General features: G+C 48.6%; 5 protein-coding genes and 1 long non-coding RNA gene across 25 annotated transcripts in view; 1 reads left to right on the forward strand and 5 right to left on the reverse strand.

Moving 5' to 3' along the window:
• Window positions 1–524: 524 nt before the first annotated feature.
• LOC120099799 (uncharacterized) lies at window positions 525–5416 on the reverse strand. Of its 2 annotated transcripts, XR_005499028.2 has the most exons (4): window positions 5067–5414; window positions 3877–4203; window positions 3148–3344; window positions 525–2072 (listed from the first exon to the last, which is right to left on the reverse strand). It is a non-coding gene; the product is annotated as an uncharacterized LOC120099799 (long non-coding RNA). The 2 variants fall into 2 exon arrangements; XR_010063005.1 differs by having other exon boundaries at window positions 3148–4203; window positions 5067–5416.
• On the forward strand, window positions 2023–10251 carry Vsig10l (V-set and immunoglobulin domain containing 10 like). 2 transcript variants are annotated; one of them, XM_218633.11, is made up of 10 exons: window positions 2023–2306; window positions 2394–3242; window positions 3868–4161; window positions 4285–4569; window positions 5400–5654; window positions 6483–6761; window positions 6998–7294; window positions 7701–7814; window positions 8015–8169; window positions 9630–10251. In XM_218633.11, the coding sequence occupies exons 1-10, from the start codon at window positions 2267–2269 to the stop codon at window positions 9693–9695; spliced, it is 2634 nt and encodes an 877-aa protein (XP_218633.4). In that variant the 5' UTR covers window positions 2023–2266; the 3' UTR covers window positions 9696–10251. The 2 variants fall into 2 exon arrangements, with proteins under 2 accessions (XP_218633.4, XP_063137009.1); XM_063280939.1 differs by lacking the exon at window positions 9630–10251 and having other exon boundaries at window positions 2100–2306; window positions 8015–9606.
• Window positions 10252–12074: 1823 nt separating this feature from the next.
• Window positions 12075–29602, reverse strand: Iglon5 (IgLON family member 5). Of its 2 annotated transcripts, XM_218634.10 has the most exons (8): window positions 29353–29590; window positions 19441–19519; window positions 18390–18622; window positions 17370–17489; window positions 16066–16200; window positions 15775–15895; window positions 15120–15274; window positions 12075–13697 (listed from the first exon to the last, which is right to left on the reverse strand). In XM_218634.10, exons 1-8 carry the CDS (start codon window positions 29429–29431, stop codon window positions 13609–13611), a joined length of 1011 nt encoding a protein of 336 aa, XP_218634.5. In that variant the 5' UTR covers window positions 29432–29590; the 3' UTR covers window positions 12075–13608. The 2 variants fall into 2 exon arrangements, 1 of the variants encoding a protein (XP_218634.5); XR_005499029.2 differs by lacking the exons at window positions 12075–13697; window positions 15120–15274 and having other exon boundaries at window positions 16066–16243; window positions 29353–29602.
• A 1209-nt stretch (window positions 29603–30811) lies between these two features.
• Window positions 30812–44755, reverse strand: LOC130062809 (uncharacterized). 8 transcript variants are annotated; one of them, XM_063270023.1, is made up of 9 exons: window positions 44301–44755; window positions 43162–43329; window positions 42365–42466; window positions 40166–40456; window positions 38455–38736; window positions 37364–37645; window positions 37123–37225; window positions 34627–34760; window positions 30812–33205 (listed from the first exon to the last, which is right to left on the reverse strand). In XM_063270023.1, exons 3-8 carry the CDS (start codon window positions 42402–42404, stop codon window positions 34649–34651), a joined length of 1110 nt encoding a protein of 369 aa, XP_063126093.1. In that variant the 5' UTR covers window positions 42405–42466; window positions 43162–43329; window positions 44301–44755; the 3' UTR covers window positions 30812–33205; window positions 34627–34648. The 8 variants fall into 8 exon arrangements, with proteins under 8 accessions (XP_063126093.1, XP_063126098.1, XP_063126075.1 ...); XM_063270028.1 differs by lacking the exon at window positions 44301–44755 and adding an exon at window positions 43486–44206; XM_063270005.1 differs by lacking the exon at window positions 43162–43329.
• Window positions 44756–47628: 2873 nt separating this feature from the next.
• Window positions 47629–56144, reverse strand: Siglecl1 (SIGLEC family like 1). 3 transcript variants are annotated; one of them, XM_063274777.1, is made up of 6 exons: window positions 55733–56144; window positions 53409–53472; window positions 52397–52678; window positions 51942–52047; window positions 51014–51164; window positions 47629–47775 (listed from the first exon to the last, which is right to left on the reverse strand). In XM_063274777.1, exons 2-6 carry the CDS (start codon window positions 53431–53433, stop codon window positions 47659–47661), a joined length of 681 nt encoding a protein of 226 aa, XP_063130847.1. In that variant the 5' UTR covers window positions 53434–53472; window positions 55733–56144; the 3' UTR covers window positions 47629–47658. The 3 variants fall into 3 exon arrangements, with proteins under 3 accessions (XP_063130847.1, XP_063130851.1, NP_001408401.1); XM_063274781.1 differs by lacking the exon at window positions 55733–56144 and adding an exon at window positions 55353–55610; NM_001421472.1 differs by lacking the exon at window positions 55733–56144 and adding an exon at window positions 55109–55399 and having other exon boundaries at window positions 47634–47775.
• A 9930-nt stretch (window positions 56145–66074) lies between these two features.
• Window positions 66075–68224, reverse strand: part of Cd33 (CD33 molecule) — a 14703-nt gene continuing 12553 nt past the window's right edge. For 3 of the 8 annotated variants that reach the window (XM_063280940.1, XM_017590101.3, XM_063280941.1), the window contains 3 exons: window positions 67943–68036; window positions 67602–67669; window positions 66075–66717 (listed from right to left, as the gene is read on the reverse strand). In XM_063280940.1, the coding sequence (XP_063137010.1) occupies window positions 66680–66717; window positions 67602–67669; window positions 67943–68036 (200 nt within the window). In that variant the 3' untranslated portion in view covers window positions 66075–66679. Of the gene's footprint in view, window positions 66718–67601; window positions 67670–67942; window positions 68037–68161 lie in introns of those variants that run through there. The other 5 variants (XR_005499032.2, XR_005499030.2, XR_005499031.2 and 2 more) reach the window with 3 other exon arrangements.

The raw sequence follows: 68224 nt of genomic DNA on the forward strand, positions 1-68224 counted from the left end.
TCCACTTATGACAGAAAGCTGGCAATGTCTGCCTTTCTGGGTTACCTCACTCAGGATGATTCTTTCTAGCACCATTCCTTTACCTTCAAATTTCAAAATTTCGTTTTCCAAGCAGCCTACTTCTCTTCCATTGTGTAAGTGTATTTTTCCCTATCCATTCATTTAAATGGAATGTGTAAAGCACCTCCTCCCCTCAGTGCTCAGCCATCTATTCAGAAGAGGGGATGCGAAGACTGTGAGGACCAGAAGTGGTGGACGCCTCCAAGGAAACAGCATTTTCCAGACACAACAGGACTGATGCACAGATAAACTCACGAGAGACTCAACAGTAGGCACAAGAGCTGTCCAAGCCCAGCAGGGACAACAGGAAATGGACGCCAAGTCCCACTCCTAGTCAAGAAGCTATTTGAAACTGATAACTACCCAGAGAGGAGAAGTCAGTTTTCTTCAATGGAACAACATTGGGTACATCCACCATACCCCAGGGCAGGCCCCGTGGCCAAGTGTAGTCAACCAACACAAAATGGGCTCTGCCCTTTATTTTATTTTACTTTATATTATGAAAGAGAAAGAACATGAAGATGGGTGAGTAGGGAGGTTGGGAAAGATCTGGAAGGAGTTAGGGGACAGGAAAAGAAATGATCAAAATATGTTAAATTCTCAAAGAATAAATTAGGATATTATTATTATTATTAATTTATTTGTATTTTTTTAAAGAAAGAATCTCCCTATTGTCCTGGCCATCCCAGAACTCCCTATGTAGACCAGGGTAGCCTTGAACTCAGAGATCCTCCTGCCTCTGCCTCCCAAGTGCTGGGATCAAAGGTGTGTGCCACCATGCACAGCAAAACATTAATTTCTCAACAGGTTTTCTGACATCACTTCTGAGCTATATATGATATATGGAGCATGCTCAGTGCATTCTGACCATGCCTTCCATCAGCACTGTAAGCACCAGTTCTCAGAGGCTCAGAGCTGAGCAGAAGCCTAAAGCCTAGCAAGGGGTTATAAAACTTTCTGAAGGGCTAAAGCATCTGACCAGCCTTGACCTAAGTCCAGCCTCTCCTGCTAGCTCTGCAACCTCCCATGGGAAATTTGGGTTTTCTGCATCCTCATCTCTTGGTTTATGAAGTGAGGACCAAACATTCTACTCAGAGGACACTTAGAAAAGGAAATCAGCCTGATGATAATGTGCTGGTAAAATTTAGCATAGTTCCTGGCTGAGCTTAAGTTGTCATTATTATGGCTGTTAATGAGGTGAGACCTGAAGGACCAGTTTGGAGGTGACCAGATTGGAGGGGGGAAATGCATTCCAGGTAAAGGAAAGAATGCTGGCAAAGGCCGGAAGGTAAGATAGCATCAGAAGAGCAGCGTGTTCAGGAGGGTAAGGCATAGTGCAGACAAGTGGGAGAGGCCAGTAAAGATATCTACAGAGGATGCTGTGAAGCCAGGCAGGGCTGGGACGTGGAGGAAAGGGTTGGATGGCAAGAGAGGGGGCTTAACCAGAGTAGGGGGTTGCAGAAAGTGAGTGGGGGGAGGTGCAGATGGAAAGGCTAAGGTCTTAGCAGTGGGCACCAAGAGGAGAAAATGGGGAGCGAGATCTAGGTAGTGTTCAGAGACTGGTGGCAGTGCTAGGGGCAAAGATAGTGGGAAGCCTCCCCAGCCTTTGCATAGGTGGTCCTCAAAATATGGGGCAGAGGGAGTTGCTGAGTTTAGCAGGTATTGGACAATGGAAACTGAGTTCTAGGTATCAGGGTAGATGGCTTCGATAGAGACAGCAAGTGGAAACTTGGTTCTGAGGACACTAAGGAGTCACAGAAGGATCTGAGGAAGAGGGCAGGGAAGGGTCAGAGAAGGGGCTGCAGGTCAGACAGAGTGGATACCAGAAGGCTGGGAAGCAGGATGCCTGAGCCAGAAAGGGAGTACCCAGGAGGGGCTCTGATTTCACAGACACGCCTGAAGGAAGTCTTCCTGCATGGTCCCCACAGGCTTGCTGCTTGGTTCCAGCTGGGAGTTCACCTTCCCCTGGGGGTGAGGAGTGGAGGTTCAGCCTGGGCCTCTCCATGCAACCTCTGATGAAGACAAGAAGGGTGGAGTGGGCCACTCAGCCACCGTATCATGCCAGGGGACACTGGCACCTCCCACAGGTCTGTCTCCTTTCTCCACCCAGGAAGCTAAGCAACCATTCCTGCTGGACTTGTCAGACCTGGGACAATGCAAGCTGTGGATCTCTGTGTAGTGTCCTTTCTGAAGTGTGACCATCACCATGGGCCTCGCATGGGCCCTGCTGTCCTTCCTACTCCTGGGTAAGTTCTCTGTGCCTCTCTCCTCCCCAGCAGCCCATTTCCTGGTAATCTCTCTCAATGTTCTCCCCTCCCTCCTCTCCTCTGCAGCCTTCAGAGGTGGGCTCCTTGCCCTCCAGCCAGCTTCTGGATCTCAGCGACCCTTAGCCTCCTCCTCACACTCCATGGGCTCCTCCCAGGGCTTTGCTTCAAATGTCTCCTCCAGCCAGCCCCCCAGCTGGAACTTTTCAGATCAGCCTCCAGGTTCAGAAGCCTCTGCTGGAATCCCTGACCCCAACTGGTTTCCTCAGGGGCTGAATTCAAGCCATGTGCCTGGATTAACCAGGACCAACGTCTCTGCTGGGGGACAGTATCTCAGCCTTGATGTCATCTCCTCCAAAATCCCTCCTTCCGGAGTGTCTCTTGATGGTTTAGATTCTCAAGATCCTGCCAAAGACTCTGGGCCTTCCTTCTCTGTCAAGACTCCAGCTTCACATATATCAGTTCAAGCTCCAGACACCGAAGTACCCACCAAAGCCCCGGGTTCAAAGCTATCCCTGGAGCATCACAACCTTGAACTTTCTGTCCAGAACCCTGGATCCAAAATTTCTTCAGAGACTCACCAGGCTGCAGGCTTCCCTCAGCAAGTGGGGGGACCCCTGGCTGTGCTAGTGGGAACCACCATCAAGCTCCCCTTGATTCCAGTCCCCAGCCCCAGTCCCCCTGCTCCTTTGGTGGTCTGGCGCCGGGGTTCCAAGGTATTGGCAGCTGGGGGTCTGGGGTCCCAGGCCCCACTAATCAGTCTGGATCCCATGAATCAAGCCCGCCTGAGATTTGACCAGATTCGAGGGAGTCTGGAACTCACCTCTGCTCGGCTGGATGATGCTGGGGTGTACACAGTTGAGATCATCAGGGGAGGAGTCTCCCAGCAGATTCGGGAGTTCGTGGTGGGTGTGTATGGTAAGTGGGTTCTGAGGTCCAGAGTGCAAGCTTCGAGTGCCTGCTCTCCTCGCAGACCTCTGGGCAAGTCTGTGCTGTGTGGATATGCTTCCTTCCCGGAGCCTGGGGTTGGGGATAAGAGCAAAGACAGGGACCAGACCCTACCTTGTCTGAAGGAGGAAGTCTAAGTCTGGACTCTCGGCTCTGAGAGAGGCCTGGACCTCACTCAGGTGTAAGAGAGGGTTGGGGTCTGAATCCATGGGACTGAGGGAATGAAGACTGGGGTTTGGACTGGGTTCTGAAGGAATAGGATTGGAGTCTGAACCCCTGGGTTTGAGGGAAGAGGGGTGGGAGGTTTAGACCGCAGAGTCTGAAGGAGGGCTGGATTCTGGAGTCCTGGGACTGACAGAATAAGATTGGGATTTGGACTCCTCCGTTTGAGGGCTGAAGGTTGAGGTATGTACCTCTGGGTCCAAGGGAGGAGGCTTGGGGTCTGTATCCCTGGATCTGAGGGAGGAGGACTGTGAGCTCATTCTGGGTGCAGTGAGAGGAGAGGAAGGACTGAGGTGGCAGAGACTTGTGGCCCAAGGAGGGAGTTCTGGTGTCTGGGCTCTCCAACTCATCAAAGACTGTTCTGGATCTCCAGAGCCCTTACCCCAGTTGTCAGTACAGCCCAGGGCGCCAGAGACAGAAGAAGGGGCAGCCGAGCTGCGGCTAAGATGCATGGGGTGGAACCCAGGTAGCGGGAAACTGAGCTGGAGTAGAGACGGACGAGCCCTGGAGACCTCAGATTCTGAAGGCACAGAGCCACCTCGCATCCGGGCAGAACGGGACCAGCTGCTCATCTCACGTCCGGTACGCAGTGACCACGCCCAGTACACTTGCCATGTCCGAAGCCCCTTTGGCCACACCGAAGCTGCAGCTGACGTCAGTGTTTTCTGTGAGTAGGGGACTGTCACCTAAGGATTCGAGTCTTGAGTCCCTGGGGAGAAGTGGGCTCAATGATGTCTGTGAGTCCTTTACAATCCAACCCTCTTGTTTCGTTCCCCAATCCCCACCCAAGACGGCCCGGACGCTCCTGTCATTAGGGTCTCTTCGGACCGTGACGCCAGTCCTGCGCTCTACGTCACTGCGGGCAGCAATGTGACCTTGCATTGCTCGGCCCCCTCGCGGCCGCCTGCGGACATCGCCTGGAGTCTGGCGGACCCCACTGAGGCCGCAGTGCCTGCGGGGCCTCGCCTCCTGCTGCCCGCCGTGGGGCCAGGCCATGCGGGCGCTTACGCCTGCATCGCCGCGAACCCCCGCACTGGCCACCGCCGGCGTTCAGTGTTCAACCTCACTGTGGCGGGTAAGAGCTGTAGGGCAGTCCAGCAGAAAGAGGGGAAGCACAGGGAGCCATGAGGGTCAGCAAAGGAAACAGATAGCAAAGGGGCGTGGAGGAGCCAACAAGGCCGAGCTGGGGCAGCTACCGGTGGGCGTGGCTGCTGGAGAAGCCGAGCTAGCAGAGTTTAGGGAACTAGCTGCTGGTGGACATGGCTTCTAGGAAAGGGAGGAGCTAGCAGTTTCTGAGCAAACCTCGTGTAAGCAAGGCCACCAGGGAAAGAGTGAAGCTAAGCATGGAAGGTACAGGGACATTCATAGGTAAGGTGGGACACTATCAGGGCGGAGCAGAAACGTAATTATGGGGCGGGACAAGAGCGGGTCTAGCCTGTAGGAGGGAGGACAATTTAGGTGGACGTGTGCTGTAGGAGGAGGGATATCTGAGGTAGAACATTCCCCAATTGCTAATGGGCGGAGCAAGCAAAGTCCTGTGCTTAGGGCAGGGCCTATGGGTTTGCAGATTACCTGTTGAAGGGGTGAAGGTGGGGAGGAGCCAGCAGGAGGCGAGGGTAGGAAGTCCTGGGAAAGAAGGATTCTCTATCCAGTGAGCAGCAGAGTTAAATGGCAGAGCGAGTTTTAAAAGAGAAAGGACTAGCCAACCTCCTAGGCTGGTAAATAGGATCAGTTCAGTGAGAGTGGAAGGGAGGAGCTCACAAAGAGGGCAGTCCACGCGGGAGGGTGGAGCTATCTAGGAAAAGATGCGGAGAGAAACCTGGAGGAGGAATGGAGCATTCCACGTAGAGGCAGGAGAGGAAAAGTTGGAAGGGCTAAGACTGGATGGTCTTTTGTCCGTGGCAGATCTGCCCCCCGGGGCCCCACAATGCTCAGTGGAAGGGGGTCCCGTGGACCGCAGCCTCCGCTTTCGCTGCTCCTGGCCTGGCGGGGTCCCTGCCGCCTCCCTGCAGTTTCAGGGTCTCCCCGAAGGCGTCCGTGCCGGACCGGTGCCTTCTGCTCTCCTCGTGACTGTCCCCGCCCGCCCGGAGCTCGTCGGCGTCGCTGTCACCTGCCTGGCCCGCCACCTGGTGGCCACGCGCACCTGCACAATCATCCCGGGTGAGAGGGGCTGGGCCTCTTTACTATCTGTAAGGGAAGTGGGTGACTTTTTACTTTGGTCCATTGAAGTTTAAGGAAAAGGTCAGAGAGAACTTTACTCATTTTAGAAAAGCCAAACTTGGGCGTTGGTTCTCTTCTTCTATCGCTTAAGTCTCAGGCAGTGAACTCAGGGCGTCGGGCTTGGTGGCAAATGCCTTTATCTGCTGAGATACCTCCTGAAACCTCAAACTTCACTTTCTTTGAACCTAGAGCAGAAACAAGGGTTTTTTTTCCCCCTACACTTCTGGGTGGGGAACCAGCAGGAACAGGGAGTTTCCCTGGTCTGAGAGAGAGGACTGTCATCTTACAGGTATCCAGAGAGAGGTGCAGGGGGGCGTGAATAGCTAATGATAATGTGTTTCCTAGCCTAGAGCCCTGTGACATGTATTCAAAATCTGTGTACGAAGGAAATCAGAGAATGAGTGAGTGGCGGCGTGAGATGCTCAGGGGGGAAAGGTACTTGCCGCCAAGCTTGGTAGCCTGGGTTTGATACCCAGAAGCCTGGTAGTGAAAGGCTAGAACTAACTCCCAGCAACCAACTCCCATGCCATCTGATCACGGCATACTCTCAGTGGCAGATACATGCACTGTAAATAAACGTTTTTTAAAAACTGTCAAGAAAAACAAATGAATGAATGGACCAATGAATGAATGGACCAATGAATGAATGGACCGGTCTTCATCTGGTCACAGAGAAGGGGGCATTTTGCTTTAACAAAGGACTCAGGACTTGGCTATTCATATTCAATAAGATCTTCTTTCTCTTAACCGAACTCCTCCCACCAACAGAAGCCCCCCAGGAAGTGCTGCTTCAGCCAATAGTAGAGGAGACAGAGCCAGGGGATGTGATGGTGGCACTGGAGGTCACTGGCTGTCCCCCACCCTCAAGAGCATCCTGGGCCCGGCAAGGACGGCCCCTGGCTCCAGGCGGTGGGGGTCGACTACAGCTTAGCCAGGACGGCCGGAAGCTCCTCATCAGTAACTTCAACCTGGACTGGGACCTGGGGAATTATTCTGTGCTATGCAGCAGTGCACTGGGCGCTGGGGGCAACCAGATCACCCTTATGGGTAAGCTCCACCCAAACCAAGAACACAGATGTTCAGAAAACAGCCCTCTTCCCTCAGACCCAGGTGTCCAGGCTCCAGCCACCCTCTCTCAGGTCCAGGGGTTCAGACCCAGGCCCCTTCCCTCAGATCCAGGTATCCAAGCATCCTTTTCTAGATTCAGGGGTCCAGATCACAACCGTCCTCCTTCAGACCCTGTCTCCCATCGGGTCCTCACATCTACCACCTTTCCTTCCCAGGGCCCGCCATTTCCTCCTGGAGGCTGCAGAGAGCCCAGGAAGCTGTAGTGCTCACCTGGGATGTAGAGCGAGGCACCCTCCTCACTGGCTTTCACATCCAGGCATGGACAGATAGCTCTCATCTGGACAGAGTCACCATGAGTAGGGACTGGGTCTCCCTGCTCATTCTGGGCCCTCAGGAACGGTCAGCCATAGTGCCACTCCCTCCTCGGAACCCTGGAACCTGGGCCTTTCGAATCTTGCCCATCTTGGGGTCTCTGCCAGGGACCCCATCCCAAAGTCGAGTCTACCAGGCAGGTAAGTTGAGCCATGGTACCTTCTCCTGCATTTCTCATCTGACCAGCCATTCTTAGTCTTTTGCATCAGACCCTTTTCTTCTGTTAGTCTCGTGGGGCCTTGTGTGACAGCAACCCGGCACCTGGTTGCCTTGAAATAACAAGTGTCTATTCTCCTCATGCCTCTTTTCAAATTTTATTTATTTGATTATTAACTTATTCGTGTGGATGTACATGTGTCATGATGTGTGTATATGGAGTTCAGAGAAAAACTCGAGGGAATTAGTTCTTCCCTTCTGTCATGAGAATCCCAGACATTGAACTCAGACTTAATGAGTCTTCTCAGGAAGGATGTTGTGGGGGCTTAGACAAATGTAAGTGCATCCCTGGGTCCTGCTCCCTGCCTCCCTTTGGTGTGTGTCTTCCAGGCTCTACCCTGAGTCCAGGGGCCATCGCTGGCATCGTCCTTGGCTCCCTGTTGGGCTTGGCACTGCTTGCTGGTCTTGTCCTCCTGTGTATCTGCTGCCTGAGGCGTTTCCCAGGTGAGTGAGGGACCTGGGAAGAGGCAACTGGAGCCAACTGGGAGCTTCCCTAGGCAAGAGCGGAGCCATGGCCTAGCTATGCCAATCAGTGCATTAAATAATAGTCCCACCTCCTTATCATCCTCTGAGACCAGCTTCTCTTCCTACTGACCAGAGAGGCATGTTGGAGCAGTTGTGTGTTTCCTGTCTTTCTCTTATAGGAAGGACTTCTGTGAAAAAGCAACACTCCCTGACCTTGGCTCCCGTGCTCACCCCACCAGCAAAAAAGATACAGAGTTTGACCTCAGTGGAAACCTCACGGCCCCTTCCCATCAAAACCCAGATGCAGAACCCTCACCGGGCCAAGGCTCAACAAGTGAGTGTGGGTGTCCTTGCCTCCCACTATGAGGGACAAGTAGCTTTTTGGGAGAAAGGAGTATTTTAATGTTTTCCAATGTCCTTCTAGTTTTACTTCATGACTTACAGAATGTCCTAATTAGGATTACTATTGCTGTGACAAAACACCATAACCAAAGCAACTTGGAGGAAGAAAAGGGTTTATTTGGCTTAAACTTTCATCAAAGAAGTCAGGACCGGAATTCAAACAGGGCAGGAGCTAGAAGCCATGGAGGAGTGCTGCCTACTGGCTTGCTCAGCTTGCTTTCTTATAGAACCAGGACCACCAGCCTAGGAGTAGTCCCACCCACAATGGACTGGGCCCTCCCATATCAAGTACTAATTGAGACACTGTCCTATAGGCATGCCTGCAGCCCTAGCTCATGAGAAGATTTTCTCACTTGAGCTTCCCATCTCTCAGATGACTAGTCCGTGTCAAGTTGGCATAAAACTAGCCAGCACACAAAGGTCAATAAAACTTACTTAAACACAGGGCCTTGCTATGTATCATAGGCTGTATGACTAAGAATCCTCCAACCTCTACTTCTTCTGTTCAGTAGACATCACATCTGGCTCATGTGCATCTGAGGATGGGACCTGGAACCTGTATATTCTAGGCAGATGCTCTTCCAGCCAAGCAGCAGCCCTAGCCCCTCGAGCTTTGTTTTGTTTTGAATACCAGTGGTTAGACTTCTTGCTCAGCTCTTAGGCATATTAAACGAATAATCCATTCCAATTCATCTTCCCAAGGAGACTGAGATGTGACTTCTGTTTCCCATGAAAATTAGTTCAGACCTCCATTATAAAGCTCTGAGGTAGATGGAATTTCCTCGTTATCCCATACAAGTTGAGCTATTGGACACCTTAGCTCCCAGGGGTGACTGAACAGTTTTGCATTGGTACACAGAGGATCCGCACCTGAAATCATAGTGCTTCCAGAGACGAAAGCAGGAAGATCACAGCAAATTCAAGGTCACTCTGGGTGTTATAACAGGACTCTGTCTCAGAAAAGCAAAACAAAAAGCAACAAAAAAAAGAAAGAAAAAAACAAAAAGAGAGGAAGGAAAAGGAAGGGGTAGAGAAGGAGGAGGAGAAGGAGCTCAGCTAGTTTCCTGTTAAGATTTTATTTTTATTTTATGTGTGAACGTGTTTGGCCTGCATGTATGACTGTGCACTGCAGGCATGTAGTGTTCTCAGAGGCCAGAAGAGGGCATCAGATCCCCCAAACTGGAATGGCAGACAGTTGTGAGCTGCCAGGTAGATACTGGGAATTGAACCCAGGTCCTCAGTTAAGAGCAGTAAGTGCGCTTAACCACTAAGCCATCTCTCTAGTCCCTCAGTTAGGTTCTGAAAGGCTCAGGCTATAATGGAAGGTTAAGTGGGCATGTCATTTTGTAGCCAGGATACTCCCTGAAGTCACCTCCCCTGCCTCTCTTCCAGGTCATCAGCCCCAGTCCAGCTCCAGGTGGCAGTCCATGGACTGTTCGGTCAGCCACCCAGGTGTGACAAAAGCCAGTGGCCCATTCTCCATGAAGCGATTTGGGCTACAACTTCCTGCTTTGGCCCAGCAGCATGGGACTTCTTATGCCTGAAGACTGGACCCTAAGAGTGGGACTTCCTATCTCCCTCTTGTCTCAGGAGATACAAACTGTCCTCTTGCACAGCAGTGTGACTCTGGGACTAGGAGAGCCACCTGCAGACAGGTGAATGTGTTTGGCATAAACTCAGAAGCCTCATGTAGGACTTGCTGTTTAGCTCCAAGCTGAAAGGGGAGCCTGGCCACAGCATCTGCAAAGGTCTGCTACCTTCTTCTGCCCCCAGGCCACATCTCCTCAGCCTCCAAAGACTCCCATTCATCATCCAACACGTCGGATCTGCATGTTTCCCATATCCAACTCCCTCCCCCATCTCTTGATTTCCTTTTTGCTTTGTTTTGTTTGACTCAAAATCTCATGTAGCCCAGGCTGGCTTCTGGCTTCCTAGATAGCCTACACTGGGCCTGAACTAGTGTTTCTCCTGCCTCAGTCTCCTAAGTGCTGGAATTCATGCAAGAACCACCTCACCCATTGCTTTCTGGTTTTTTTCTTTCCTCCTGTTTGTTTGCTTGTCTGTTTGTTTGTTTGTTTGTTTGGGGGAAAGGATCTCATAACACAGACCTTGCTGGCCTCACACTTCTCAGTCTCCTGCCTCAGCTTCCTGGGAGCTGAGATGACAACCATGGGCTACCATGACTATTCTCTATGCCCTCTAAAATTTTCTGTGGCTGTACATAGTGTCTAGACATCCTTCAGTCTGTGCATTTTAACCATTGGGGCCTGTGGTTTGGTCTCTGTCAACCCCTGTGACTTCTCTCCCACAAGCCTTCTGCCAATCACACACACACACACCCTTCCCCCCCCTCCAGGCTTTCTCCCCAGAGTTTGCTCTACCTGAACAGTTCTCTTCCCCATGTCATTGATTTATCAAGGCTTGAAGTAGTCATTACCACATCAGAAGGACTTCCCCTCTTCCCCCAGTGCCCAGCTTCCCTCTCATCCCGTATAACGACTGATAACTTCCCCTCTCTGAACTGAGAGCTCAGTGAGGCACACATCACACTTATCCCAGCAGAAACAGAGCCTGGCATTCAATAAATTCTCATGGACCGATGAAATGTGCTAGTGCCCGTGAAGGGCTACTGGCGTTGCTCCTATCCTTGGCAAGATACATCTTCCTTTTTCAACACGAGTTCTCATGGGGAATTTGGACAGTGAGGATTCTGATGGCTGCAAGCAACAGACATCCAGGCATCATACTACAGGCAAGCATTTGGGAGGTTGAGGGATAATCACATGCTTAAGGCCAGTGTCTCACAGGGAGATCTTGTCTCAAAACATTAAGGATATGTTTCCAAGTAGCTGCGTAGAATCCAGTAAGGGGCTGGGGGCGTGGCTCAGTGGTAGAGCCCCTGCCTAGAATCCCCCAGTGAGGGGCTGGGGGCGTGGCTCAGTGGTAGAGCCCCTGCCTAGAATCCCCCAGTGTGGGGCTGGGGGCGTGGCTCAGTGGTAGAGCCCCTGCCTAGAATCCCCTAGTGAGGGGCTGGGGGCGTGGCTCAGTGGTAGAGCCTCTGCCTAGAATCCCCCAGTGTGGGGCTGGGGGCGTGGCTCAGTGGTAGAGCCCCTGCCTAGAATCCCCCAGTGAGGGCCTAGGGGCGTGGCTCAGTGGTAGAGCCCCTGCCTAGAATCCCCCAGTGAGGGCCTGGGGGCGTGGCTCAGTGGTAGAGCCCCTGCCTAGAATCTCCCAGTAAGGACTGATGATACTGGGTTCAATCCCTAATACTATATATACTCAAAAGGGGGGGGTCAAGATTTTGTCTTCTTTTTTTTAAAATCATTGCCAACAGAAAGCCTGACACAAGTTAGCTTATATAAACACAGGTTTTATTGCTTGTGCGTGGGAGAGAGGGCTTCAGGTAGATTTCGATCCAGCTGCTCTACAGATGCACTCTAGATTGATTCTCCAGCCCTGCCCCTTGCCTTTTTTTGCATTACTGTCATTCTCTCAATCATAGGTTGGCCTCTTCCTCATTGCTACCCGCTTAGCCCTCCCCATTACACAGAATAGATAGAGCTACCCTGTATCCTTAGGCTGTGAGACTGAGTCCCCTTGAACAGCAGAAGAGTCTGCCTTCTTGGAGTCCGTACACTTTCTCATTAGTGTCACGAGTCACGCGCCTATCTCCGAGCCACACTTGAATAGGCTCTGCTGAGTAGCTTAAGCCAGTTGGAGTTCGCTTCCCTAACAGGCAGAGGTAGGAAAGGCGCAGAGGATTTTCTACCAAATGACCACACCTCTTTTACTGTCCACTTGCCCAAATCCTCAATGACATTGATTTCCACAGGCGGGGACTTTGGAAAAAGGCGTTTATTGGTGTGGTGGTCTCAACACTCCCCATGAATCGGAACACACGGCCCCCAGGGCCCCCCTCCCACCTCCCCTTGTAGCCCTCCCCCTCCCCACCCCATCCCGGACCCTGGGAATGGAAGACAATGTGGGATGGGGCCCACGCCCCCGTCTGAGGTACAGTCACTGCCCCTTGCCTCCCTGCCCCTCTCTGCCCTCGTCTTCACCAGGCTCTGAGTGGTGTGGTTTTGGGTGTGTGGTTACTGAATTTAGGGCTGGTGGCATGGTGCCTCTGCCTGGGCTCAGGATGTCTGTGTGTCTCCTCTCTCCCAACTCTGTGAGGCCCGATGTGTATCAAGGTAAGGTGTTCCTATACACAAAACCTGTCAGCTTCCTGTGTGGATGACAGTGACCCACTTTGAGGGAACTGCTGCTAGCACAGACTCTGGGGCAGGTGAAGCCAGGAGCTATTGCTGGTCAGTCGCTGGTGTGCATGTGTGCGTGCATGTGTGTGTGTGCATGAACATGCATGTGTGCATGCTGTGTGTGTGTGTGTGTGTGTGTGTGTGTGTGTGTGTGTGTGTGTGTGGTCACAGCAGCCTTTGGAGGTATTATGAGTTGAGAGGCTAGGGAGCAGGTTGCCAGGGAGCCCACACTTATGGGTCAGCTGCTGGGGCCCAAGGGCAGCTGGAGGGTGCCACTGTGGCCAAGGAGAGTCTGGGGGGTATGGGTGGGGCAAAGCACTGAGACAGACAGGTGACAAGTGCCACTAGCCTATCAATTGAATGGAAGCACCGATTGGCCCGGGAAGGGGGCCAGAAAGTTCAGGGGAGGGGAGGGGAGGGGAGGGACAGGGGAAGGGAGGTTTCAGGCCACTGAGCCAGTGATGGAGCCTCTGGCTGCAGGCAACTGGTGATGGAGCAGGGAGAAACAGCCTTCACGGAGATCCCCACCTAGTCACAAAGGCTGAGTGACACCTGATGCCTACCCTACCTGCTCCTTCACTAGGGAGGAGAGGGGTAGGTGTTCATGCATATATGGAAGGTAGAAAGCTGGCAATTCTCTTGTCAAAGCTTCTACCATGAAGCCCCCCATACCTACCTCCAGCCAAAGGAGGAGATGCTGCAGGGATGGGCAGGGGCCATGGGGGAGTCAGTGCCAGAGAGGGGGGCCTCCTGGTTCCCTCCCCCGGCACACTTTCACACACACACACACACACACACACACACACACACACACACACACACACACGAGCCAGTTGACAGCCTGAGCTAAGAGAGGGGTGTGGGGTGGCTGGGGGTGGGTCACAATTGGGAACGTGAACGGGTGGCGAGAATGGCTGTAGAAAGATGCATAATTTTGCGTTATCCCTCACAGTGATGGGTTCTCTAAAAGACCTTCGTCCTCCTCTTCTTTCTTCCTCTGTGGCTAAGAGCTCTTCTGTTCCCCTGGAGACCCATGGCGCTTGCTCACCCCCTTTCTCTTGCTTCTGGCCTGAGGCCCCCTGCAGGGGGAGGTGCGCTGTACTGGATGGCGGCTACATTCTCCACCACAGCCAGCTCAGGGCAGAGAGGAGGGTCAGGGGCCCCGGGGGCCTTGGAGCTGAGTTCTCCAGGGATCCTGGGCCTGGGGAAAGAGGAATGGTCAAGGAGATGCTGGGATGGGGAGGCCCCACAGGTCTCTCTCCTAGGTGCCTCCTCTCCCTTCAGCCTTTGAGGGTCTCTGTGATCAGAACTCTGGCACTTGGGTTCCCTGTGCTGCTCTTATCTGTTTTGGGTCTCCATATCTCCCAGATCGTCCCCATTTCCTTTTTGTTGGTTACTCTGGATCCTTGGGATTTGTTTTTTTTGTTTTTTTTTTTTTTGTTGTTGTTGTTGTTGTTGTTGTTTTTTTGTTTTTTTTTTTCCTTGTTAAAAATCCTGTCACAATTTCTAGCAGTCACCTTCTCGGCACACTGGAAACTTCAGGACTGCTTATGTTTGCTTGACTGGGCATTTTGTTTTTTTGTTTTGTTTTGATAACACTTTTCTTGCTTTGCTGGGGAGGGAACGTACTGATCTGCAAATGCGAAGAAAATATCCTATTTCTGACCCACACTCCAGCCCCTCACTGGGGGATTCTAGGCAAGAACTAAGCTACATCCCAGACCTCTACTTTCTATTTCACAACAAGGTCTCACTAAGTTGGTTAGGCTGGACTTGAACTTTCAGTCCTCTTTCTTTAGCCTCCTGAGTATTTGCGATGACACCCTATAACACAAGTCCCTGGCTCAGAGTCACTTTTGACCCAGCTTCTCTTGGCTTGCACCTTCTGTACCCAGCCAAGAATAGACCCCTGGGCTCTGCTCCCAAACAGCTTGGGATACTGAGACTGGATTCCTGAAGCAGCCTCCTCACCACTCTGTGTTCGGCAGTCCCTCGAACAGCAATAAAAGTGTTTGTTAGCCACATAGTGCTTAATGTTTAACAGCCTCCAGTGGCCTTGGCCTCCAGTCCAGTAAGTCCAGAGCTTTCGATCATTGACGAGAGGCTCTGAGCTGGGTCTCTAGTAGCAACCTCTAAGGCTGCCCTCCTTATCAGATTACCCTCCTTCCTGTGTCTCTGCACCCCCTGTTCTTTCTTCTACTGATTTTCGCGGTGCTCCCCTTTTTCCGATAACCTTGTCTCGAACTTACCTCCCCAATTCTGTCTATATTTTTCCATGTATACCTGCTTCTTTGATTTGTCTATCAGCCCACTTGTTTTCTATTATTTTTTTCTACTAGGTCATGGGAATCCCCAGACCTTGAACTCACTGAATAACTTCCTGCCTTCTCTTTCTAGGTGCTGAGATTACAGTTGAGCACCCCCAGGCTGGCTTTAAATAGTAATGGGGGTCCGTACCAGGCAATCACCCTACTACTATCCGAGAAATGGTTTCTTTACTCTGTGGCACTGTTGGAGTTTCCTAAATTCTGGTCAGGAGCTGTCCCTATATCTCCGCCTCCCGGCCCCACCCGTGCTCCGCCCCCTCAGCCTTGTCCCACCCCGCTGCCGGGCGCAGACGCACGCAGAAGCCGCATGGAGGCGCTGGACGCTCCGAGCCGGTTGGCTGCACGACAGGTGTAGTTGCCATAGTGCCTGGCGCTCACATTGGCGAAGAGAAGCATAGAGCGGGTGCGCTCGGTCTGCACCTTGAGGCCTTCCGCAGAGCCGCTGCTTAGCCTGCAGGAAATCCGGATCAGGGTTGGTCTTGGCCTCCCTTGGGGTGCAGTGCCCAATTCCTCCACATACACTCAGGCTCTCTTCCTCAAGAGACCTCAAGCTCTGCTATGTACCCCAGGCACCCCTGGCTTCTCCACGGATCCCGTATCCATTCACCAGGGCCACTAGAGAACATCCCCAATGTGCGTCCCTAATCCCCAGGGTCTCTTAAATTCAGCCCCGACAGTCTCTTTAAATCTGTCTTTCAGACATTTAGCATCGACCCTCGACCCCAGATCTTTGATGGAAGCGCGCAAACCCAGCGTTTATCATATTGGTTCCTGAAATAGTCTTCCAGGAACCCACAGATCCCCATAACCTAGAGATTGGACCCTAGTCTCTCAGGACCCAGGACTCTCCGACTTTGCACTGCTAAGGCTGTCCTGCTTGGTTTTGTGATTCGAGGCATAGGACCGACCTCCCCTCCCTTTTCCCTCAACCCTGCCCGGTGCAGTCCTCACAGCCTGTCATCCTTGTACCACTGGAAATCTGCCGGCGGCACAGCCATAGCTTCGCAGCGCAGGAGGGCAGCCCTGCCCAGGGCGGTACGCGCGCTGGTCACATCCGTGATGGTCGGGGGATCTGAAAAGGGACAAAGGCCAGAGCACATTCTCACTGCATAGGGACTTCGGACACCCATTTCAGCATCCTCTCACCTCAGATCTGAACTCCCACCTAGCTTTCACCGTCATGCAGCAGACCCCTCCTCCCCAGGCACCCAGGGTCAGCCCCTGTGCACCCTTGATGCTCACAATTCACTGTGACCAGCACGCGGCGGCTGTCAGGCGCCGAGTTCACCCCGTTGTGAGTAACGCATTCATATTCCCCGGCCTGGCCCCGCTGGATGTCGGAGATTTCCAGGATCTCACCCTCTGAGGTGAAGCCGTCTGTGGGGGAGGTGGGGATGGGGGGCGGGGCCGGACACAAACACTTAACACGGGACAACACGGGCACAACACGGACACACATCAGCGGGGCGGGCACAGCAGGACCTGGAGTGCCCGGGTCAGTAGGAGCCGGGAAGGTCCTGTCGGGGCAGGATGGGGCTAAGGGTTGGGTTGGGGAGCTCAGAACCCAGTGAAAAGTAGCCTAGGATTTGGGGTGCAGACCCAGGGATCTGCGATCTCCCATGTCATGCTCAGGGAACCCACTTAGGAGTAGGGAGTGAAGCCAGGATTTTGGCTTTCAAGGATCCAGGAAAGACCGACCCAGTGAGGGAGGGTCCAGAGTTCTCTTGGGGTTCAGGGAATTCATACCTGGTGTTTGAGATTGGTAATTCAGATACCTGGGTTTTTTTTGTTTGTTTGTTTTTGGTTTTTTTTTTTTGGTTTTTTGTTTGTTTGTTTTGTATTTTAAACAGATCTGGGGTCACAAAAGACCATCTAGAACTTCTATCCAGTAGGATTTAGGGTTCAGAAGACACCAAGGGGAGTATGAAGGATCATGAGGCTAGACTAGGCTTCCTACTCTCAGTTCATCTAAGGAATGGGACTGTAAAGAAGCAGGAAGATCCAGAGACTGGGCTATCTGGGGATGGAGATGAAGTGGTGTTCTGGCCTGATATATGTCAGGCAGCTTGGTGGCACCTTCTGGGAAACTGGATCTCAGAACTCATTAAGCAGGCTGTGAGTAGAGAGAAGGGAGCCCCTGATTGCCTCTGGTTCTAGGGCATTTCTGGAAATTTTACAGGAGTTGCTGAAGCTGAGGCCTGGGGACCGTTCAAACCACTAGGCTACCACAACCCTGCGGGGGTAAGGATGGAAAGGCGGGTGATAGAATGGGGGGACACTGGATGCAGCTTCACTTGCAGCCTGAGTCAGGAGACAGTCAGGTGAAGGGAAGCTAGGGTGGGGAGTGTCAGGGGAACACAGGAGCACAGGAGCACAGCCTGTACATCAGGTAGGAGGTCTCCAGATGAGGGGATTAGAGTCTGGTAAGAAATGGGTCAGGGTGGGGAGGAATCGAGTCACCAGAAGGGCTAAAAGGGAATCTGGGACTCCAGCTAGGGAAGTGGGAGACCTGCAGGGCCCAGATCATGGATGGGGAGGATCCTCACCTCGGAGCTGTCTCCAAGTGACGGTGGGCTCTGGCCTTCCCACAGCCAGGCAGAGAAGGTTCACATTGCCCCCTTCATTCACTGCTACGGGTGAGGAGATGTTCACAATCCGGGCAGGGACTGGAGACAGAAGAGAGAGTCAGGATGAGGGTGCATTACCAGCCACCCAGACCTAAGCCTGGGTCCAGCTTTAGATTCAAAATCATGGCCTGGTCCTCCTCACCTCAGAGCCAGCATTACAGATCCCATTTCTCCTCCATTAGACCCAGGGGTCCAGGCTCGGGACCTGCTCAGGCCCATGGGTGTAGACTCCACACTACAGCCCTCCACCCTCAGACTTAGGACTCCCAGGCTCCAGCTCTCCTCCCTCACACCCAGGACTGCATCTGCAAATCCTATTTCCTCAGTCCCAGGAGTCCAGACGTCAGCCACCCTCCCTCAGGACCAGGAGAGATACTCAGACTCAATCTTATTTCTTCAGACCCTGGGGTGCAGACCTCAGCCCCCCCCTCACATCACACCCAGGAATCCAGACCACAATCCTATCTCATCAGACGAAGGGGTCTGGACTTTACCCTCCTCCTTCACACCTAGCGTGCACACCCAAACCCTCCCTCCTCATATCTAGGAGCCCCCCGCCCCAAGCCTCTCCTTGGGTAATAAGTGCAAACAGGAAGAGATAGCCAAGTTGTTGTGTGTCCTCAGTGCCTAGAAGAGTCCCCACCCATGGGTAGTTTCAGACACACAGTTCAGCAAAGTCATGGAGCTGTGGAAGGGCAGCTCTTCCACTGCCTTGCTGGAGAACGACTGTGGTGCATCTCCCCCTCATGCTCAGCTTAAATCCACAAGGGCGAGGTGGCCCATGTTCCTCTCACTTTTTATCCCAGGGTAGTGAGCAGCAGTAGGCCAAGTGCACACAGTTCAGGCTGTTTAGTGGTGCCTCCTAGCCCCAACCATCCTGCAGGCCTGTCTTACTGTCCCCTCCCCATTTGTCCTCATTGTCACACAAGTGTGACTCACCATGGACGATGAGGTAGACCTGAGTGGTGTAGGGCTGGTGGCGGGTCTGGAAGGAGCAGGTGTAGAGGCCCTCATCACCGAGCCCCACCTGGGTGATGAGGATGGAGAATTCCTCGGGGGTGTTGATGAGCAGCCGCACCCGGGGGTCGCTGGTCCAACGGTCATTGCCCGCATACAGGATGTTAGAACGGTTCAGCCAGGCTACCCTGGTCACATGCTCATCAATGAAGCAGCTGGGGAGGAAGGGGAGGATGAGAAGAGAAGGCAAGAGTTTCCCCACCCATCTCCTGTATACCTGCAGAACCCGGGAGGGCAGGGCTTGCTATGCCCACTGTACAGGAGGGTAAACCAAACCTCAGAGAGGGAAGAAGTCTGGAAGCTAGACGTCTGAGGGCTGCTGTGGGTTAGAGAGAAAGGGAGGGAGAGAGGGAAGGATGAGGGGGGAGACTCAGGAGTGGAAAAAGGGTGGGGCAGAGATCCCAAGAGAGAAGAACAGAGACAAGTGGGTAAAGATAGAGAGACAGAAAACCAGAAAAATGAGGCAGAGATCGAGAGAGACAGAGAGTGAGAGCGAGAGCGAGACAGAGACAGAGATCTAAAGAGACAGAAAGAGATCTAGAGATAGATTGATAGATGTTAGATAGATGATAGATAGATAAGATAGATAGATAGATAGATAGATAGATAGATAGATAGATGATAGATAAGATAGATAGATAGATGATGAATGGATGGGTGGATGGAGAGAATATGAGGGATAATGATCCTTCTGGGGGAGAGAGCCTAGTTGAGGAAACAGGGCCCCAAAGACTGATAACCCTCCCTCTGCTAGCATCCCTGAGGTCAGGATCTTGAATCCTAATGGTTCCCATCTCTTCACTTTCACAAGAACAGAAAGGTCTATGGGTGGAGCTCAGCTTAGTGTCCACACCCTCACAGCTGGCTCCAGATGCATGAGACGTCACAGGGCTTTCACAGGCAGAATATGTCAGGGGAAGGGGAATAGCCTTGTGAAGCCCCATGCTACTTGAGTCCCTGAATTGGGATGTACCTGAGGGTGGCGTTGTCACCTTCGCAAACTGTATAGTTGTCCGCAGGTGAGCTGAACTCCAGACTCTGGGACAGCAACCCTGCAGAAGGGAGGGGATTGCTCAGCCTTGACAACTGGGGGAGGGCCAGCTGTGACAAACACTCTATTCATGGGCACATGCACACCAGCATATGGCCCTGGCGACACAGGCATCAGCCTCCACTGCCATAAGAATTTATCATTTTCAGAAATCCACACAGAGCAGACATACTCAGACTAGACCTGTATGCCATGTCCCTTCCTCTAGGTCTGCTCCGATTTATAAACAGAATGGAACTCGTGTGGAACAATGCACTTACAGAGATGGTATCCAATCACAGCCTATCCACCCAGACAAGTGTATCCAGAAACCTGTGCACCCAGACACAGGCATGCACATATCAAATGCAGTGATACAGACATGCATTCATGTCTAAGCAGGCATCTACACAAGTAGGAAGACCATGCACCCATGCAAAGTAAAGTGTTTAGAGACACATTGGTGTGCACCAGCTACGAGTTATATAATATGGAACACTGTCCTCTGGGCATGACATGATTGCTGTCTTGATATTAAAGCACCACATTACGTGTTTGCAGAATTGGACTAATATTCCCTTGTGGAAATGGTGCTCCCTCTCAAAGCATTGGTGGCAGCACAAGAATGGGTCATGCCAGTTCATTAGACGGCACATAGAAGCCCCCTCAGGAGGAGCCTCATTAACTTCGATAGGAGGTATGGGGGGCATGACTCTTCTTTGGCAGTGTTGCTGGCTGCAGATTGCCCACATTCCTGTGAGTCACTCTCTCCCATGCTCCTATGAGTCACTAACACCCACACTCTTGTGAGTAACCCCATTTGAACTCATTGGTCCACCAAGGTAGACTTGCATTTCAGAATCATTTCTTTGATGTGTTGTTTGTGCCTTGTCTGGGTGGGTAGACATTTCTTTTCGTTGTTGTTGTTGGTAGTGGTGGTGGTGGTGGTGGTGGTGGTGGTGGTGTGTGTGTGTCCTTGGAGAGGATGTCAAGTCCCCTGCAACTGAAGTTACAAGGCAATTGTAAACTGTCTGATGTGGGTGCTGGGCACTGAACTCAAGTCCTCTGCAGTAGGACTGTCCACTTCACTGTTAGCCATCTCACCAGCCCGTGGATACACGTTTATTCAAGTCTCCTCAGGAAAAGCCACACAATGCATAGATACAGCACATGTGTCTGCAGACAGACACAAATACCATGCATATACATTCAAGTGTTTAGAACTCACATGCATAAACACATGCACACAAAGAGGCACATGTGTGCACATTGACACAGAGACTGATTAGCATGTAGTATACATGCACGCAAATGTATTTACAACAACTATACATGTATACACATGAGCAGGTGTACATGCATGCACATAAACACACATTAACTCAGACATTCACATTCATGTGCAGACACATAGAGCTATCCACAAATGGGCTTGTATGCATACCTTCAGGTACTCTGTGTAGTTGAACACAAACTGCTTCACACACACACACACACACACACACACACACACACACACACACACCCCTTCCAGACACATGAGGCATGACACTGCTCACAGTACATTCCCAGACCCACTTAGCATGGTCTATACCAGTGAGGCCCAATCACACCACCACCACTTAAGTCTCTGTGGATTGGGGCCAGAGGGCTGGACCAGAGCCAGGGAGTGGGGGTTGGGTAAGTGGAGGTGGAGGAGACTGCACTGAGATGAGGTCTGGCTGGATGACCTTGGATGATTGGAGCGGGAGGGCCCTGAGTGGGCTGCCCTGTCCCCAGCCTGAGAAAAGGAGCTAATTAATCTAATGAATTAATTGCCCGTGGTGTCCCAATGACTCCCTGGGGGCCTCTCAATCAACAGCCCCTCAGGAGGGAGCTAGGACAGAACAAATGTAGCAGACTGGCTAGGACTGGGGTCATTCAGGCCATAGCCATTGCTGCTCTGTGAGCAGTCCAGACTGTGTCACACACATACAGTTAACAAAGGGATGTATATACACATACCCACCCTACCAGAAAGAACACAAAGACCAGGCTAAGCCAGCTTCGCTGTTACACACGTGGCTACAGTCCATATCAGACAGGCTCCCAGCCCTGACGCACACCTGGCAGCAGGTCAGTTGTAGAAGTCAGTTGTCTCCCAGAAGCAGATAGCCGCAAAGGCCAAACAGCATTGGTCCAGAGTCACCTCAGTTTCCCTTCATGGTTCCATTAACAACAGCCTTGCTCCCTGTACACAGCTGCAAAGTCCACTAACCCAGAATTGCAGACACATGCCTGAGCAGATACCCACTGTACTCAGTTTGGAAGGCTCTGGGTCCCACTGCACCATCTATCCAAGGAGACAGACAACCTCATTGTCACATCCCCTCCAACAGACAGGGGCTGTCCTGTCTAAGAATCTGTTAAGTAAATCACTCTGTCACCTCTGATCAGGTTGTGCTTGGCTGAGCATGAGCTCATGCACATGCACACACACACACACACACACACACACACACACACAGAGATACACACACACAGATACACACACACAGACACATACACACACAGACACACACACACACACACACACACACACACACACACACAGAACAAGTTTGAAAGTCACAGACCAAAATACACATCCAGACTAAAGGAAGTGAGGGGATGTGAGATTTAGTTTAGGAATACAGCCCATGTGTGGTAACAAGATCCCTTCCTAGGGGCTGGCCAACATAGACACACCCCACAGCATACTAAGCTCTTGTAGTTTTGTAGACGAGGCCCTCAACCCCAGCCCATTGAGGGCTGGAGTTTCCTGGGTACTGTAGGGTACCTAGCTCCCCCACCCCAAGTTGTAACAATACAGGACACCCTCAGATATTGCTGGAAGTCCCCTGTGGGTAGCAGACCTTTCTCCACTATCCTAGTGTCTGAAGAGAGGACAGAGGGGACGAGTGAGCTGTCCAAGGTGCCAACTTTTGGAGCGGACATGACCAGTCCCACTCACACAGGGGACAGGGAATGAGGGACCTAGGATAAAGAGCGGAAGCCTCAGACATAAGAAGTAGCTCAGCCGTGGTCCTCCAGTCAGAGAGGCCATCAGGAGGCAACCCTGGCTTCAGGAATCTTCCCAGCACTACCATGGCCACTTCTGAGACCTCCAATGGCCCCCGGGACCAACTGTCAAGTCTCAGTATCTCCGTGTCACCCTCCAGCCTCCACTTCCCTGTCTTGTATCCCAGATATGCCTCTCTCTGCTCCTCAACCCACTGACCCCTCAAATCCCTTCTTCTACAGTGCCTCAGGTGAACTCTGGCCTTTGTGCTGAGGTCATACAACCTTGAATCAAAGTAGTCTTATGGACAGTCCTAGGAGACATGTGATAAAATGAGCCTGTCACTCAATGGGCCGTAAGCACCTTGTCTGTGAATATGGATACCTCAGATCTTCATATGGGTATCAAGACAAAAGGAAAAACCAAACCAACCACAACAATCAAAAACAAAACAAACAGAAACAAAAACAAAAACAAAACAAAACCCAGACTCTGGGATCTGAGCTGGGCAATGTTGACAGAGTCCCATTCCTTCTCTGGGCTTCATTCAAAGAGGGTGGAGATCAAGTCAGGCAGTCATTCATTTACACAAAAACAATCATTTTGTTTGTTTTGTTTTGAGGCAGGGTTTCTCTACATAGTCTTGGCTGTCCTGGAACTCATGTAGACCAGGATAGCCTCAAACTTACAGAGATCCACCTGTCCCTGGCTCCCCAGTGCTGAGATTAAAGGCATGGGCTGCCATGCCTGGCCGCAGAGACAATCTTAGGAGTTCACTGAATGTGAATCCTGATATTGCCTGACTTTCCCAATTGTTACTGTACTGGCTGGTTTTGTGTGTCAATTTGGCACAAACCAGAGTTATCACAGAGAAAGGAGATTCAACGAAGGAAATGCCTCCATGAGACCCAGCTGTAAGGCATTTTCTCAATTAGTGATCAAGTGGGGAGGACCCATTGTGGGTCCGGTCCCTGGGCTGGTGGTCTTGGGTTCTATGAGAAAACAAGCTGAGTAAGGAGGGAAGCAAGCCAGTAAGAAACATCCCTCCATGGCCTCTGCATCAGCTCCTGCTTCCTGACCTGCTTGAGTTCCAGTCCTGACTTCCTTTGGTGATGAACAGCAATGTGGATGTGTAAGCTGAATAAACCCTTTTCTCACTAACTTGCTTCTTGGTAATGATGTTTATGCAGGAATGGAAACCCTGACTAAGACAGTTGCCATGTCTAGGGCCTCCTCTAGGGCAGCAGCATGATCCTGTGAAATGCCTGACCTACAGTAAGCCTCAAAAGATGTTTAGTGTACTAATGCGTAAACCCTGCTAGGACCACTCCCAGGGTCCCACAGAACTTGGGTACACTCCATTATGACTAAATCCACACATGACACCAATCTCCTCCACAGATTAGATATGTTTTAGGGGGAAAGCCTCATTGTGACTCAGATCTATGCCCCTAGTACCTCCCAACTCCCACTGGAGTTGTCTTGGAAATAACTGTTGGATGAAAAATGTGAATGGATGGATACCTGTGACTCTTCAACTCTTGAACTCCTTCTCATTCCTCAAGACCCCAACATAAATACCCCATTTAGGAAGAGCTCTGTGACTGCTCAGGGAGAGCCTCCATGCCCTGTTCTAGGTGGCAGGTTTAGATGTTTATAGCACCTCCCTCACCGACCTGGAGTTTCTGGGTGATGCAATTAAACACCAAGATTCAGTTATTTGTACTTTACGTGTACCTATGTCTGCCTATGTGCATTTCTGTGCATCACGTGCATGCAGAAGCATCCAGAGAGACCAGAATAGGGTGTTGGATCTCCCAGAAGTGGAGTTAGTGGCAGCTGAGAGTTGCCATATGGGTACTGGAAGCCAAACCCAGGTCTTCTGCAAGAGCAGCAAATGCTCTTACCCACTGGGCCATCTCTTCACTCCCACATGGGTTTTGTCATGGTTTTGTTGGTGGTGGTGGTGGGGGGTTGTTTTTGTTTTTTGTTTGTTTGGTTGGTTTTTGTTTGCTTGCTTTTTTGTATGTAAGGACTGTGCCTTACTCGGATCAGGGAGGGGTCTGTGGAGAGGAAAGAGAAGGTTCTAAAGACATGGAACATATTCCAGAGGAACCTAGGAAGCCGAGTGTCTACCCTGCCATGTCTCGACTATACATCCCCATGGACTGAGCCTCAGTTTCCCCATCTGAAGAAAATGAAGAATAAGAATCCGACGCAAGTGTTTCTGAGTGGTGCCTTGAACTGAGTCAAGCAAATGGCAGGCTTAACTCTGCATCCGGCACACAAAGTAGCCTGGCAGGCCTAAAAGCACATTCTTTTTTCTTTTTTCTTTTTCTTTTCTTTTTTTTTCTAAAAGAATTGCAAACTGCTTTCCCTGACCTGGTGTCATTCTCCCTGGCTGGGGCAGAGGAAGGACTGTCTAGTTGGCTGACACCTCTGAGGTCTGCCATTCCTGCAAGACATCCTGTTAATACGTGTTCTAGCAACCCTGTCCTAGCTTGCCCTAGGAGAAAAGGTAGAGTCTCAGGATTAAGGGCCACCTCTGTCCATCGGGTACAAAAGTCCCTCCATCTCTCCGGGACTCAGTTTCTCCGCTGGCAGATGAAAATGGTGATTAGCCTACCTCCTTTACTGCATCGAGGGTGGATTAGAGAGCTACTGTGAACGTCCGGCTTGATGGCTCATCCCTGTTAACAGTTGGAAAGTGAGGTGGGAGGACTGCCCCAAATTTGAGGTCATCTTAACCACAGAGTTCCAGAGCTAGCCTGGGTTATAGAGAGAGTTCCAGGCCAGTTGGAGCTATATAGTGAGGCCAGGTCTCAAAACTACATAAATAAATAAATAAATAAATAAATAAATAAATAAATAAATAAATAAATAAATAAGAAAGAGAGCGGAAAGGCTGGGAGGCATCCTGTGAGGTCAGGGCCCTGCTCTTGTGAGATTTCCAGTCTAGACTAACAGAATAAATCAATAAATAGAGGCCACAGACAAAGGAGGAAGAGATTTCTGACAAACTCTGTGTCCAGAAATTAGAGGTAAGACTCTCTGGGAATTTGGATGAACCCCAGGCAAAGCTGGGATTCTTGGGTGGGGACTGGATCTACAATGACCCCATAGTCCTTGGAGGTATGGCTAGTGAGGAACCCGGGGTCTGGAGACTTTGTGGGAGTTCCTGTAGGCTGCCCAGAGAAGGCCGAGGAAGGAGTAATCTCTGACATGACAGGCACCCAAGAGCCCACCTCTCTGCTCAACTCAGGAGCCTTGGGGTCTCCACCCAGGCAATGCCATACATCAAGTCCTGCTTTTCTGCAGGTTTCCTTGGGACCTGTTCAAGGCTGGTTTCTTCCTCAGACTTTCACCCTCTTCTCACCTTCCTAGGGGTGGCTTTCTGGATGTCCCCCATCTAGAATGGACAGCACATTCTCCAAGGCACTTTCCGTCTCTCCCCATTATGCGATACTCTCTGAGATGAACTATCTACTTGTTTGCTAGGTTTTTTCCCACATTTGATTCTTGATGTGTCTTCTTCCCACTATAGACTCAGAGAGAGAGAGAGAGAGAGAGAGAGAGAGAGAGAGAGAGAGAGAGCTTGCCCCCTCCCCTGAACCACACACATCATGTTTCTCCGGAGCTTAGAACAAAAGTGTGCGAAATATTTGCTAAGACAATGAAGCAGGTGTGGTAGACACGATTGTAATCCTGGTGCAGAGGACACTAAGGCACAACAACTGCTCGGAGTTTAGACCAGCTTGGGCTAGCCACAAAACAGGAAAACTACCTGACTACCCACTGAGTTCCAGACCAGCTTAGGCTGCCAAGGCTGATGGCCTGAGTTCGATACCCTGGACCCACCGAGGTGGAAAGAGAACTGAATCCCACAAGCTGTCCTCTGACCTCCAACACACAAATATGTAAATACAATATAAAAATATAATATTATAAAAAAGCAAAATGGGGGGAATCAACAATCAGAGCCTGGTATAGGGAATGGTCAGTGGGGTGGAGGGAATGGTCAGTGGGGCGGCACTGGACTTCATCCCTGACTGCTGTGCGCACTGCCTTCTCCCCTCCAGCTGCCCCGTGAGCAAGAGGCATCCGCCTATCAACTCACTCGCTCTGCTTTTTGATGCTGTAAGCTTTGAGACAAGGTTTCAAATAATCCAGGTTGTCTTAATAGCAGAGTCTGACCTTGAACCTCTGGTCTTCCTGCCTTTGCCTCCCAAGTGCAGGGAAAACAGGTGTGCAAGCATTCTACCAACTGAGCCACATCTCCCCCCAGTGTAGTTTCATTTTGTGGGTGAATATGTAAATGTGTGGATGGTGTCGGCAGGTTAGGCAGGGTAGGGGGCTGGAGGGGTTAATTGACGGTTCATAGTTACACAGGCAGGGAGGTTTTGCTAAGTGTAAATAAGCCAGCAACAGAGAAATGGGCTGACATTTCTACTTTAGGATGAAAACACTAGCAAGAACCAACCAGGCCTTCTTTGCTTTGCATTGAAAGTTATGAGGAATGACGTTGTGAAAGGAAGAGAATGCTGGAGGAGTGTGCTTCTCTGCTGCCTGGCTCCTGATCCATTGGCTTCTCTCAGGTGTGTGTTAGAACTGGGCATCGTAGCTCACATTCATAGTCCCAGGATCTAGGAAGAGGAGGCAGGAGGATTGCCTTCTGTCCAAGGCCAGAAGCATGGTCTACAACTATGGCTACGTATAGAGACCTTAGCACGCATATATGTGCATGTATGTGTATGTAATGTATATGCCTGTAATCACAGCATTTGGGAGGCTGAGACAAGAAGATCGTCTTGAATTTCAAGGCCAGGCCAGCTTGGACTGCACAGTGAGACTGACTAAAAAAATACATGACTCTATGTGAGCAAGCTGGGGTCAGGCTCATACATGTTCCTTGTGAAAAACATGGATAAAACATGGATGCATACTTCACAGAATGCATCCCCTCCAAAGTAACAGTGGGGTACAAATGGGGCACCTACCCAGCAGGTAAATATATCACCCCACTGGGTCTCACCTTCTCTCACTCTCAGTTTTCAGACTGGGTACCCAAGGCCAGAGACTTGATCAAGGTCATATGGCTTTGTCAAAGGTCCCCTCACCCCAGGGGCATGCACACAGTAGTGGTTTCTGAGATGTCCCAGATTAGCAAATGGGACAGTCAGTACCCTAAGGAGAGAGCTGAGGAGCAGTCAGGGTTCAAAGACATACAGGGAGGGGAGGAAGAAACATGCCAAACTGAACGAGGATACAGTATAGAAGAGAGGGAGTTAGGAAAGAGGAGAGACTCAAACATGAGGGAGATGGAGCTCAGTTCGGCAGAGGTGTCACTGTGCTGAAACCAGCAGGGATGGAAAAACAGCCCCAGGAGACAGGGAATGTCACCATCAAAAAACAGAGACTGGAGACAGGGTCCCATTAATAAGCCAGAAGCAGCCTAAAGTAACAGGAGAGAAATGTACCCAGCCTGTGGTCACCAGGGCAGGCAGGGCTCAGCCTTGTACTGTGGTGAGTGGTGGACTTTCTGGTCTGTGCCACTCCTGGCAGAATCCATGCCCTCCCCCAATGGATCTGTGCGTGGGCGTCCTGCGTGGACGGGGTTCGTTATGGGACTCTCCAGTCTGCAGGTGTGGCTTGGCTGTGAAGCCGGGACGTTTGTGTGGCTGTGGGTGACTCGATTGGGAGACCAGATTGCTGTTTCCCTTGGGGCTGCTGGGGTCACAATGTTGGGGACTGCTGTCCCTGATGGCATAGCATGACCCTGATTCTGTGATACTTGATTGGACAAGGCTTGGAGGAAGCGATGTGGAAACACCAGATTAACACTTTCCTGGCTTCCTGGGTTCCACAGCTCAGCCTTCTGCCCCATCCCTCTTCCTCCTGTGCCTTGGGGCCATTTCCTTGACTTTACTCTCCTTGACAGGCCCTGCAGGGAGGCACAGTCTAGACACATCCTTAGGCAGGACTCATTCCTGCTGTTACAGAGGATCTCCAGGCCCACTGAACTGGTTGAGACTAGTAACCTTGTGACCCTGCATTAACTCTTCCTGCCCTGCCTTCTCCAGCCCAGCCCCCCACCCCTTCATCCATCCAGATATTCATTCAATCAAAGGCTTTGGATTTCAGAATTCTTAGCCCAGCACCTCAACTTTCTGGCTTTCTAGGACCATCTCCCAGTTAACTGCAAGCACCCCAAATGCTGAGAGGAAAACGCAGATAGGGAGTTTCAACTCCTTTCCTGATCTGAGTCTGGGGATTTCAGTCTGGACATTCTGTCCTCATTCCTTGCTAACCCTGGGAACACGTTCCCTCCTCTACCTTCACCTAAAGACGCAGAGCCCAGTCCCCAGGCAAGGACCTCCCCAGGCAAGGACCGCACAGGGAACCCTCTCCAAAACGCAAAGACAAGACCCTTTCACAACACAGGGCATCATTCCAGGCCTGGTACCCCAACTCAGTTTGGAGACCCTGCCCAGGTGAGGACTGTCACACCAACGTCTGAGCCTCTCCCTGACCTACAGCGGTACATTCTTGCCGCCCCAGGCCGGCAGCAGGTGTCTGAGACCCCCTTGCTGGTGATGGAGCAGCTGACCAGATGAGGACGTGTATCCCGGTGCCCCAGCGCGCATCCATGCACCCAAGAACCCCCTGCCCAGCTAAGGACTGCCGCTCAGGTCTCCGGCTCCAGACCTCCGCAACCCCCCGGGGGGAACTCCCTGTTTGCCCCCGCCCTGGTCCTGTACCCCTTCCCAGGATCTCGGGGTTCCCCGCCGAGCCCCCCGCCCCCGGCGCTGCGGTACCTCGGCTGATGACGGCCAGGCCGGCCAGGGCGGCGGCGGCGAGGAGCCGGAGCCGGGCCCCGGGCGCAGGGGGGGGCATCGCGGCGGCGCGGAGGGGGAGGGGAGGGGGCGGTCGGGGCGCGCGAGCCTGGGGGAGAGGGGGAGGGGGAGGGGAACCCCGCCTGCGGCTGCACCGGCCCGGGGGGCGGCGGGGGCGGGGGGAGGGGGCTGGGGGGGCGCGACGAGGTGGCCGGAGCTGCTGCAGACCCAGGGAGGGGGGGTGGCGCTGACGGGCAGGGAGAACGGCCAATCAGGGCAGGAGGGGGGCCGCGGAGGCGGGGCCGGGGGGGTTGCTCGTTGGAGGGAGAGGCCTTTGTTACTGTGGCCCTGCCCCTCCTCCGCCCTCCCCCGGGCGACCGGCGTCCTCCCGATCTCCAGAACCCCGGCCTGAGATGCACTTCATCCAGCTGCCTCCTGCTGAAGGAGCCCAACCCTCCTCCAGACTCTGGCTCTGTCCCTCCTCCCTCAGACCCAAGGTGCACAGACCCCAGCGTCTCCTCCCTTAGTCATAGGAGTCTAGACCCAATCTTCATCTCTCAGACTCAGGTGCAAGAGCCTCAGCCTTCTTCCTCAGATCCAGATGCACAGACCTCAGCCTCCTCCGTCAGACCCTGGGAGTCCAGGACCCAGTCTCCTTAGAGTTCAACCTCAGCTTCTTCCCTCAGATCCAGAAATCCAACTCCCATAAAGAACAAATGAATGTAATAATTTACTTAATTTTTTTTGTAAGAGCTAAGTCAGCTAAGCTAAACAACAGGGGAAATAGTTCTCTTTTCATGTTTGTGATGGGGGGTCCCCATTCTTTGGGTTCAAGACAGCTGGCATAAGTTGCAGAATCCACTGAATCACTAAATTTAACCCAAAGCCTTGGGCTTGCCAGACAAGTCATATACCCCTTAGTCAGCCCCCATCCCTTCAATGGGGGACTCTAGACAAATGCTGTACCACCGAGCATGCCCCTGTCCTCTCACTGGAGGGGATTCTAGACAGATATTCTAACTCTGAGTCACACCCAAGGCTCTCAATGTAGGGTTTTAGGCAGGGACTCTCACAGAGTCACACCCCTAGCTCGTTACTTGGCGATTCCAGACAGGCAGTCTACTGTTGACCTGTAGCCCCAGCCTTTATGAATCCTTCATGTAGGCAAGTGGAAGACCAGCAAAAGGCAGATCACTAGTGTGCGACAGAATGGCACAGGACAGGTACACAACACACGGGCCAGTTCTATCCACTCTGCCCCACTGGGCACTACAGAGGACCATTTCCTCTTCCTTGAAGTATTGCAGGCTTGATGTTTATTAAATACTTTTTCTCATTATGACAGCATTTATTGGCACAAGCAATTTAGGAAGCAAGGGTTTAATTTCGGTTCAACATCCTAATCTGGAGAACTGAAATTCAAATCACCAAATTTTGAAGCTTTTCATGTTTAGTAACATTTTATTTATTTCGGCATGGTGTTGCCCACCTGTAATCCCAGCACTGGAGAGGTAGATAGAGGTAGGGGGATCAGGAGTTCAAGGTCATTCTGGGCTACATATCAAGTTCAAGTCTAGTCTGGACTACATCAGATCCTTTCTAACAATGTTTCAGGTTCTGATGTATTTTGGATTTCATATTTTTGGATTTAGAAAAGCTTACACTGTCATAGTGTTTGGAATTTGTCTCTTAACTCTGTGAAGTCCCCTATGGGTGTTTGAATAACAATGGCTTCTACTTGTCACATATTTGAATGCTTGGCCCCCAGTTGATTTGGGAACCTATTTGGGAAGGATTAGTAGGTGTGGCCATGTAGGAGGCGGTGTGTCACCGGAAGTGGAGTTTGAGATTTCCAAAGCCTACCACATTCCCACTTAGCATGTATATGCTCTCTTCCTTTACCCTGTGCTTGTGAATGAGATGTGAGCCCTCTACTGCTCCAATGCCATGCCTGCCTGCCTACTCACTGCCATGCTCCCCACCATGATGGTTATAGACTCCAAGACTCTGGAACTATAAGCCCCCAATAAACTTGTCCTTCTGTGAGTTGCCTTGGTCATGGTGTTTTGTAATAGCAATTGAAAAGCAACTAAGATATCACCCTTTATTGACTGATTTGCACTAACAGAGCCACAGTCTTTACATAGTTCTGACTTGCTATGGGTAGCAGAAGGACCCTGGAGAGACATTACAAGGAGAAATGCCCCTCTTCCTAGAGACTTCTGAACCATGCATGTCTCCTTATCCTGCTCTATAAGGTGGATATGTTGACCCTACCAAGTCCCAGGGGTTGCTGTATTGACTTAGGTCTCAGAATGAAGTCTCAGTTGCTCCCTTTATCTGTGGGAATAGGAGATATCACACAGCTGTCTGCCTGACATTCTGTCATTTCCTCTCCAGAGCCAACCACCTGCTGCTGACTAAATTATAACCATTCCAGTGGGGGGCTTAGTCATCATTTGATATAAAAAAAAAAGCAGTCCAGAAGATCCTAAAGGTAACCTAGCCTAGATGGGAACAGAAGCATCTTCTGCTTTACTCCTACTAAATAAATCTATGTCTTGGTCTGGATTGTCACCAGTCATTTTGACCATGTGTTCCCATAGTACTCAGTGCAGAGTGACGTTCTGGGTACACGGGGAAACGGTTGTTAAATGAGAAAGATAAGGAAGGGAGATAAGAGTGAGAAATGACAAAAGAAGGCCAGGCATATGACTCAGTCAGCGGAGTGCTTGCACCCATCCCAGCACCACATAAACCAGACCTAGAGATGCATGCTTGTCACCCCTGCGCAAGGCAGGTGAAAGCAGGAAAATCAAGAGCTCAAGGTCATCCTTGGCTACATATCAATTTGGGGGACAGCCTGGGCTATGTGAAACCCTGACTCAAAGAGAGAAGGGGCAGCTGAAAAGAGGTCCACATCCACCCCAAAATGCATGGAACCTACAAAGCAACCAAAGTAATGTGAAGTATCAGAGACAGAATAAAGCATGGTCGTGATGAGGTGGGATGGGATGTGTGAGCCAAGAACATGAGATAGATACAAAGAGTGAGTAAAGCTAAGAGAGCCCAGCCACAGCAGAATAACTGTGGCCAGCAATGTGACATTGTATTCAGGACTCTTCTCTTTTGTAGGAAGTCTCACTGCATACAGAGAAGGTAGCTGGTTGATTCATTCTTGTTGTCTCTGCCTGTCCTACAATTAGTCTCTCCCTGAATGCCCAGTTCCCATACTTGAACTTCTAGCCAACCCTTTCCTGCATGACTTTTGGGTGAAGCCAAGGGCCCACTGATACCTGCCCTTGAGCCATAGGCAAGGACCAAGCCACTCACTCTGGAAGAGACTACATGGAGGTTAGGACAAGAGGAGAAAAGAGGAAGAGGAAGAAATAAAGAGGGGAAGGGGAAGAGGAAGAGGAGAAAGAGGAGAGGGAAGAGAAAGAAAAAGATGGAGAGAAAAAGAGCAGAAGTTGGGGGTATAAATGTGGGAAGAAGAGAGGAGTGTGGGAGGGGGAGAGAAAGATGGGAGGGTGGGGAGAGGAAGAAGAGGGGGAGAGAAGAAGAGGGAAAGAAAAGGAGGAGAAGAGGAGAGGAGAGAAATGGAAAGGAGAGGGAGAGGAAAAGGAGGAAGGGGTAGGGGAGAAGGGGAAAGCCTGGAGAGGGGTGGGTTTGTCCAGCCACAGAGAGAGCTGGTCCGTAGGTCTCTGGCTCTGGAGTCTGAGGTAGAGGTGATGGCTTGTTCTTCTGCAGGTCTGTCAAGTTAGAGGAGTCTGCCATGCACCACAATCCATCTGCAGTTCCCATGTGGACTCTTCTTTCTCTCTCCAGAGCCCTGCTGTCGAAGAAACAGAGGCTGCCTTTCCTTGGTGTTGGAAAGTCCAGCTCCCGCTCTCAGTCCCCCACTCCTGGGATCGGACTGGCTTCTTTAATCCTCACCCCATAGTTAAAAGGGGCTGCTCATAAAAATGCCTTACTTTTTGCCGTTGATTGATATTGACTGATTGAGACAGGGTCTAATGCAGCCCGAGCTGACCTCCAACTCACCACGTAGCTTGAAATCCTGATCCTTCTGCCTCTGCCTTCTCAGTGCTGGGATGAATGTGGTATGAACCACACCCCATTTGTGTGATGCTAGGGGTCAAACCAGCCAGAGTTTCATGTACTTAGGCAAGCAGTCTACCAATGGAGCCACACCCTCAGCGCCTTCATCCCAATTTCCTTGCTGAAACCCAAGCCCTCACCACCTTAGAATACAAATGCATTTGGAGACAAGACTTTACTGAGGCAATCGAGTTCATGTGGGTGAATTAAATTCCAATATGGGCTATGACAAGAAATTAGGGTTGAAATGGGGGACAACTATCTTCCTACCTACTAGGATGATGAAGCAGGAGGGTCTCAGAGTTCAAGGTTACCTCCATTGACTTAGTGAGACCCTGTCTTTAAAAAAATAGTAAATGAGGATTGAGAAAATAGAAGTGTGGTAGAGCACTCTTTTGCAATGCTCCAGTGAGCGGCTGGGACCTAGGGAGTTCTCAAAGAACCCTCTGCTAGGAATTTCCAGTAGGGAGGGGCCCGGCATGGATGAGCAATGGAGCTCTTGAGGAGCTCCAGTATCAGAACGAGCAAGGCCCTGCATGCCCAACCTGGAGCTACAGAAAACAAACAAAAAGATGTCAGAGGAGGAAGGGGGGGCAGGGAATGATGACACAAATGCACCCAGAGATGCGCCTGTGAGGACACAGAAAGGAAACGGGTATCTCCAGGTAAAGCAAAAAGTCCCCAGGAGAAGCCAGCCCCCTGGACACTCCTCTTGTGGTCTCTAACCTCCAGAATTAAGGAATAAAATATCTGTGGTTCGAAGGCACTAATCCTGTGGGACTTCTTCATGGCGACTCCAGCATTTACAAAGCATTTACACTAGAATTTCCTCCCAACAGGCAACACCTTGTTGGTGTCTGAAAGGTCTGCGCCGTGGGACAGTGCTAGGCTTGAAGGTCCATAGGGTCCTTGCCACGGTTTCTGCAGGGCTTGGCTGCTCCATGGGACCTCCGCGCGGGGCGTGAAGAATGTACAACCCCAGACGCACTTCCAGTTAAGACGCTTCCCCTCCATTCCGTTCAAGCTGGGACAGAGCTGAGCGCAAGGATAGGGCTACAATCGCTGTTCCCAAGGAGTGAGCGCCTTCTGGTGGTTGTGGCCAGGAAGGCCGAGAGGACTGGGGTTGTGTCCCTTCCGCCAGCAGAGCATACTTACCAGAGCCAAGGCTAGTGCACCTTCAGCTTCCGACTTCAGCCGGTTTGGCTCCTCCCCAAACTGGTTTCTTGAGAGTTGGGGCTTCTTCGTTCTTGCAAGTTTGATTTTCCTCCCACCAATTAAGTATCTTCATTCTAAGGCAATGAACTTTGTGGTGAATGCTGTGTGTTCAATCCCACCCAGACTTCAGTGCTAGACACCCTGACTCCCTACCATCACCACCATTCCCCAAACCAGCCCTGGGCTGCTGCCAGAATACCAGGCTGTCTCCACATGCTGTGAACGGCCCACTCATCCGAAGGAAATCAAACCTAGCCTGGTATGGATTCTCCCCGTCTCCTGGTCTCTAGGCTATCACCTTCCAAGCCCTAGAAACTGCTCTGTTTCTCTCTTGGTCACGGCCCTCCTGAGGTTCCCCATTAAGTACAGAACAAAGTCCTAGCCCTTTGTGACCCCCTCATGGCGGTACTTTCTCTCTTACAATTCTGTAATCTCAATCTCTCTCTCTCTCTCTCTCTCTCTCTCTCTCTCTCTCTCTCTCTCCATATTATATATATATATATATATATATATATATAATATACCTATACACACATACATATTTGTGTATACACGCATATCTCTTTTGTGTGGGTACAAGTTTATTTTACATATTTCTTCCTTCTCTTTAACATTTTTGGAACTCTCAGGCTTTTGGTGTTCTATTCAGTGGAAATAGTCTGGAGACTTCATATACACCTTCCCTCATCCCAACAGACGGAGCCAGGTTTTTTTTTATAGCTGGTCCTAAGTCTCTATCCCTTTCCAAATGAAGAAGCCTTCTTTGGCTTCTGTGTGAATTGAGAGAGTAGGATCCAAATTTTCATTTCCTGTCTGAGAACCATCCTTCTATTAAAAATGACTGAAAATAGTTTTGAAAGCATTGCCAGGGACCAGGAAGAAGCTGTAAGGAAGCCATGCTCTACATAAACATAGGGCTGGCTTTTGTTTGCTGAGTTGAAGGAGACCTTGAAAACACAATGAATTTCGTAAGATTACATTTTTCCTTATTGTATGTGTGAGTCTCTCTCTGTGGGGGGCTTGGGTAAACATGAGGGTGGAGGCCATAGGACAACTTGCAGGAGTTGATTATTTCTTCTACCATGTAAGCCTGGGGGATCAAACTCAGGCCCTCGGGGTTGGAGGCAAGCACTTTTACTCCAAGCCATCTTTCCAGCCCCATCTTGAATGAATTTGACTTGAAGGAAGTGTGTATGATGACTACATTCAACAAATGAAAAATGCCTATTTCACTTAAGCGAGTGTAGAAATTTTTTTTAACATCAATTTGCTGCAAGGAAAATAAATTGGTATTACATATAGCATACTTTATGACCCTATTTAATTTAAGCTAAAAAGAGTATCAGTTGGTCCTGTGGTACAGGCCTATTATACCAGCTACTTTGAAGGTGAGAAAAATCCAAGACCAGTGTATTGAAGCTTTGTCTTAAAATAAAAGTATAAAGAGGGCTGGGAGCATGGCTCAGTAGTACAGCTCCTGCCTAGAATCCCCTAGTGAGGGGCTGAGGATGTACCTCAATGGTAGAGCCCTGCCCAGAGTCCTCCAGTGAGGGGCTGGGGCATGGCTCAGTGGAAGGCTCCCTGCTTAGATTCTCCCAGTGAGGTGCTTGGGCATGATTCAGTGATGGAACAATTGTCTAGCACATTCAAAGATCTACATTCACCCTTCAGTACTGAAGAAGAGTGTGAGGAATTTATTAGAAAGCATTAATATTTCTAATAGGTTGAAAAATCCTAAAGGAAATTGGAAATGTTTCAGTCAAATGGTAACATAGTTCATAATCACATCTGTGAGATGCAGTTACCTTTATGCTTAGAGGGATATGTATAACCCTAAATGCAAATAAAGAATGGCTGGAACTTAGCAAGGAGTCGATCTCAACAGAGACTGAACTGGAAGTGAACGGGATGAAGAAAACGAGCGTCACGAGTCAATGAAAGGCCAGTGAGAGGCTCCGTGAATTAAGGAGCCTGCAATCAAGACTGACCCACATGGCAGAAGAAAAAAGCCAACTCCTGAAAGCTCTCTCCTGATCTCCACATGTATACTACAGACGGCACATGCATTGGCGCACACACACACACACACACACACACACACATACACACACACACACGTACATGCACATGCATTTGCACAAGCGTGCACACACTCACACACACACGTACATGCACATGCATTGGCACACACACATACACACACACATATACACACATACACACACGTACATGCTCATGTGTGCACACACACATACACACACATACACACATACACACACATATACACACATACACACACATACACATACACACTCACACACACGTACATGCACATGCATGCACACACACTCAAAAGAATAAATGTAGCTTTACAAATTTGTCAATAGGGCGGGCTTTAGGGAGGGTTTGGTGTTGAACCTGAACTCTAATACTCACCCCAGCACAACGAGGAAGAAGAAGAACAAAGCAGATGCGATGGCCCCATACACAATCCCCTGGATGAGTCCTCTCAGGAACACGCTGGAAACGGAGCTCTTATCTGAGAGGAAAGGGAGGAGCACACGGTCATCCTGAGGCTTCAAACTATCACTCTCTTCCTTCTGCGCTGTGCTTGTTCTCATCCTGGCCCTCAGGCGCTAGCCTTCCACCCAGTCATACTGGACCTCTCTCCATTCACCTGGTATCAAGAAGATTCCAGAGGCATGGACTCCATATTGGTTCTTCCCCTCACAGCGAAGACTCTTAATGATTTCTGGCTCCCACATGAGGTGAATGGTGCTGTTGGTCCAGGATTCTAGCGTGGTGGAGGTCATGTGCAGGATGGCATCTATGCTATTCACACTCACAGGGGTCCTTCCCACCCACCACTGCACTGAAGGTGTGGGGATCCCATGGAAGGAACAGCTACAGGTGAGTGTTCTCTTCAGCAGACAGGAGTAGTTCAGCAGCCTGGCAGGTGCTGTGGGGAAGAAGGGACAGAGGTCAGTCAGAGAGGAATCCACATGTTCCTTCGCTTCTTCCAAAGCCCAAATTTATTTATAATTATGTGCATATGTGTGTCTGTGTATGTCCATGTGAGTACAGTGCCCACTGAGGCCAGAAGAGGGCACTAGATCCCCTAGAACTAGGCTGCCCAACATGGGTGCTAGGGAGAACTGAACGCCGTTCTTCTGCAAGAGAGGTAGTTTGAATGAGTATGTGCTCCAGAGGCTCCTGTAGTTGAACACTCGGTGCCCAGTTGGTGGTGCTATTTGAGGAGGTTTAGGAGGTGTGGCCTTGTTGGAAGTATGTCACTGGAGGTGGGCTTTGAGGGTTTAAAATCTTAGGTCATTTCCTGTGTGTGCTCTGCTTCCTGTTTATGGTAAAGGATGTGAGCTCTCAGCATCATGCTCCGGCTTCTAGGTCTGCCATGATGACTCTATCCCTTTGGAACCACAATGAACATTCTTTCATAGGTTCCCCGGATCAAGGTGTTTTATCACAGCAACAGAAAAGTAACAAATGCATGTAGTGAGCTCCCTCAGCTGTTTAAGCCATCTCTATAACCCCCAACCTTATTCGATTACCATAAAGATTTGGAGACTTTGAGACCCAGAGAGGTTCTCCTTCATTTTTGGTGTTTGAAATCTGCACCAGACACAGACTGCACTGTGATCTCTCAAACCCCTAGGCTCAAAATGTGACCACTCTCCTTCTGGACCCAAGTCTTTCTCTGGGGCTCAACATTTCCCCTGGACTCTAGGCCCACATGGTACCCCCAGCACTCACAGACCAGTTGTAGCTTGACTACTTTACTGCTGGACAGGTTATCTAGGGATAGCTTTAAGTGGCATCTGAGAGTGGTGTCCTGGTCCTCAGGTTTGGGGTCAATGGCCAGTGCTGAAGAGGGGTTGATGGGGACAGTTGTGCTAGAAGACATAATGGGTCCTTTCCAGGAGAGAAAAAGAGCTTTGGACTCTTGGCAGGTGCTGTGGATGGTACAGGTCAAAGACACAGGCTCTCCAGCCATACTACTTCCTGGGATGTGAAGCTCTTGCTTTTGGGTCAGGTCTGGAGGAGAGAGAGGAAATGTTATGTTTAGATCAGTGTTTTACGGGTATGTCACTGCGTGGTACTTCTTATTGGAACCCCCAAACTCCTTCCAGCAGTCCCACAGAACCTGGGATTGCCATGGTCACACGATTTCCCACCAATTTCTGTTTTCTAACAGGAAGCCCACTGCACCTCACCCCCAGGCGCATGAACAAGATGAAGGAGTTTGATCCTGAAGTCTAGATTTTTAGAAAGATTCACATTACATTATTTGGAGCTAGCAATATGGCTGATCAGATAATGGTAGTTGTCACCAGCTCCAACAACCGGAGTTCATACCCAGGACTCATATTGTGAGAGAAAGAACAGATTGCTGATAAGTTGTGACTTACACACACACACACACACACACACACACACACACACACACACACACACTGTATCGGTTTGTTTTCTATTGCTGTGATAAAGACATGACCAAAGCTACTAGGAAAGGAAAGGGTTTATTTCACCTTATACGTCCACATCACACTCCTTCATTGAGGGAAGTCATGACAGGAACTCAAGGCAGGGATCGGGAGGAAGGAGCTGAAGAAGAGGAACTCTGCTCATTGGCTTTCTCAGTCTGCATTTTTATACAACCTAGGACCACTCGGGGTGATACTACCCTCAGTGGGCTGGGCCATCTTATTAGTCAAGAGGACGCCTTACAGACTTGCATACAGATGTTAGTCCTTGCCTTCTGCCTTGCTCAAGGCGGGCTCTTGCTGTGGATTCCAGGCTAGTGGATTCTCAGCTTCCCAGGCTTCTGCTGCCTCTGCTTTCCATCCCACCACAGGAACACTGAGATTACAGATGTGTGTTACCACACCTTGTTCTGTGTGGGCAAACCTGGAACTCGCTCTGTAGCCCAGGCTAACCTTAAACTCCTGGAATTTCTACCACCGCTGCTCCGGAGTGCTGAGATTACAAGCATAAGCCACTCCTGCTTCTGTCTCTGAAATTTCTACTTAAGAGGGAGACCAACTGAACTTAAAGCATTATATCATTTTACAAACTAAATAGCTAAGGTTTTGTAATTTTTACATTAGTTGGTTAATTTATATGTAGCTAGGCACACATGCATGGAAGTCAGAAGACATCTTGCAGGGGTCTGTTATTGCTTTCCATCACGTAGGTCCCAGGGATAGAACTCAGGTCTTTGAGCCTGTTGGCAAGTGCCTTTATCCACTGGCCTGTATCACCAATCCCTGGCTGGGTTTTTTAAACAATTACTTCATTCATACTTGCGTGTGTGACTGGCCAAAGGTTTTATAAAGCCCAGGACCTGGTGAAGTAACCTGATCACCAGCATTCCCTCTAGATTTCCTACTTCCTAAACCACTAAGAGAGTGAGCCCGAACATCATGTGGCATGGCGAGTCCAACCTCCACCCTCACGACAGTACCTTTCTGAGCTCCTAGACCTACATAGAGCGAGTAGGTCATGTTTTTCCTTCCGAGCATGTTGTGGGTCAGCAGGATGCAGTATTCCACCTCCTCTGTGGAGAGATCAGCCACGGGGCCCCTGGGCTGGCTGGTGCCAGCATGGAAGCTGATATTTTCATTAAGCCTATAGCTCACAATCATGGGTTTTCTGAGAGGCGCCTTGGAAAATTCAATCACACAAGGGACTGTACTGCATAGACCATCTTCCACTGCTGTCTTCTTGGTATCAACCAAAACTGGAGAAAGGAACCCTGTAGGGAGAGATCTAAAATGGAAACCAGTCCCACCTCAGGCTTTCAGAGTCTTGCCTGTCAATCAAAGGGTCACACCACAGTCATTCAGGACAGGGTTTACATTCGCCCAGCTCTGGGAAGTGACTTCTTGGTAAGAAGGTCTTTATGAATATGCACCATTAAGCCACACTCGAGAGTCTAAGAGTCATGTGATTCATGACAGAGTCCTTGGCATACGTAGTATTGTTCACTTACATCCCCTCTAAAGCAAGTCCCCCAAGGCAGTCACAGTTGCCCGAAATTCCCTCTGGACAGACAGTTGATATGCGTTATAGTTTTGTTAACTCAGCACAAGCCTAGACACATCTGGGAAGAGGGAATCTCAATTGAGGGATTGCCTCCATCAAATCTACCTCTGTGCAGGTCTCTCTCTCTCTCCCTCTCTCCCTCTCTCTCCCTCTCTCTCTCTCTCTCTCTCTCTCTCTCTCTCCCTCTCTCTCTCTCTCTCTCTCTCTCTCTCTCTCTCTCTCTGTGTGTGCGTGTGTGTGTCTTTGCACGCATGCGCGTGGGGTCTTCTCTTGATTTCTGATTCACATGGGAGGTAAGCTAGCACACTGTGGACATGGTGCCAGCCCTAAGTAGGTAGGTCTGGTTTGTCTACGAGACTGAGCAAGCCACGGAGAACAAACTGATAACAAACAGACCTCCATGGTCTCTGCCTCCAGGTTCCTCCCTCAGCTTCTCTTGACAATAGACTATAGCCGTAAGCTTAAATAAACCCTCTTCCCCACTTTTTCTTGTCAGTGTTTTACCATAGCAACAGAAACTATACACAGCCACTGTGGCCTCACAGCCCCTGCAAGCCTCTTCAGCTGCAAACCCAGTCCTCTCTGATACCCTGGCCAACTCCGAATTAAAATGTCACCTTTTCATTGCATTTCTCCATTCATGCATTCATTCACGTGTGTATGTGCGTGCACACAAGAAAGGACAGAGGATAGAGATGGAGACGAGAGCTGTGACTGCTGTCTTCTTGATATGATGTGGCTCCTGCAGTCATGAGCTCATAGCAGGGGTAGTCACCTGCACAAGACCAAGCCAGCTAAACATGGCACCACAAGGGTGGAGAAGCTACTGACAGCTGTGGCAGGAGTCACTTTGCTTTGGGAGGTGGCTACTGGTAGGCTGCCCATGTTGCACTGGATAACCCCCACCCTATGACCTCTGCACAGCAGAAACTAGACTCAGTGGCATAAAAGAAATATGCAGCAAACTTGCAGTTGGGAGGCAGAATTAGGAATGTCCTGGGGGTGCTCTGGAGCAGGGCCATGGGTGGATATGATCAAGCTACATTACATGCATGTAGGAAATATACACATAGAATGAATAAAAATGGTTTTTTAAAAAGATTTATTCATTTGTTATATATAAGTACACTGTAGCTGTCTTCAGATACACCAGAAAAGGGCATCGGATCTCTTTACAGATGGTTATGAGCCACCATGTGGTTGCTGGGAATTGAACTCATGACCTCTGGAAGAATAGTCAGGTGCTCTTAACTGCTGAGCCATCTCTCCAGCCCATAAAAATGGTTTTTTAAAAGAGTTTAATGGAATAGGGTCTGAGGATGTGGCTCGGTTGGTAAGGTGATGAAGTTGACTCCAAACCACCCTTCTCCCGTAAGTAATACCAATAAACCCATTGGGTCCCCAAGCTGGACTAATGAATTATTTCTCTCGTGTGTTTGCCCTCTGTATCTGCAAGGGAATAGAAATAGTCTCCTGGGGGAAGTTACCCAACCTCAGAGTCACATGGTCCTCTGTAATAACAACGTGGACTGTAACTCAGCTGTAGCTTATAGCAATTTTTCCTTCCCCTTCCCTTTCCACCGCCCCAGGCAAGGGTCTCACGATGTGTGTTGCTTACCCAAATGCAGCAGAAGTAGGGATCTGAGCCCCCACAGCATCTCAGAGACAAGAGAAAACAAGGATGGTTCCTGCTGCTGACTCTGACCACAGACAGAATGCCCTGTAGGGTATGATTTGGGATGGGTGAGAACAAAGGCAGCCATAGAGTAGAAGTGGATGAAGAAATAACATTGCTACTTAATGGAACCCTTTGCCTCCTCAATCACACGTAAGATCTCTTCACCTTGTGAGCTGGGTTCCTCTTGGAAATAGATGCTGGGAACTTTGAGGACAGATGACTTCCCCATAACTCCCTGAAAGCCTAACATATCTGTTCTCTTTTCTCTACCCATCCTGTCTGTTTTCTTCTCCTTCAAGATCTGGGGCATTGGATTCTTTGTATCCCACAGGGTGGTTTCAAAGTTTGTGATAAGATTTAAGACTGTTGGGGGATCAGGCATGGTTGTTGTGAAGTCGCTTTGGGTCTACACCCAAGACTGTCCCCTAATCTACATATGCATGTATATACACAGTCACCCTCCAGATACATAGCCACATTAAAAATAAAGACAATAAGGTGAAAAAGTAAATACTTTCGTGTGTGTGTGTGTGTGTGTGTGTGTGTGTGTGTGTGTGTGTGTGTGCAAGAGCAGTACTTAACTCTTAACCACTGAGCCATTTCTCTAGCCCTCATTTTTGACTTTTCCACACAGGGTCTCATGTAGTTCAAACCAAAGGGTGGAAAATTTTCTGTGTTCCAGCAATTCAGGGGTAAATGGCTTCAGGCCCGTTCTACCCAGCTCTCCTTTTCCTCACCTGTAAACTCGGAACTGTCCTGGTTCTCTTTTGTTTGTCCAGTCTCAATCTGTGGCCGAGGCTGACCTACAATCCCCTCTGTAGTCCTATCTGGCTTTGACCTCCTGATACTCCTGTTCTTCTTTAGACGCCAGTGGAGACCAGAAAAAACCACTGGATCCTCTGGAGCTGAAGTTACAGGCAGTTGTGAGTCATCTGACTTGGGAACGAAACTCCAGTCCTCAGTAAGAGCTGTAAGCACTCTTAAGTGATATGCCGTCTCTCCGATTCCAACAGCAACTTTTGGCCCTCCCTCTAAATGATCAATTTCTTCTCCAATTCTACCTCTTGGTCTTGGTTTCCTAGGGCTCCGGGCTCCTGGGCATTCTTTCCCTTGGGTCAGAGAAGCTTAGCAGAAAGCATCCGGTGAGGGGCTGACTTACAATTATAGACACTGCCTGGGGAAGTTAGGTTCTAGGGGGCAAACTGGGCTGATTCAAGGACACAATGCCCACCCGATGAACCCACGGGAGGAATGACGTTGCGTAGACTGGGAGGGACTAAGGTTGAGGAACCTTAACTGACCAGCTCAGACACACTCACTTCTTGAGAAGCCCCGCCCACACAGGTACCAACGAGCAGGCGCATGCCTGTTCAGAACAAATCAGAGTCTAAAGGCGCCAAATGGGAGTCTATGGAGGGCGGAGCCGCGGAGAAGCAGCAGATTTCCCTCCTCAGAGCTGGTCCCTTAGCAATCAATCAACTCTATAAAACAGAGCCTCCACCAGTTAAAATATTTCTTTTTTCTTGAGCAGGTAGGTAGTTCTAGGCTCTGCAAGAGTTTGGGCTAGCCATCTCTTAAAGGACATTTGTACCTCAATACTTCCGCACAAGAAGGTGATAGATGAGTGGAAGGTATTGATCCAGGAACAAATGCCTGGCCAGGTTTGACTCCCACAGTCGATCAGAAGACATTGAGTGTACCCCCTCGTTTCCTACCCTGTAAATAAGTCATCTATAACCAACAGAACAAGAGGACACCACTCCCCTCCCATGTCCAAGCCCTCCCTGCTCCCTTTCCAACCTGGCCCCATCACTTTCTCTTTGTTCCTTTTGTTTTGATAGGATTTTACTCAGGTTGACCTGCTACTGGAACTTACCAGAATGGCCTTAAGCCTTAAGTGCTGGGGTTACAGCCATAAGCCATCACGGGTGGCTATTCCATCTTTCCTTCCGTCTCTGACTCTCCTCTGCCAAACCTACCAACACTCTCCCCTCCCACCTCATGTTCTGGTCCCTCTCTGAGGGGTTTCTATGGAGGAAGCAGGCCCAAGCCAGTTTAGAAGACTCTGTCTTCATCAATGGTCCACATAGCTGCTTCCTTTGACTTCGAATGGTTATGTTACAGCAAAGGAAGAAAAACACAAGCCCAGAGAGTTCCTGAAATGTACAAGATTTACAAGGCTCTTCCCCCAGTGTGTTTGTGTGTGTGTGTGTGTGTGTGTGTGTGTGTGTGTGTGTGTGTGTATCTGAACATATTTAAATATGTATATAGGTGCGTATATTCTACAGAGGAGACTTACTACTGCCCCAATTGCCTGCTAGCAGTCCAGGGAGCTCCAGGGCCACACCTCTCATGAGTCATCACTCGTCCTAGAGTGGGCTTTGTGAGGTTACAACTGCCCTTGAGTCATCCAGGTTCCTCTTAGTGGTTCCTCACCTACACCCTACACTCCTGTAGCTCAGAAACCTCACTGGTACACCAAGCTAGATTTGGGTGTTTCTTTGGTTTTTTACCGGTGCTCTCCTTGGGGTGAATAGATAGATGTTTCATGTTTAGGTTTCCTTAGGAAAAGTCACTCAACACCGATGAACATACTGTTTCACTCAGATAAAGCTACACCAGGACTTGAGAGATAGCTAAGCAGATAAAGGCACTCGCTGTGAAGCCTGATGACCGGAGCCCCAGGGTCCACATGGTGGAAGGAGAGGGCCACTCCCACAAGTTGTCCAGTGACCAATGTGCATACACAGACACGATAAATGAGGTGTAATAAAAAATAAAGCCACTTTTCCAAATTACCAAGCACAGGAGGAAATAGCTCTCCCAGAGTGGACATAAAAGCTAAACGTGGGGCTTGGAGAGATGACTCAGAAGTTAACAGCTCATACAGCTCTGGCAGACGACTCAAGTTCAGTTCCCAGAACCTGCATGTGAGCATAGACTCACAACTGCCTGTAACTGCAGGACTAGTGGACCCATTGCCCTATTAAAGCTCGCTCTCTCTCTCTCTCTCTCTCTCTCTCTCTCTCTCTCTCTCACACACACACACACACACACACACACACACACCTTAAAAATTTAAACTCACAACAGTACTTAGAGCTCCACAAATTCTGGCCCCCTCTAAAATACACTTACACCCTCTAACTTTGCACCTGCTTTGTGGTCTTGACCATGTGACATCTCTCAAATCTGAGCCCACAACCTCCCACTCCCTCTGGGTCACTCACATGTTAGGTCTCAGAACCACCGCTCCTTTCTCTTAAGGTGCCTTCTCTGACTCCTATTCAGACTCAACATCACTCCTGTTCTTTTTCATAGTATTCTGCCCACTCTCTTCCTACCACTCACCCACATTTCACGAAATTAATTTGTGTGTCTACTTTATGAGTGTACGGTGTATGTGCACTACTGGACATCAGGGGAGCATCGCCTGTGCAATGTTGTCTTGTTGATACGGAAGGGACCAGACATGAGAGTGGCACTGTGCCTAGGCAAGGGGATCCTGGGTTGTATTAGAGAGTGAGCTAAGCACGAGCCTGTGACAGAACCAGTAAGCAGTGTTCCTCCATAGTTTCACTGTAAGTTCCTGCCTTGACGCAGTGATGGACTGTCATTTGGATGTTGAGCCTAATAGAGCCTTCCTCCTCCAAGCTGCTCCCAGCCAGTGTTCTATCACAGCAACAGACAAACTACAACATAACTTTCCACAGTACCACTCACTGCGCACACGGCGCCCATGTTCCCGTCAGCGAATCTAACATTTATTTGGACAGGTTGGACACATCGGAATCTTTTTCTTTGGTTTCCTTTGGAATGAATACAAATTTCTTTGTGTGTTGGCATTTAGTCTAATCTCTGCCCCACAGTTACCTGGCAACAGCCAGGTGTGCCTGACTCACTGTAAAAGAGGCTGCTTGTCCCCCTCCTCTCCTCCTGCCCGCTTCTTCTCCTCTTGCTCCTGCTCCTTACTTTCTCTCTCCCCATTCCCACCCCCCCTCCATGTGCTCATGGCCAGCCTCTACTCCTCTACTCCTCTCTCTCTCTCTCTCTCTCTCTCTCTCTCTCTCTCTCTCTCTCTTTCTTCCTTTCTCTGTCTCTACTCCTTCAACTCCCCTCCCCATGTCCTGAATAAACTCTATTCTATACTATACCATCCGGTGGCTGGTCCCTCAGGGGGAAGGGATGCCTCAACACGGGCCCACAGAGGCACCCCCTTCCCCTACACCTTACCACACCTCCGCCAGACATATCTTTGGTTTCTCTTTCTTTTTATAAAATACAACACTTTACATCTCCCCAGGAAAGCCATAAAAGCAACAAGAGACATTACAGTTTTCACCTAAGTAGGCTCTCTGCCTCTGTCTTACCTCTGCCCCTTCCAAAGATACCACACACATCATATCTCTCACGCAGAGAACAATCTCTCTCTATAGTCCATCTGCCTATCCCACTGGTTTGCTTCAAACCTTGCAACAGTTCATGAGGAATCCATTCATTTATTCAAGTACTTCACGGACAGTTCTGTGTGCATTTTATATTTTAGGCGCCATTCCCAGTACTGATGGAACAAGGAAGTTCCTGTGACTGACAGGCACATTCCTGCTTCCGAGGAATCGAAATTCTGAGGGTGAGGATGTGGTCCCATGACATAACCTTCCAACGTTTTAACTTTGAATTCAAATTCATCATGGCATATTTTTTTCCACCTGTGTCTCTGGATACCACTTTTCATAGCCTAGTCTCCACTCGAGTATACTTTGTGTGAGCCAACAGAAATTTAAGGCAGAGAGATGGGATGGGAGATCTTGTGCAAAGGGGCCACCTGCTAAGCACTAACGTCAGAATTGGAATAAAAATATAATTGTGTGTGTGTGTGTGTGTGTGTGTGTGTGTGTGTGTGTGTGTGTTTCTGTATGTATGTGTGTGTATCCTCTGTCTTAGTCTTTGTGTCTTCGGGTCAGATTGTGGAACTGGTCATGAAGAAAGGGATGAAATCCCTTGTTTCACAATACCATGTAATCCACACATGCAGCATATACACATAAACTCCCCTCTAACTCTGCCCCACAGTGAGACCCGTATCCTTTGGCTCATCCAAGTAACAAATCAACTAGGTGACTGTCAAAAGTCCTGAGACCAGGGCCAAGAGTAGTCTCCATGCCTTGGCGTGTACGGGATGAATCGAGGCTGAGAGGGCTTACTGAGCTCAAATTCTCAAGACTTCAAGTTTATTATGGACCTGGGGCTTCTGGGGTCTCCATGGGATTTTGTAATTCCCAGGGTAATGGGAACTTTGTATAGGATGCAGTCTCCATGGTCTTCCTCAGCTTTAGATTATCTTCCTTTTCCTGAAAGGTGAGAAAGGAGCAGGGCAGAGAGAGATGATGTAACTGATTTCCAGGGGAAGGAGCCACACCTGAAGTTAAACATGGATCAAATGTTGGCTTAACTTTCCTCACAATACCTTGGCTGGAGCCCACTCACCCTCTCTTTCCCCTCTGACTGCTCCCTGGTGCAACTAGGGACTCCCAGAACGTCCCTCAGATTCCTGAGACATTGTATATGATATCCTCAGGCAAGTTTTTCACTATGCTCTGGATCACCTCACCCTCTGGCTTGGTTCTCTGTCTGTGAGGGCACCTTTCCCTGCCAGCTTGATAATTTGGTCTCTGAGGGCAAGGGCTGAGTCTGACCCATTCCTGGGACCTCACACAGCGCAGCCTGCAGATTAGGAGACGCTGCAGGAAATACCGGTGGGATAAGAGAGATGCCTGTCATTCTGAGATACTGGGTCTTTCTGACCTAAAGAGTACTTTCTGTATGGTCACTGTATCAGTCTATGTGAGTGACTTGGTGCTTACTGTGTTTCTTTAAAATGTGCTTAATTTAGAATGGGTGATTTTTTTAATGTGTTTTAGAAAAGAGACAGACAGACAGACAGACAGACAGACACACACACACACACACACAGAGAGAGAGAGAGAGAGAGAGAGAGAGAGAGAGAGAGAGAGAGAGAGAGAGAGATGCCTGTGCATTGGTCCCCTTTCTTATTGCTGACCAAATAAATACCTGGAGCATAGGGAGGGAAGGTTTATTCTGGTTCACAGTTTAAGAAAACATACAGCCCACTGAGGTGGGGTGGTAATGGAAAGAAGTGTATGAGGCAGCTAGTCACACTGAGTCTCCAGTCAGGAGGCAGAGAACAGACAGAAACCGGGACCAGGATATAGAAGCTTAAGTCACACCACCACACACCCTCATTTCCTTCAGCCAGACTCCACCTCCTAAAGGTTCCATAGTCTCCCATAACAGCACAACCAGCTGAGAAACAAGTGTTTGAATTACACAAGCCTGTGTGTGTGTGTGTGTGTGTGTGTGTGTGTGTGTGTGTGTGTGTGTGTGTTTCATGTTTAAAGCACAGCATATGGTTTATCCGCAAAGAGACACTAGCTCTGTGCACAGGGCGTTGGGAGGGATCTGGTGAGGTGGTTGGAATGAGAAATTTCCTTCATGGACTCCTGTATCCAATCACTTATTCCCCCAGTTAGTGGCATTGTTTAAGGGAGGCCACAGAGCCTGCGTAAGGTGGAGCCCAGCCTTCCTAGAGGAAGCATGTCACTGGGGATGGGCTTTGAGTGTTTATAGTCTCGCCTGGCCCACTTACTCTCTACACCTGGCTTCTTACTTAATTTGAGCATGCAAGATCCCTTCTCTTGCCTGCTACCACCAGCACGGTGGACTCCTAAACCCTCTGGAACCACAAGCCCAACAAACTCTTCCTTGGTTTTGATGTTTTATCAGAACAACAGAAGGTAACTAATAACAGCAGGGTGCCAACGGCCCTGCAGACTCACAGACCCCAAATAAGAATGAGGCAAGCACTAGTCCATCCAAGACATCCTGGGGCTGTAGGGTTCAGGGCGAAGGAAGGGGCAACCTGGCATTTGGTTTGGTTGAGAAATTAGACCCAGACTCTCGTGTGTTGAACATTTGTTCTCCAGCTGGAGGTACTGCTTTGGGAAGTTGTAGAACACTTGGGGACGGATGAATGGCTGTAACAGGTGGATCAGTGAGGGTGGACCTTTGGGAGTTAGAGGCTGGGCTTGCTTCCTGCCTGAGCTCTCTGCTCCTGGAGGGGGGCAGTTAACGTGTTTTTATTTATGTGTGTTTGTGTGACTATATGAGCATATGTGCACATGCCCACAGAGGCCAGAGAGGGCATGGGATCCTCTAGAACTAAGTTACAGTCAGTTGTGAGCTGTCTGATGTATATGCTTGGAACAGAACTCAGGTCCTCTGGAAAGAACAGGAAGTGCTCTTAACCACCAAGCCATGTCTCCAACCAGAAAGGTTTGTTTTGGCTCATAGCTCAAGGTATAGTCCTTCATAATGGGGAACTCAAGGCAGCAGGAACTTGAAGCAGCTCATCACATCCCCACCACAGTCAGAAAACACAGAAATGAACTTATGCGGGCTAGCTAGTGTTCAGCTCTGTTTCTCCACTTATACGGTTCAGGATCCCAGACAGGGAATGATGCCACCCACGGTGGACAGGCCTTCCTACCTCAATCAGTGAAATCAAGACAGGCTCCACAGGCATGTCTCCTGAGTATTTCTATATTCTGTCCAGCTGACAGCTAACACTGATCATCACAGACTGTATCCCTTGACCATGAGCCAAAATAAATCCTTTAAGTTGTTCCTGTCAGGTATTTGGTCACAGAGCTGAGACTTAAGGATTAACTAGTCTCCAAGCACTTGGCACTGACTTGGGCCTGAATCTGTAGGTGGCTGCTGGCTGCTGAACGCCAGAGGCCAAACCTGCGGTTTCCACTCTGATGCTACTAACTGCTAGAGAGTGTGTGGGTGGAATTAATTCACTCCCCTGTGGGGATTCAGTGTGTGTGTGTGTGTGTGTGTGTGTGTGTGTGTGTGTGTGTATACATATGGTATGTATGTATGTGTGTATATATGTATGTATGTCTATATATGGAGTGTGTCTGTGACTGGTGTATGTGTGTATTATATTTATGTGTGTTGTGTGCATATGTATGTGTGTATATATATGTATGGAGTATGTATATGTGTGTATGTGTGTGTATGTATGCATGTATGTAAGTATGTGTCTGCATATGTGTGTGTTGTATGCATATGGTCAGTATGTAGGTATATATGGATGTGTATGTGTGGTGTATGTGGCATGTATGTATATTGTGCATATACACACGTATGTGGTATTTATGATGTGTCTGTATGTCTATGTGTTTATATGTATGATATGTTTATAGAGTGTATGTGTGTGGTATGTTTAGTGAGTCTATGTTTATGTGTATATGCTGCATGTGTGTGTGTGGTGTATAGAGACTGAGTTTTGATAATTCTAATTACCCTATAAACTATGTATCTTAATTTATCCCATGAGGCTCTTGGAGCCTCAACTTCAGTATCTGTACAATAACCTGCAAGCTCATCATGCCTTATACAGGCTCAGGCTGGGCAGCATCTCTCCAAAGCAGCATGCAAGTCTTCTCCCACTAACACTGTTCCGCTTGACCGGATTCCTTTTTGGGGGGAAGGGGCACTCACCAAGAGCTGATCCTCAGAGGGTGGCTCACTTCTGGATTTCCTGGGCTTTGGGGGCTTCACATGGGATGCCTGGTCTGTTCCAGCCGTAGAGCCCTGCTGTGCCCTCATCTGCACACACTTCTTTGCCTGCTTCATCTTGAGAAGTTTCATTCTGAGGAAATGTGTTTCTGCTCAGTTCCTCTCTGCCTCCCCATGTGGGCTCTGGTTTTGATCAGCATCCAAGTCTGGAGTCTCAACAGTACCGCCAGCTTGTTGTTTTTATCGAGGAAAAGCCACCCAACTTCTCTGCAAGTTCATCTCTTAACTACAGAGCCATCTCTGCACTTGCTTGTCATTTGACTGACTGATTGATTGATTGATTGATTGATTGATTGATTATTGAGACATGTATCCTTCCAAGCCAGTCTTGAACTCACTACATTAAAAATGCCCTTACACTTCTCGTCTTCCTGTCTCCACCTCCTGATGCTGGGAATATGGGCACACAACATCACACTCAGGTTATACAGTGCTGGGGATCGAACCCATGGCTCCGTGTATGCCAGGCAAGCACTCTACCACCTGAGCAATATTCTCAGCCTGCATTTGCCTTTGAACACACCTCCTCTTCATGCTGTACCACTGCGCGCCTCTCCTCCTCTCCTCCTGATAGACAGCCAGCCAGTCCCAATTACTACCCTTCTTGCTGCCAGATAGGATTAGAGGGGTTGCTTATGATGCCGTTAGTAACTTTATGAGACAGGGTGCTTGCTCTGCAGCTCACCTGGTGATAAAGCAAGAAACCCTTGCTGGATCTAGATGCTAGCACTGTGCTCTTGCACTTCCTCAGCCTCTGGAGCCCTGACATAAGTAAACCTTTGTGCTTCATAAATGAGCTCATCTCAGCTGTTTTGTTGCAGTAACATAAAACGAGCTAAGGCATACTCACATGAAGGGGAGGAGGCAGAGAAAAAATAGTGTGACTGCCAAGGTCGCGTAGACAACACCTTGTAACAGAGCTTCAAGAAAAATCTGGGGAGCCAAAGGGCCCCTTCCTGAAAATAGAAGGCATTTTGGTAAGGCTTTCTTTATATAAGTAAAAACATATCTCTAAATTATATTTATTTGGGGGGGGTGGAGAGGCATCACACGCACCACAGTGTGCATGTGGAGGTCAGAGGTGCAGTAGTCTGTTCTCTCCTCCCACCCTGTGGCACCTGGGGATTGAACTCAGGCTGTCAGCCTTGGCAGCAAGCACCCTTTCCCTGTTGAGCCATCTTGTACTCCCCCAGGAAGCCGTTAAGACCTCAGAATTGGATTCCAAGCTGTGACTCCTCTCCCTGCCTCAGTGCCAGTCCTTCCCTGTTCACTGCCCTCTCCCAGTCTCCAGGTCCCCACACTCACTCGACATCAGTAGGATGCTCAAACCATCGATTCCATGTTGGTTCTTTCCCTCACAGAGAAGAACTGTGCCCATTTCTGGGTCCTTGGCCAGGCTGAGGGTGCTGTTGTCCCAGGGACCAAGTGTGGTAGAGGTCACCTGGAGGTGACCATGTCCACTGTTCACATCCACAGGAGTACCATCCACCCACCACTGCACAGAGGGAGTGGGGATCCCATGGAAGGAACAGCTGCACTGCAATGTCTTCTCCACAGAGCAGAAGGAGTTAAGCAGTCTGGCAGGTTCTGTGGAGAGGGAGGGTCAGGATCAGGGGTCAGGGGTCAGGAATGAGACCTGACTTTCCTTTTTCATCTTCCTTCAGGACTCAGCCTTCTTTTTTATGTTGCCCACACTGGGGGTGAAACTCAAAGCCTCCTACATGCTGAATAATGCTTTACCACTGAGCCACACTCTCAGCCCCTCACTGGGAGATTCTAGGCAGAGGCTCTACCACTGAGCCATGACCCAGCTCCTCACTGGGAGATTCTAAGCAGGGGCTCTGCCACTGAGCCATGACCCAACTCCTCACTGGGAGATTCTAGGCAGGGGCTCTGCCACTGAGCCATGACCCAACTCCTCACTGGGAGATTCTAGGCAGAGGCTCTACCACTGAGCCATGACCCAGTCCCTCACTGGGAGATTCTAGGCAGAGGCTCTACCACTGAGCCATGACCCAGCTCCTCACTGGTGGATTCTAGGCAGAGGCTCTACCACTGAGCCATGACCCAACTCCTCACTGGGAGATTCTAGGCAGAGGCTCTACCACTGAGCCATGACCCAGCTCCTCACTGGGAGATTCTAGGCAGGGGCTCTCCTGCTGAACTATGCTCTCAGCACCTTCCTGGGGGATTCTAGACACAGAGATGATGTCTAATCCAGAATTACTCTGCCCCATACACTCTTCTCTCCTCTTTCTTCACAGTCCCATCTGCAGCTACCCCAGACAGCTCTAGAAGTGCTGTTTGTCCGACTCACCGAGGTGTGAATGTGGCAGGTCCATATGCAACAGCAAGAATTCCCAGGCACACAGTGCTATTCCCTGTGGGGAATGAGGTGGTGAGAGAAGATGAGGAGGTGGGTGAGCAGAAACATCCTTGACAAGCGGGTACTTGAGACCCTCTTGGTCATCCCAAGCATCGGATGACCCGGAGAAGCAAGTACGTGGGACAAGATGCTCAGGTGTATCTAGGGATAGGGAACATCCACTAAGACCCTCTGTGCAGCCCCGATACTGCGTATTGGGGTGTTTCAAGCTCTCAAAAGCTAGTAGGGATGCATGGAAAGATGGTTCACCACGCAGAGATGGGGTCAAGACGTGTGTTTCTTTGGACTTCTTCCACTGGGGCTATTTAAGAAATGGCCAGGTTGGGAATGACTGTGGGTCAGGTGACCATGGAAGAGGCCTCTGTTGTTGAGAAAGAATGGTGTACTTGAGTTGAAATGTGAGGGGTAGGGGACAGATTCAGAGGGGCGGGTAGAATTTAGACTTTTTGGTGTTCCTTGCACTGTCCAGAAATGAGTCTGAATACATCAATCAGAAGCTCATAGCTCACACCTGTAATCACATCACTTGGAAGACAGAAACGGGAAGATCGCTATAACTGGCTGTAGAGACCAGGCTAGTGTCTGGCTCCTGAGTACCAGGATTACAGGAAAACCTACAAAGAATGATTGCTCCTACCCTCATGGCACAAGGACGCTCAGGTTTCCCGGTTACAAACATTCCTTACGTTCACACTGAACATGAGCCTCATTTTTGTTCTGTCGACTTTTCTCTTTCTTTTTTTTTTCCAACTTAAAAAAACCTCTCTGGAGGGGGCTGGGGAGATGGCTCAGTGGTTAAGAGCACTGACCGCTCTTCCGGAGGTCCTGAGTTCAAATCCCAGCAACCACATGGTGGCTCACAACCATCTGTCATGAGATCCGATGCCGTTTTCAGGTGTGTTTATATATAATAAATAAATCTTTTTTAAAAAAAGACTTGAAGACAGAGTAAAGGAATTGAACCATTAAAAAAACAGCCTCTCTGGATATTGGAATAAACCCAATCTGCATCCTGGCCCAAGCTTTGCCGGCAAATCACCACATCACCCTGGTCAAATATCACCTCATCTCCACTTTTGTTTTTAGATTCACATCACATGAGTGGGATTTGTTGCTGGAGAAGTAGGGATCCATCTAGCTTTATAATTCTGACTTCTTCCTGCTCTTCTCTGCCAGACTTGAAGGAGTACATCTGGGATGGCTCCTCATGGATCCCTTCCTGGCGTTCCTTTGCTCATCACTTCTCCTCGTTTTACTTCATGTCTTGTTCTCAGGGCTCCACGAAATTATTGTCCCTTGGCACACTTCTATCTGCCTCTCTCCTTAACCCTCTTGCTAGCCAAGTGCTCTCCAACTGTTAGATTTTTTTTTCTCTTTGTTTGGTTTTACATGGAGTCTGATGTAGCCCAGGCTGGTCTTTCTATATAGCTGAGGATGACCTTGAAATCCTGATTCTCCTGCCTCCACCTCCCAAGAGCTAAGATAATTAGCGTGTAATTAGAATTAATTTACCAAGAGACTGGTGGGAGCCAAATTAATGTATTAACCTGGCAGGTATGACAGATATGGATTATTGGATTACTGATTTACACATCTAGCTCACATGGGCACTAAATTGATCATTAACTCACAGGCTTCTGGCTTGTTCTATTAGTAGAATGGTGATCCACTAGCTTCTTTTCAGGTTAACTTGGTGACACACTGAAAGTGACTGAGGGGTGACAGGATGAAGAAGAGTGCGACAGAGACAGGACAAATAAGTGACAGAGGGATGACAGGTTGGCCGGGTAACTGAGGGGAGCAAGATAAACAGCTGGCCAAGTACTGAAGACTGACAGGCTGGCTAGCATAGAAAGAGGCACTCGGCGAACCGACCAGTGTGCAGTCACTCTCTGCCGATCCAGAATTGGCTTTGGATGAACCAAGAAGCTCGCGGTACCTCGGTGCTGAGGTTACTGAGCGGCCTAACCGCTCTGTGGCTGCCTCGTGAGAGGTCCAAGGATGCCACTAGCTGAGGACTGTTTGACTAAGGGAGAAACTCCATGTCCCAAGAAACTCATCAGGGACAAACAATGTCCATGCACAAGAATTCCTAGACCCTCCCACAGGCCCAGGCAGCCCATCTGTCTGCCAGGCTCTAGCCACAAGAAGGCCCATGACAGGCTCTGCACTGAGGGCGGGGGGCACATGGGCGTGTGTGTCTGTCTATCTGTCTGCCTGTCTGTCAGTGACCTGGTGAAGTATAAGCATCTTACTCAGCAGCCAACGAATAACTGGGCTCCCACGGTACAGCCAATCAGCAAGGTTAACGATGCACAGCCACCACAGTCTGGAGCTGAACGTGCATGTCCCGCCCCTCTTTGTTGTGGCTCTGAGCCAATCAGAAGCTACTATGAGACGCTGGACCTTTGGCACGAGTTTCCTCAGCAAGGCCTTTCTTGACCACTCTCATCAAATCACACCTTCGCCTCCAATCCTGCTCACTCCTTTCCCTGTTGGTAAGCCCTGCTTGATTTTCTTCTACTTTACTCATGACATATACTTTCCGACCCATTTCACATTTTCAAAAGGGCTTTTTAGCTAATACATTATCTTAAATTTGTATTTATTGACTGCCTCACTAAGACTACACACCTTGTAGTTATTGTCACATTTTGTTGTTTTTACACCCGTCTCTCTGGGTTGAAATACTAACTGTGCTTCATACTCTTCAAAGAATCTAGCTTTAATCATGAGCAAGGTGAAGGAGCAGGACATCAGGGATTCACGGGCTGTGTCTAGTCTATGCTTAGCTTTCTAAGATGCTGTCAAATGCACGAACACTTTACAACCTGCTCTTTATCAACCACACATGATAAGAGTCATTTTATAAATTTAGCCATTCTGGGGTGTGTGTGTGTGTGTGTGTGTGTGTGTGAGAGAGAGAGAGAGAGAGAGAGAGAGAGAGAGAGAGAGAGAGAGAGAGAGAGAGAGATTGTGGTTCACTGAGATTTTAATTTGCATTTGTCTGAGAATCAATATAATTCTGTTTTTCAAATTAATTATTTACTTTACATCCCAACTGCAGTTTCTCCTCCCCGCTCTGCTCCCAATCCTCCCCCTCCCCCTTTCCCTTCCCCTCAATCCACCCCTCCTCCCTTTCTTTTTAGAAAAAGAGCAGCCTTGTGTAGCTATTAACCAGCCTTGGCACATCATCTTGAAGCAAGACAAGGATCATCTTCTCCTATTGAGACCAGATGAGGCAGCCCAGGAGTGGGAAAGGGTTTCAAAGGCAGGCAACCAAGTCAGAGAAGTCCCCCGTTCCTGCTGTTAGAGGAGTCCCACGTGAAGACCAAGCTATACAACTGTTACACATGCACAGAGGGCCCAGGTCTATCCCATGCATGCTCTTGGGTTGTCAGTTCAGTCTCTGTGAGCCCCTATGGGCCCAGGTTAGTTGATTCTGCATGTTTTCTTGTGGTATCCTTGACCCTTCTGGCTCCTACAATCCTCCCTCCCTCCTCTTCTGCAGGATTCCTCGAGCTCCGCCTAATGTCTGACCATGGGTCTTTGCATCCCTTTCCATTCCATTGCTGGGTGAAGCCTGTCTGATGGCAGTTGTGCTGTGTTCTTGTCTGCAAGTATAGTAGAATATCACTAACAGTGTCAGGGGTGGGCTTCCTCCCATGGGATGAGTCTCAAGCTGGACCAGTCATTGGTTGTCCAGTCCCTCAATTTCTTTACCCCTTCACATCCTACAGACAGAGCAAAGTGTAAGTCAAAGTTTTTATGGCTGGGTTAGTGTCCCAGTCCTTCCATTGGAACTCTTGCTTGGTTACAGATGGCCAGTTCAGGCTCTATGTTCCCCATTGCTAAGAGTTGTATCAAGGGTCACTCTCATACATTTCTAAGAGTTTCCATTGTCCAAGGTTTCTAGCTCATTTTAGAAACGCACCCCCTCCAATTCCAGCTGTCTCTTCAAGCATTCTCTTCCTCCATCCCCATCCCACCTGATCCCCCTGTTCCCATCCCTCCCCTCCCCCACAAAGTACCCTTTCATCCATGATGTCTATTTTATTTCCCCTTCTCAGTGAGAGTCACACATGTCCCTGTACACCACCTTTGTTACTCAGCTTCTTTAGGTCTGTGGGTGGTAGCTAATATCCACTTAAGTGAGCACCTACTATGTTTGTCTTTCTGGGTCTGGGTTACCTTACTCGGGACGATCTATCTATCTATCTATCTATCTATCTACTCTCTTTCCTTCCTTCCTTCCTTTCTTCCTTTCTTTCTTTCCTTCTTTCTTTCTTTCTTCACATTACATCCAGATCGCTGTCCCTCCTCCCGATTCCCTCCTCCCACAGCACCTACCTCCATCCCTATACCCCTTCTCCTCTGAGAGAGTGGAACCAGAAACCCCCACTCCCCAGGTATCCTCCAACCCTGACACATCAAATCTCGCAGGGCTTCTTCTCCCACTGAGGCCAGACAAGATAGCTGAATTAGGGGAATGGCTTCCATAGATAGGCAAGAGATTTAGGGATAACCCAAACTCCAGTTGTTTGTGACCCACATAAAGACCCAGATGCACATCTGCTACATATGTGCTGGGGGGGCCCAAGTCCAGCCCTTGTATGCTCTTTGTTTGGTAGTTCAGCCTCTGAGAGGCCTCAAGGATCCAGGTTAGTTGGCTGTTGGCCTTCTTGTAGAGTTCCTATCCTCCTCAGGGCCCTAAATCTATCACCCAAGTTTTCCATAAGAATCCCCAAGCAATATTTGACTGTGGGTCTCTGCATCAGTCTGAATCAGCTACTGGGTGAACCTCTCAGAAGACAGCTGTGCTAAGCTCCCAATCTGTAGGTTGCCATTTTGTCCTAATGACAGTATCCCTTTGCCTCACAGAAGATTTTCAGTTTCATGAGATCCCTGAACCATGGGTGTTCTGTTCAGGAAGTTTTCTCCGGTATCAATGTGTTCAAGTATTGCCCACATTCTGTTCTATTTGATTTAGTGTATCTGGTTTTATGTTGAGGTCTTTGCTCCACTTGGGTTTGAGTTTTGTGCAGGGTGATAGATATGTATTTATTTCCATTCTCTACATGCAGGCATCCAGTTAGAACAGCACCATTTGTTGAAGGTGCTTCCTTTTTTCCATTGTATGATTTTGGCTTCTTGATTCAAAAATCAAGCATTCATGGGTATGTAGGTTTATCTCAGGGTCTTCAATTCAGTTCCATTGATCAGCTTGTCTTTCTATACCAATACCATGCAGGATTTTTTTTAATCACTATTGCTCTGTAGTACAGTTTGTGGTCGGGATGGTAATACTTCCCAAAGATCTTTTATTGTTCAGGACTGTTTAAGCTATCATGAGTTTTTTTGTTTTTCCATATGAAGTTGAGATTTGCTCTTTTAAGGTCTGTAAAGGATTGTGTTGGAATTTTGATGGAAATTGCATTGAATATGTAAATTGCTTTTGGTAAGATGGCCATTATAGTATAATGCCCACTGTGTTAATGCTACCGATCCTTGAGCATGGAAGGTCTTCCCATCCTCTTATATTTCTTCAATTTCTCTCTTCAGTGACTTGAAGTTCTTGTCATATAGATCTTTAACTTGCTTGGTTAGAATTATACCAAGATATTTTATATTACTCATAGCTATTATAAAGCATGTTGTTCCCTCAACTTCTTTCTCTGCCTATTTATCATTTGTATAAAGGAAGGCTACTGATTTCTTTGAGTTAATGTATCCAGCCACTTTGCTGAAGGTGTTTATTAGCTGTAAGAGTTCCCTAGTAGAATTTGGGGTGGCTTATGTATACTATGATATCATCTGCAAATAGTGATACTTTGACTTCTTCCTTTCCAATTTATATCCCCTTGATGTCCTTTGGTTGTCTTATTACTCCGCTAGAACTTCAAGCACTATATTGAATAGATAGGGACACAGAGGGCAGCCTTGCCTTATCCCTGATTTTAATTCAGTTGCTTCAAGTTTTTCTCCATTTAACTTGATCTCAGCTATTGGCTTGGTGTATCTTGCTTTTAATTTGTTTATGTATGTGTTTTGTATCCCTCATCTCTCTCAGACTTTTAACATGAAAGGGTGTTGGATTTTGTCAAGTGCTTTTTCAGCATCAAATTAGATGATAATTTGATTTTTCCTTCAGTTTGTTTATATGGTGGATTATGTTGATGGATTTTCATATATTGAACCATCCCTGCATCCCTGGGTTGAAATCTACTTGATCACGATGGATAATGTTTCTATGCGTTACTGAATTCTGTTTTCAAACATTTTATTAAGTATTTTTGCATCAATGATCATACAAGAAGTTGGCCCAAAATCCTCTTTCTTTGTTGAGTTTTTGTATTGTTTAGGTATCATAGTGACTTAGGCCTCATAGAATGAATTTTCTGTGTTCCTCCTGTTTCTATTTTGTGGAATAGTTTGAGGAGTATTGCTATTACCTCTTCTTTGAAAGTCTGGGAGAATTCTGCACTAAATCCATCTGGCCCTGGGCTTTTGCTTGTTGGGAGACTTTAAATGACTGCTTCTATTTCCTTACGGGTTACAGAGCCTTTTAAATAGTTTACTTGATCTTGACTTAACTTTGGTAAGTGGTATATGTCTAAAAATACCCATTTTATTAAGATTTTCCAATTTTGTGGAGTATAGGCTTTTGAAGTAAGATCTAATGAGTCTTTGAATTTCCCCAGTGTATGTTATGTCTCCATTTTCATTTCTGATTTTGTTAATTTGGATACAGTCTTTTTGTCTTTTGGTTAGTTTAGCAAAGATTCTGTCTATTTGTTTTGATTTTCTCAAAGAACCAGCTCTTGGTTTTGCTGATTCTTTGTTCTGTTTTCTTTGCTTATAATTGATTTCAGCCCTGGTTTTGACTATTTTCTGCCTTCTCCTCCTCTTCAATGTGCTTGCTTCTTTTTTCTAGAGCTTTCAGGTGTTCCTTTAAATTCTTGGTATGAGAACTTTCTAATTTCTTTATGGAGACACTTAGTGCTATGAACATTCCTCTTGACACTGATTTCATTGTGTCCCATCAATTGGAAATGATGTGCCTTCCTTTTCCTTTTTTTCTGCGTCTTGGGAGTTTTATTGTTTTTCTAAGACAGGAAGATAGCAGGACTCCAATAAAACTGGAATAAAAGTTTTATTGGAAAAGCTTGGAGCAGGAAGAAGGGACTGCACATCACCCTCTGTCTCTGCCTTCTCATTCACACCATTCACTATTCCGAAGCCTGAGTAAATCCCAGCTAAGGAGTTTCTTTGAAGCTTGATTCCAGATGTTCTGGCTTCCTCAGCTGGTGGTTCCATCTCTGAATTTTATGGTTAAAAACAAGTATGGTGCAAAAGTATCCAGAGCAGCTCTCGGATGGGTCCTGTGCAAACATTCTTAACCCAGTCCCAAGTGAAGACTAGAGTGTCTCTCACTGCTTTCCCTCCTTGCGTGAAACCTTCCTGTAAATGGATTTGATTCTGATAATTTGATCATTAGAATCCAGTCTCCATGAGAGCAGGGATATTTGTCTTGGTTTCGTTTGATTTTTTTTTGACATTTGAGACAGGGTTTCGCTCTGTAGCCCAGACTAGCCTCCATCTCTTGAGATTTCTACTTCAGCCTTCCAAACGCTGGATTTCAGCCTGAACACACTCATTCGGGATCTCTATTGCTTGCAGGATGGTCAGCAGTCATAGATAGTGAGTAAACAAGTTAAGTCAGAGTCCAGGGGATCAACTGCAAGTGTTCTGGGTCTGAGTCCTTTTGATAGACAAGGAGAATGATATCACTTGTAGCGGTTACCTGTCAGAGCTGGAGATTAGCAGGGCTACTACTACCTTTAAGGATGTCTCACGTATTTTCCAAAAATATATTTACTTTTAAAAACAAAAATCGGATAAGCTTTCTGCACTGCAATTCTCCAGGAAGAAGCCAGAATTTGACTTCCAGCCTACCAGAAAGGTTGGACAACAATAATTTCATGCAGAAGTTATCTCTCCCTGCGGGAGACAGAAACCATTCTGCTTAGTTGCACACACTTAATTCTCTAAATCTGGTTTGTACTTCTGTCATCATTGTATTCTGTCCCAGGGGGCAGGCATGCAAGAGAATCCATCTCTAAAATTCAAAGTTTCATAAATGAGATGTGCAGTCGTTGGTCTTGAGTTGGGCTTTATAACCAATTCGATCATTAATCATTTTTCCAAGCTTTAGGAGTCACTGCTGTGCCCAGCAGATTCTTCTCCACCAGTGGTTCCTACATCTTCTTTCTGTTTCTTTTGAGTGCGCTCAAACTCCTCAATGTCATCGAGCTTGGGCACCAGGTGAGTTGGTTTTGTTGCAGCAGGACTTCGGAGGAGCCAGACTCGGTGAGCTATGGGCTGTTAAAATGGCAGGAGAGGAAAAGCTGAGGGTGCTAAATCTCAGCTACAAACAGATGAATCGATTCACAGGATTATCCACAGGATCCAAGTGGGTCTAAATGATTTAAATTGACGTTTAATTTTGTGGTGAAATGTTGATGACTGGAATGCCATGTGGACATGTGTCCTGGGAAAGTACAGGACTAGGGCCGATGACCTTAAGTAATCAGAACACAGAATACAGAAAGAGAATTAGAAACCAAGGCAGACGGTAGAAGGCAGAAGAACGAAGAGAGAGGGAGTAGAAGCAAAACAGAAGCATTACAGGGATGAGGAACTGAGTGGACAAGGGGACAAGAAGGAGAGAGCAGAATTAAGTAGACATAGGGAGAAAATAGAAGAGAAGCAGAGTAGAAGCACTATAGAAGCAGCAGAACATAGCAGAGTACAGCAGGGGCTGAGGAGAAAAGAGATGAGACTAAGAGGAGAAGGAGCTGCAGGGAGAGCACAGATCAGCCAGTAGGCTTTTCTTACAATGAGACACTTTATTTAACTTATTCATCAATGAAGAGGTAGAAGTTTTTTCCCCTTCTCTGAGCAGTAAAGGTTGGAGCTTATTTTTCTTCTAGAATGAATGAGTTCTTTTTGCACTAACCCAATAAAACCTGCTCATGGAGACTTCTACTCTCTCCATCCATGTATATGTATGTGTATGTATATGCATATGTGCATGTGCATGTGCATATGTATATATATTGTTTATATCCTTATGTAAGTATATGTGTACATGAGTGGTGTGTGTGTGTGTGTGTGTGTGTGTGTGTGTGTGTGTGTGTGTGTGTAAGTTGATGAGACAGATTGCTGGGACCAACAAATAAGTATGAGATAATGAATATGTTGTATGAATTTGTGTTCATGAATGTATGTGCATTTGTGCATATTTGCTTGGGTAAAAGTTTTTCCTGTTGCTAGTGTGACTCTATTCTCCCGGTTCAATAAAAGTTTTATTACTCCAAATCTCCCTCTTACCTGGCCACTGAAAGGTGAGGCTTCTGGACAAGAGGGTAAGGAGCCCTGGCAATTAATCCTTTACTCAGTCCCCTGCTGTTTAACAGTAATTGGCTAATTCACCAGAGACCTTCAGTTTTGGCATCAGAATAACGTAGAGTTAAGACAGAGAATTATAAAGTGAGAGTTAAGTTTTCTAGCACTAAATCAAGCACAGAGAATTACAAAGTAGATAATAGAGTGGTAAAGAGTTAAGTTTACTCAGCACTAAATGAAGCATAGAATAGTGATAAAGAGTTAAACTTTTAGCACAGAGCATTAAGAGTTGTCCCCAGCCCTCAATGGAGCATAGAACAGTATAGAAGAGTTAAGGCTTTTGTTTGTTTGTTTGTTGTTTTTTTTTAAGGCACAGTAAGATAGAGTTAAGCAGTAGACTGAAGCATGGAAAGTTATAGAAAAAAGAAGCCAGCAGTTATCAGTCAAAGAATGAGCAAGAGAATGATGAAGAATGTCTCCAGAAGCTGTCAGCTCCAACATCCAGCATAGTTAGAAAGTCACAAGGCCAGAATTCATCAATCTTTTGACCTGCATCCATCCAACATCTGTACCCTCTTCAGCTTCTTTCCCTAAGGCCAGGCAGAAGCACCCAGCAAGACTTTGCAAACAAACAAACCTAAAACAAAACAAACTCAACCCAAAAACTTAGGTGAGGGAAATCATTGGCATTCATGGGTAGAAGTCAGGTCTTTGTTTAACATCCCATAGTACACAGGGGACACACACACACACACACACACACACACACACACACACACACCACAATACACACTCCACACACATATATACATACAAGCACACATTCACAGAGACACACACAGACACACACCTCACACACACACCTCAACAGACACACATGGAGACATACACACCATAATACACAGCACATACTCACATATGCACATACAAGCACACATTCACAGAGACACACACAGATACACACACCTCATACAAACATACGCAGAGACACATGCAAATTCGTGGAGAGCAATTGGTGCTGCTTCTAGGAATTTGGCAAAAATATTTACATTGGGCTAGGATAAGGAAGTAGGCTCAAGAAAAATACAGCTGGGGAATGTGTTCCTAGCATCTTGATCATCTTGATAAGTCCCTGAATGCAGTGACCATGGGACTTTTGTTTAAGCCTTGTTTGTTCCTTGAGCTAGAACTGACCTTATTCTTTGCACGTACTTAGAATGGTATAAAAGCAGCTTGGGCAAAGGGAAACGGCTTCAGAATTTGCTGGAGTCACACAATAGTGTTGTCTAATTGTCTTTTCTTTATTTAATCCTCACTCCCTCCTCAAGACCCTGTTGATTGACTAATCAGGCTTGGCCACACATAAACAAATACACACCACACATATACATACATGGATACACACACACACACACACACACACACACACCACATAGGCACAGAGAGAGAGACACATACATAAACACTCGTGCACAGCACACACACACACACACACACATCATCATCATCATCATCATCATCATCATCATCATCATCATCATCATCACCCAGCATAATATGACCAAAGATGACAAGCATTGAGATTGATGAACCCTTCCCCAGTCTAACCTGTATGGTAGTGAAGAAGCTAGAATTGAAGCAGCTTGTCAGAGGAGGTTATACTTGATCAAAGTGGATCTGAGTTGATTTTTGTGTGCAGGTGAGAGGTCTAGTTTCACTCTTCTGTGCATAGAAATGTGCTTTGTTGAAGAGGCTTACTTTTCTCCAGTGTATACTTTTTACTTCCCTGTTAAAGATTGATGGCTGGGGGCTGGAGAGATGACCCAGCAGTTAAAAGTACTGGCTGTGGGGCTGGAGAGATGACTCAGTGGTAAACAGCACCGACTGCTCTTCCAGAGGTCCTGAGTTCAAATCCCAGCAACCACATGGTGGCTCACAATCATCTGTAATGAGATTTGATGCCCTCTTCTGGTGTGTCTTAAGACAGCTGTAGTGTACTTATATATAATAAATAAATAAATCTTAAAAAAAAAGTACTGACTGTTATTGCAGAGAACTAGGCTCAAGTCTCAGCACCTGCATGATGGTTTATCATCATCTACAACTCCAATTCAGCAGATATGAAGTCATCTTGCAGCCTATGCAAGCAGGCTGATCTCATGTGCACAAACATACATGCAGGCAAAAAATACACATAAAGTAAAAATTTAAATTAAACGATTGTTAGCCGTGGTTGTATGGTTTCTGTCTGGACTTTGAAAAAACAGTGCCATCCCACCTCCCGCAGGGCTCTTATTCATCAGAGTTTCATTGACTATGTAGGGTATTGTGTGTGTCAGTATGAATTTTTGGATTTAAAAAGCATTGTTTTGTGAGTGAAGAATGGAGTTTCCTTGTTGATGGGTCAGCCCCGAGTCTGTAGACTGCTTTTGGTGGGATGTCCATCCTCAGAGACTATTTATTATGAAACGTGAACATGGGAGGCCTTTCGGCCTTCTGTTGTCTTCCTATATTTCTTTAGTGTTTTAGAGTTTTCATATACACATCTCTCACTTCTTTAGTTAAGTTTACTCCAAGTACTTTTTAGGCTGCTGAGAATGGCATCGCCTCCCTGATTCCTTTTTCACTGCATCTACCACTGGCACATAGAAAGGCGACTGAGTCTCTAGAAAACCACTATCTAGGAGGCAGTAGAGGTGACTTGGTGGGTAAACTGAGGACCCGAGTTTGGACTCCCAGCACTCACATAAAGTGACATGTGACAGGTATGTAATGTTCATCAAAACTTTGGAAGTCAGAAAGAGGTAGCCCCAGGGCCTCACTGGCCAGCCAGTCTCACCTAAACAGCAAACTCCAGGTTCAGGGAGAGAGCCAATGCTTCATTTGGGGTTCTATTGCTGTGTAGATACACGGTTACAGCAGCAACTCTCATGAAGGAAAACATTTAACTGGAGATGGCTTATAGGTTCAGAGGCTTAGTCCATTATTGTCATGGTGGGAAGCATGGCGTCATGCAGACAGACACGGTGCCAGAGAGGTAGGGAGCTGAGAGTTCTATATCTGGATTGGCAGGCATTGGGAAATAGAGTGACACTGGGCCTGGCTTGAGGATTTAAAACCCCAAAGCCTATCCCCAGTGGCACACTTCCTCCAACTAGGCCACACCTATTTCAACAAGGCCACACCTCCTAATTGTGCCCAATGGGGGCCATTTTTATTCAAACCACCACATCCTATGTCAGGATGATGATGATGATGATGATGATGATGATGACGACGACAACGACGACAATGTAGCAAACAATAGAAGAAGACACTGAACTTTGACCTCTGGTCTTCATGGTACTCATGCGCAAGAGCATTGTCCCACACTTGTGTATATTCCTCCATATGAGAGATGTGGAGAGAGGGAAGGAGAAAGAGAGGTGAGGCAGGAGGAGAAGGCAGGAGCCCATTATACTGAGTACAAAAACCAAAAATAGAGGGAACGACCTCTGATGATGTGAATTAAGAAACACAGACTCAGTCCCAGGTCTCTTATTGTAAAGTCAGACATGGTCAACAGAGTGTGAGACTCACACAGCAGCGTAATCCATTGTCTGTTGGAATCAGCGGGATCCAGGAATTATCTGCAGGGAGCCATAGAGGACACAGGTGCTTTACACAAGAGCAAAGCTTGGTGAACTTAGATCTCTGGGTACTCCTGAGACTTCGCCCCCATGAAATTCAGGGGAATCTAAGTTCAGATACTGCTCTGTTCCTAAGGTAAGTCCTTCCTCAAGGGTCTTGAATTCTCAGCATGGCTGTGCACCTTGGAGTCCTGCGGGTGAGCCTGTGTGGAGAGGAAAGAAAAGGGTCTTCTTGGCAGCACACGGGAGGAAGTTCAGGGAGGTAGAGAGGGTCTGTGCAGAGTATTCATTATAATAAGGTGTTTGTTCCACAAGTGGCTCTGAAGCCACCACTTCGTCATTCACTGGTAAGCGTGAGGTCCTTCAGAAGCTCACCCGCCTTGTGCTCTCTACTCCACTCTAGATCCCTGAATCCCCATGTGCACTGAACACTGGGTCCACAGGATGGCAGCCCCATAGAGATGAGACACTGGCTCAATGGTAAAGAGATGACGGCAGATTAGGAAAACAAAAATGTGACCGCTAATGTGGCTGCCATGTAGGTGAATCAGAGAGAGAGACTAAAAAACAGCAGTTTCCCCAAAGCCCACTTTCTACCTGTGAGTCTCCCTGTGGTGGAGGTACCATGTTAGTGCCGTTAGCACGGGGCATGAGGTACCTCTCGCAGACGGGTGCATGAAACATCCTGGAGCCACAGCATCAGATGCTGTTGGAGATGGGCAGTGATTATAAAATGGGATCGCTTTCTGCCTGCAACTTGCGGCATCATTTCTTACTCTGATGGTGTTTACCAGGAGAGCGAAATAAAGCACACTCCATAGAAAGCGGGGAGGGAAGAAGGAGAACAAGGGCCAGTGTGGAGAAAGGGGTAAAAGTGGATCGAAGCCTTGGGGAAAAGAGGCTAGATGGTGTTTCATGGTGTGAGGAATGGAAAGACTAAAATAAATGCACATGGGACTCTACACAGAGATGGTACCCGTGGGAAGGTGAGCTCGGGGTAGCTCTGGGTGGCTGAGCCAAGTCCCACTACAGCTATTATATGGAGGACACGAAAGAGACATGGAGTGCATGGGCCTGTGTGACTAACCTTGGTAGGGATTTTCACAGTTCATGTGCACCGACAGTTTTGTTGCCTTCCTCCTGCAGATCACCACACTGAGGAAACCAAGGACGGAAGTGTGGGCACTTGAGGGGCTATGTAAAACAGTTCCCTCCACTGTGCTCTGGCCAGAGACGAGACAGCCATGGCCAGTCACCACCACCTCATTGTCCAAATGAGTCAGTCACCACGTGCACCAGAGCTGAGCACAGACATCTAACCATTGTACAGTCCCTACCCACACAGCCCTGTTTCATTTGCTCTGTGCAGATCCCTTCACGTCCCCCCCTTCCTGTTATCCCCCTTTCTATCCCAGGGGCAGTACTCACCTGAGAAGTGTGAGACAGAGCCCAAGAATCAGGAGCTTGACTGCTGCCTCCCCGACAGCCACCAGGACCACCTGTCTCATCTGGTCTGATTTCCCTGCAGAAACATACGCACTGGGCTGGGCTCACCTGGAAACCACAGCCCCGGTCTTCCCTCTCTCAGTTGGACTTGAATATTCAGTGTCTCAACTGACAGTAACAAGAGTTAGAAACAAAACTCACTGAATAAGAAAACGTCCTTGATGACATAGGTGTGACTAGTCAGCTCTCCAGCAGACATCATCA

The sequence above is a fragment of the Rattus norvegicus genome, chromosome 1 (genome assembly GCF_036323735.1).
Source record: "Rattus norvegicus strain BN/NHsdMcwi chromosome 1, GRCr8, whole genome shotgun sequence".
NCBI lineage: Eukaryota > Metazoa > Chordata > Mammalia > Rodentia > Muridae > Rattus > Rattus norvegicus.

Coding starts and splice junctions, on each gene's coding strand:
- LOC130062809 (XM_063270005.1), bottom strand. CDS start 42,404: ATGCTGTGGGGGCTCAGATCCCTACTTCTGCTGCATTTGG. Junction 38,737..40,165: donor AGGTCTAGGAGCTCAGAAAG/GTACTGTCGTGA, acceptor TCTCTCCTCCAG/ACCTGACCCAAAAGCAAGAG. Junction 34,761..37,122: donor TTCTTCCTCGTTGTGCTGGG/GTGAGTATTAGA, acceptor TCATTGCCTTAG/AATGAAGATACTTAATTGGT.
- Siglecl1 (XM_063274777.1), bottom strand. CDS start 53,433: ATGGACCTGCCACATTCACACCTCG. Junction 51,165..51,941: donor CTCTGCCTCCTCCCCTTCAT/GTGAGTATGCCT, acceptor ACATTTCCTCAG/AATGAAACTTCTCAAGATGA. Junction 47,776..51,013: donor CCTCTGAGGATCAGCTCTTG/GTGAGTGCCCCT, acceptor CTCACCTTTCAG/GAAAAGGAAGATAATCTAAA.
- Vsig10l (XM_063280939.1), top strand. CDS start 2,267: ATGGGCCTCGCATGGGCCCTGCTGTCCTTCCTACTCCTGG. Junction 6,762..6,997: donor CAACCAGATCACCCTTATGG/GTAAGCTCCACC, acceptor TTTCCTTCCCAG/GGCCCGCCATTTCCTCCTGG. Junction 7,295..7,700: donor AAGTCGAGTCTACCAGGCAG/GTAAGTTGAGCC, acceptor TGTGTCTTCCAG/GCTCTACCCTGAGTCCAGGG.
- Iglon5 (XM_218634.10), bottom strand. CDS start 29,431: ATGCCCCCCCCTGCGCCCGGGGCCCGGCTCCGGCTCCTCGCCGCCGCC. Junction 19,520..29,352: donor CCTGGCCGTCATCAGCCGAG/GTACCGCAGCGC, acceptor TCCCTTCTGCAG/GGTTGCTGTCCCAGAGTCTG. Junction 17,490..18,389: donor GGTCTACCTCATCGTCCATG/GTGAGTCACACT, acceptor TTCTGTCTCCAG/TCCCTGCCCGGATTGTGAAC.